Below are 72,089 nucleotides of genomic sequence, written 5' to 3'. Positions count from 1 at the left end.
TTCTTGCGAAATTACAAATAGTCCATAATTACAATTAACAATTTAATAGTTACAATAATTTCACAATTTTTCAAAAGTTAAAAAAAAATAGCGATAATCGAACGTGAACGAACGTAACGCGAATATTAATCGTATTAAGCACGAGTAGTTAATAGCCACGTGGCGCTAGTGTCGCATCGATCCTTGCGAAATTACAAGTAGTCCATAATTACAATTAACAATTTAATAGTTACAACAATTTCACAATTTTTCAAAAGTTCAAAAAGAATAATGATAATCGCGAATATTAATCATATTAAGCACGAGTAGTTAATAGCCACATGGCGCTAGTGTCGCATCGATCCTTGCAAAGTTACAAGTCCATAATTACAATTAACAATTTAATATACAATACTTAAAATAATTTCACAATTTTTCAAAAGTTCAGAAAAAGTAGCGATAATTGAAACGCGAACGAATATTAATCGTATTAAGCACGAGTAGTTAATAGCCACGTGGCGCTAGTGTCGCATCGATTGCGAAATTACAAGTAGTCCATAATTACAATTAACAATTTAATAGTTACAATAATTTCACAATTTTTCAAAAGTTAAAAAAAAAATAGCGATAATTGAACGCGAACGAACGTAACGCGAATATTAATCGTATTAAGCACAAGTAGTTAATAGCCACGTGGCGCTAGTGTCGCATCGATCCTTGCGAAATTACAAGTAGTCCATAATTACAATTAACAATTTAATAGTTACAACAATTTCACAATTTTTCAAAAGTTCAGAAAAAGTAGCGATAATTGAAACGCGATCGAATATTAATCGTATTAAGCACGAGTAGTTAATAGCCACGTGGCGCTAGTATCGCATCGATCCTTGCGAAGTTACAAATTCATAATTACAATTAACAATTTAATATACAATACTTAAAATAATTTCACAATTTTTCAAAAGTTCAAAAAAAGTAGCGATAATTGAAACGCGAACGAATATTAATTGTATTAAGCACGAGTAGTTAATAGCCACGTGGCGCTAGTATCGCATCGATCCTTGCGAAGTTACAAGTTCATAATTACAATTAACAATTTAATATACAATACTTAAAATAATTTCACAATTTTTCAAAAGTTCAGAAAAAGTAGCGATAATTGAAACGCGATCGAATATTAATTGTATTAAGCACGAGTAGTTAATAGCCACGTGGCGCTAGTGTCGCATCGATCCTTGCGAAAATCCGCCGGACGAAAACGTTCCGTCCAGCGAGTTGACGCGGAGAAAAAAAAAGAGAAAAGAGGATCGATCCACCTCGTGTCACCTCGTTCCTCGTCGAGAAGAAGAAGGTGGTAAAGGGGTGTGGATACAGGTCGAGCGGGAGGCAATATTTTCATGGCGCTTAGCGGCAGGCGGACTCGAACGCGCTCCCATCCGCGCAGCACGACACTGTTTCCGAATGTATCCCAGCGGCGTGCCGCCGCGCGCACTCGCACGCGCACTACACGAGGACGCACGCACACAGATGCACAGGGACACGGATCCGCGTACGCGGCGATATTTTCCCCGAATATATGTAGCGCGTGTACATACATACGTCGAAGATTAATCGAGTCAAAAGGCCGCGGTCGTTACAAAGTGTGCCGCCCGCCGCGACACAAAACCCATGCATTACTCGGCCGAACATTGCCGAACGAGAGGACGTCGCGTTCGTGTTCTAACGTTCATCTTGTCTCCGTCGATACACCCACGCTGCCCTCGGTGCCAAAGAAACTCGAAATGGGGGAGAGGCCACGAAGCGTCGCCAACCGATGTCCAAAGCGAGCGTGTGTACGTGCGCGCGTGGTGGTTGGCCAAATGGTCACGACCATTCCTGCAAACCTCTCTCGTCCCTCTGCCTCCAAGGAGGGCTTTTTCGAGCTGTTTCTCACTTTAATGCTCCTATATATCGAGCAAAATCTTTGCTAAAAATATTTCTATATTCCACGTTGATTCTTACGTCGAATCTAACCTCAAACACTGACCAATTTGATACAATGAAACTATGAAACACGTGAACGATGTATTAGCTGAAAGAATGTGACTAGACTGTGAAACTGTGACCATGAAAACGTTTGAACGAACGTGAAATTTATTTCGAGGAATTAAGGGAGACGGAAAATTAATCGAAGGAGAGGGAAAATCGCGACGGAAGAGGAAAAGTGGCGTCATCGAACACGGTGGCGATCGCGGAGTCACGAAAATAATGATTGATCGAGCAATTAAATTCCGTTGTCGTAGGGCAGGCGGGGGCAGGGCCGGTGAAGGTTGAACCGGTGCCCGGGGTCGGTGGGGGCCGGTGCAGCACTGTGTAGCACGCCGCGGGGTGCCGTTCGGCCACAATTGCTGGTAATGAGCCAGCCTTAAGGCCTTCTGACGGGCCTCGTACGCCCCCTTGCCTACGAATTCGCATTCTCACGTCCATCCTCGGAGGCCACGATGACAACAGAAATCGACCAACCACGCGGGTATATACCGACCAAAAGGGTATTCCCCCGACCTCCCCAAAGGAGCTGATTCCAAGGAATTCCGCTTGATTTCGAAGAATCGACGCCAACGACGCCGCGACGGCACCGCGTCATTAGACCCCTCAAGAATCTACGACTACGTTGCCGTTCCAAAACTTTCTCCCTGCGATTTTTGACGCTGATGCAAACGAAAAGTCGAAGAATAAATCTTTACTTTGAGTAAGATCGTTGGAATGTCGAAAATCTTAAGTTAAGTTAAGCTTCTTTTGGTTTTACGAATCTATGGATACGTTATCTACGAATCTTTTTCTTTGCTTGATAGTCAATGAATATTTATATTTAGGAATATGAGTTTCAAACTCTTTGGGTGGGAATGTAAAGAGTATAATATCTATTCAAAAGGGCAACAATTTACAAATTATCGATCCCGAGAATCACAATAACTCACAAATCTTTCACCATTTTCTAAACACGTGCGCCATTATCTTCTCAAACGGAAATCCCATTCATAGAGGGGCAATTTTTATTCCATTATTTTCCTATCAACCTGCTATTTCGTATTTTTACCCCTTTTCTTTCTGAACTATTCTCGTGAATCTCAAACCCGAACAAGACCCATGCATCGCATTATTCGAAGGCAAACAGACGACGCTCTCTAATCAAACACTGCTTCATCCTCGATCCGTCTAGCAATTGCTTGACAAAGAACGTCACACATCGGCCTCCTCTCCACCTCCTCCGGACTACGGAAACCAATGCCCTCTCTTGTGCCGGCGCTCTATCGAATTAACGGAATACATTAACCTCACATCTGTGTAACAGTTATTCCCTTATTCAACCTCGTGGACACGCGCCTGTCGCCGTCCATAAAAATTCCAACTAATTCCCCATCATCATGACAATGAGAGGCTAAACACACGGCCGTTTCAAAAGGATGCGATCGAATCGCGTTGGTCGGCCTGGTCTCTTTGATGACCGCGAATAGTTCGTCACCGCGCTCGCCAGAGCGCGCACCAGTTCGAAAATCGTTTCGCGAAAGTTCGTGAAAAAGCGTTTCAACTCGATTGATCATCGTCAAATTTCAAATCGAGGACACACCTGTTTTTTTTTTTTCTTAATTGAAAATGGCATCTTTACAATCTGGCGCGAAAACTTTTGCGACTGACTGTATATATATATATATATACATGTATAATATACAGGAAAAAAAGGAAGAAAAAGAAAGGAAGAAAGAAAGAAGAAAAAGGGATAGAAAGAATAGGGGAGGAAAGAGGAAGAAAAGAGAAGGAACTGAGACAGCGTGGAGACAAAACGAACCAATTCTCGGCCTTTTACGATCATTCTCCACGCTCTCACCGCGTCATTAGCTGGTTGCCGGATAGATACAGGGCCGTGTTACGAAAGGGGCGACCCCCGAGTCGACTCACCCTTTCCGAGAAACAATCTGTTATAGTGGTCCACTATGAATGGCGAAACGTAAAAATACCCCTCGAGTTCCCACGTGGCCGGCTCAATGGACCGGGAAGGAGCGGCTCCGGATCCTCGAGGACGGACACGGAAAGTGAGGTTAGAGCGAGAGGAAGAGACGCGTGAAGGCCAGAGAAGGGAAGGGAAGGTTTATAGTAGTGTTTCGTTCGAGTGCAGGATGAAGAAGGAGAATGGATAAGGAAAGAAAACGTAGGAGGAGGAGGAGGAGGAGGAGGAAAAGGATTCGTCGCGGAGTGCGGTTTTCAACGAAGCCAATTATTAGATGCGTCTCGAGGCAAGGAGACGAAGAAAGGAGCCCCGGATATATCGATGTGAAATACGCGGGAATTTATATTTTTGTCGTGGACGTAATTGGGAATGGGCCGCGTGAAAGAGTGGAGAAATTTAATTTTCGAACGACCGGCTTGTGGGCTTAGGGAACCGACGAATGGGAAGGGAGAGAACTGCGAGCATTGAGAAGTAGGCTCGGTTCCTTTTTTGCGAACGTGATTTTGTATGGATTTTGCGGGTTTAAAATCAATTCCTTTAGGGATTCTCTTGGAAATTTTATGAATTTCGCCATCGATAATGGCTAGCATTGTTGGAATTATTATTTTAGTATATATTTTCTGGATTTAAAATGGACCCTTCCATTCTTCTTTTATGAATTTTGTTATTGACAATGAGCAATGTTTGTCGGAATTGTGTTTTTACTTTTCTTCAAAATTAAAGTTATTAATTTCCTCGACATCCCCTCCAATAACTCAGGATTAATACTTTCGAAGAGATTTCAAAGATTCAATTCTTTAAATATTTAGTTTAGCTAATCCTACCGTGCGAAACAAAGGTATCTGTTAACACAGATATCCGCTAATGCCCCTTTTTGCTCCGTGGAAGAGGTATCAATTTTTCATGCGTCTAAAAAAAAAAAAAAAGAAAAAAAAGGAAGAGAAGAAGAAGAGTCCAAACCCAAAACGGTAATGCGTGATCCTTTGCCCGTCATTTTTGAGTCACGATCGCGTATGACCGCTCATTTAGGGGGGGCCATTCATCCTCGAGACACTTCTCTTGTCCAACGTGTCTCAGGGCATCACACAGCCAGATACTTCCCCTTCTCTCTCTCTCTCTCTCTCTCTCTTCCTGCCTGTCTATCATTTTCTCTTTAGGCTCGTGCATGCTTATTCAAAATGGAACGAAACGAATTACTCGAGTTGTCGTGGACACGTGCTCCTCTCTTCGACTCTTCGTCGTTATCGTCGTCGTCGTCGTCGTCGTCTTCGTCGTCGTTGTCGTCGTCGTCGTCGCCGCCGTCGTTTTCGTCATCATCGTCGTCGTCCCCGTCGTCACGTCTCTCCCGAGTTCTCTCCCTTCCTCCTTTTCACACCCGTTCCTTTCTCTTTCTCTGTTTAATTGTGACGGCTGCTTGGGCGGGCACCACGAGCTGGCTGGGCGGTAGAGAGGGATCAAACACATTTATTATTCCGAGGGATAAGTCTCTGTAAATACGTACAACGGGGATAAAGAAACAAAAAGGGGAGAGAGGAATGTTAACCCTTTGAGTACTTTCATTGCGTTATGTGCCATGGTCGTTCTTTGTATTTATAATTGACCCTTTAGCTCAGACGCTTTGAGAATGGTCTTTTAAAGGTGGTGGAACTTATCGTGGTGTTACTTATTTACATGCATTGTAATTTTATATAGACTTTTATTGTTTTTTTTTTCTTCTTCTTCTTTCTTTTTCTTTCACTCAGAGATAAACGATTTAATGACGTTTTTATTCGTGGATTGGAATATATACATATGTATATATATTTAAAAGAATTAATCTATTCGAAATGAAAAGAATTACGATTCGTGTACAATTATACCAAACTTAGCTCTTTGAACTTAGTATTGGAAAGGTTTGTTAAAAAAGGAGTTATTCAATCCTCACTTTATTTTTATTCGTTGATCAAATCGAAGACACTCCTCGAATGTTCCAATGAATCCTCCTTCCCTCTCTTCTTTCATCCAGTTGAATCTAAACCTTTGTGCGAGTCGGGAAGATCGAGAAGAGAAGAGACGCTGCAGGGACACCTCGGTTCTCCTGTACGGCCCTGACAATGGCCCATTCGTCCGCCATTGTATCCTCGCCACATTAATTGTCTCTTTGAAGCCCGATGACCTCCGTGGATACGAGACCGCTCCTCCCTCTTCCTTTCCTTATCTCACCGTGCCCTTTCTATTCTGACACCCTTTTTGTATCGAGTCATTGGTAAGGGGTTGATCAAGGGTGGATGAACCGGAGGAGGAAGAACTGAAGTTTGAAATTGAAGGTGTGGAAAAAAAGTGAAAGGTTAATCAATTTTACAAAGGGTTACTTTTTATTTTTTCTTTCCTTTCTTTCACAATGGAATTTTTTTCTTTTTCTTTTTTTTTTATTCAGAAAAAGAAAATTTAAAGTAGTTAGAAGTTATTCAGGTACATCAATGAAGTTTAATGGCCACTGTTGGAACATCAGACAATTTAAAGTAAAATACCCTTTGATATTCTCTCTCTCTCTCACACGCTCCAACTCACAAAAATAACGTGATCTCTAATTAAACAAGAGTGAAAACTCTTACGAGCACATCATAGGGTAGAAAGATAGATTGATTAATCGTAATTAAAAGGGAGAGGAGAGGGAGTCTTACGAATAATCAAATCCATTGAATTTTTACGAAAAAGGAGCGAGCCGGAGAGACAAGAGGAAGGACAGATCGTTCAGCAGGAGATCCCCGTAAATCCTCTGGACGATGTTCGCTGAATTACGAGCGATATCGAGGGAGGGCACCGCCGATATAATTAAGGAGAGGCGATCATCCTCCGCGAGGCCTGCTCGTGTCTCGCGTTGGAATCCAAATTTTATGTCGGTATCATAAAAGCGCGTGACGGCAGAAGAATTAGGACGGCACTCGGTCCTTCCCTCCCTCTTTCTCTTTCTTTCTTTCTCTCTCTTTCTCTCTCTCTCTTTCCACCGGGGGACCCTCACCGGAGGACCGCTAGAGATATTATAAAGGCTAATTCACGCTGGACTTGTTTAACGGAGAAAGATCTTCGTAAAGTTCGTGATCGTTTCCTCTTTAATCCTCTTTTCATCAACGATGTCAATCGATTCTTTGGACTCTTACTTTTTTTAAAAAAAGGATATCATTTCGATATCCTTTTTTCCGCTTACGAAGAAGAAAAAGAAGAAGAAGAGAGGAGGTTATTCTTCGATTTGAAAGAAAATTAGAAAAAGAAGATTTGAACATTTTTCTGAATAATTTTAAAGGCGAATCGATGTCTATTGGATTTAAAGGATTGAGTAAAGGAGAGGACATTTTGGAAATATGGATGAAGAAGTTATTCCTCAAGTGTTATTCCTTCGATTTAGAAGAAAATTGGGAAAAGAGGATTTAAAATTGAAGGCGAATCGGTATCCATTGGTCTTAAAGAAACGTAATACAGGAATAAAGGAGACATTTTGGCGAAATATGGACGAGGAGAGGTTATTCCTCAAATGTCTTCGATTTGGAAGAAAATTGGAAAAAGAGGACTTGAAAGTTTCTTGTGAATAATTTTTTGAAGACGAATCAGTGTCCATTGGCCTTAAAAAAATACGAATAAAGAAGGGAACATTTTGACAAAATATGACGAGGAGCTTATTCCTCAAGTGTCTTCGATTTGGAAGAAAATTGGGAAAAGAGAATTTGAAAATTTTTTGTGAATAATTTTTTGAAAATAAATCGGTATCCATTGGCCTTAAAAAAATACGAATAAAGAAGGGGACATTTTGACGAAATATGACGAGAAGATTATTCCTCAAGTGTCTTCGATTTGGAAGAAAATTCGAAAAAGAAAACTTGAAAGTTTTTTGTGAATAATTTTTTGAAAACGAATTAGTGTCCATTGGCCTTAAAAAAACACGAATAAAGAAGGGGACATTTTGACAAAATATGATGAGGAGCTTATTCCTTAAGTGTTTTCGATTTGGAAGAAAATTGGGAAAAGAGGATTTGAAAGTTTTTTATGAATAATTTTTTGAATCGGTGTCCATTGGCCTTAAAGGGACGATGCACGAATAAAGGAGGGGACATCGTGGCGGGCGAGAGCGAAATATGGATGAGTAATATGGGTTCCTCGCTACCCTCACGAGGCAGAAAGGAAGACGAGGGTGTCGCGATTCCCCGCTGTGCATTGATGGCCTCATCTAGCCTAGAAGAGCTCAGGGAATTCAGCGGTAATTACCTTTTCTTCGGGCCGACGCCAGCCAGAGGTGTTTCTGGCGTGTTTCGCTTGCTTCAAGCCCACGGACGTGGAAGTTTTCAGCTGCTTGTGAAGCTTCATCAAGGTGTCCCGTGGCCGAGTAATGGTCCCGTGTGTCCGTTGGCGATTCCTGATGGGTCTGGGAATGCATTAATCCCAGCTCGTTCGAGCTTGAAATTTAAACTGATTTGAATTTGCCGCGTTTAAACCGCGTCGTTCCATCATTTACGATGACGATCCTGTTTGTACGTGGCGAAAGGGCCCACAGATTGGCCGGGAAGAATTGTTATACGTCATTGTTAACGACGCTGTGAAAATTTTTGCGCCAAAAGGAAAATGATTATTTCATCCACTATCTATATATTTGTATATATTTTAATTTTATCGATGTTCATAAGATTCTATGTTATATTTTAATAATTTAGCATAACAATGTAGAAAGGTAAAAAACGAGTACAAAAATTGATCGTGCAAAAATGATCGAGGCTTATTTATCGAGTTATTGAAATTTGCGTAAGACGGAGTGAGATAGAGAGAGATAGAGGCATCTTCGTTATATTGCCACGGTGCGGCGCTGAAGTAAGTAGAATTTTCTCACTCTATCCGTGTCGATTTGGTTGAGAAAGTAATTAGTTGAAAATTTCGAATTTTCATTTTATCGATGTTCATAAGATTCTACGTTGTATTTTAATATATTGCATACGTATAGCAGTGTAGAAAGGTAAAAAACGAGTACAAAAATTGATCGTGCAAAAATAATCGAGGCTTATTTATCGAGTTATTGAAATTTGCGTAAGACGGAGTGAGATAGAGAGAGATAGAAGCATCTTCGTTATATTGCCACGGTGCGGCGCTGAGGTAAGTAGAATTTTCTCACTCTATCCGTGTCGATTTGATTGAGAAAGTAATTAGTTGAAAATTTCGAATTTTCATTTTATCGATCGTTCATAAGATTCTACGTTGTATTTTAATATATTGCATACGTATAGCAGTGTAGAAAGGTAAAAAACGAGTACAAAAATTGATCGTGCAAAAATGATCGAAGCTTATTTATCGAGTTATTGAAATTTGCGTAAGACGGAATGAGATAGAGAGAGATAGAAGCATCTTCGTTATATTGCCACGGTACGGCGCTGAGGTAAGTAGAGCTTTCTCACTCTATCCGTGTCGATTGGTTACATCCAGAATTGAGCATTAATCAGAGTTGAAAAAGTAATTAGTTGAAAATTTCGAATTTTCATTTTATCGATAAGAATCTATGTTATATTTTAATAATATAGCATAATAGTGTAGAAAGATAAGAAACGAATACAAAAATGATCGAGGCTTATTTATCGAGTTATTGAAATTTGCGTAAGACGGAGTGAGATAGAGAGAGATAGAAGAGATCTTCGTTATATTGCCACGGTGCGGCGCTGAGGTAAGTAGAGCTTTCTCACTCTATCCGTGTCGATTGATTACATTCAGAATTAATCAAAGTTGAAAAAGTAATTAAAAATTTCGAATTAAAACGTTTGAATAACATTCGTAGCTATTATAATAGATTCGTATTTTCATATAATCTCGTTTGGTATTGCAATTATTTGCAATGAATTATCGAAGTAACTTTATTCGTAACTTCGACTATTAAATTACATATTTTCAACAATTAACTCTTCTATTTATTCCAATCTCTAAACGATAAATATTAACAATATTAATAATTACAAAGAATATAAATTTGAAGCATTATTGTCCGTTCGATTAAAAACATTTCAAAAATTACGATTTCCATCTTTCCATTCAAAAAAAAAAAAAGAAAAAAAAAAGGAAAAAGAGAACCCGAAATAAAGATACGAGATATTTTTAACCAACCGTCAATTTCTCGAAATCGCCGTAGGAAAAAGTGAATTGAAAGGTGCGTTATCCGCATTAATTCCCGGCTGGTTAATGACTTACACGCGGCGCGTCGTAAACTCCACATTTTTACAAGATACAAGGGCCGAACGTCCGCCGAACCGTGGTCAAAGCATAATTGCTGAATCGTGAATGAATTCACAAGATCATTACGGCCTTGCAAGACACCTTCATCGGGCATCACACGGATCGGAACAGCCTGTTGAATCTCCTCCTCTATGCAATAAGATTTCTCTGGAGGACGGGGAAGGCACGAACGAGGGTATCTTCTCGTGGCATCGTTGACAGCATCTCCTTACGGCGAAAGTACGTAATATAAGTACGAGTATTCGTTGACGTTCCGTACGGAAATCCTGTGAATTTCCCACGTGTAATACACCGTGATGCGTGTGTAATCGCAGCGACGAAACGAAACGTTGAGTCCTCGAGAGGTTGGGAGGAGGGATTGGTAGGTATACAGTACCTACTACTTGTTAGTCGAAATTAATTCGTTGGTGAAATTTATGGATTCCGGTGGAATTTAGTCGCGTCTCCAGCAGCGAACTGGATGGAACGAATGAATGTTTACGATTCGTTGAACTGTGAACATGTCGGCTGTTTCTTCTTCCTTTTCTCTCTTCTCTTCTCTTTTTTCCCCCCCTCCCCTCTTTTTAAATAAGATTTCTTTCGCCGGATGAGATGAGAAATGGGATATTACGTAATATCCTGTCCCCGGGGAAAAGAAATTTGTAGATAGTCGTTTTTTGTGTTACACACGATGGACGAGTTTATGATGGGGGGAAGAGAAACTCTCACAAAAATTAAAATAACATTCGCCTTTCGCTACGTTGAGCGACAAGCACCGATTTATAAATCATGTTTCTCAGATATACTTGTGTTTTCTTACGAATCTATAGTGCATTTTTGCTTTCTTTTCCATTTTCCATCGGATTCGTTTACACTTTTCGTCTTTTTTATTAATAGACGAACTTTGTGTTACGTTTTCTTACGAATCTACAATGCATTTTTGCTTTCTTTTCCATTTTCCATCGGATTCGTTTACACTTTTCGTCTTTTTTAATAAACGAACTTTGTGTTACGTTTTCTTACGAATCTACAATGCATTTTTGCTTTCTTTTCCATTTTCCATCGGATTCGTTTACACTTTTCGTCTTTTTTAATAGACAAACTTGGTTTTACTCGATTCGAGCCGATCTAGAGAAGGGAAAAGAATCTACAATGCATTTTTGTTTGCTTTCTTTTTCATCGGATTCATTTATATTTTTTGTCTTTTTTAATAGATAAACTTCGTTTCATTCGATTCGAACTGATCTCGAGAAGAATCTACAATGCATTTTTGCTTGCTTTCTTTTTCATTTTCCATCGGATTCGTTTACACTTTTTTAATAGACAAACTTCGTTTCATTCGATTCAAGTCAAGGAGGGAAAAGAAAAGAATCTATAATGCATTTCTGCTTGCTTTCTTTTCCATTTTCCATCGGATTCGTTTACACTTTTTTTAATTTTAAACTTCGTTTCATTCGATTCGAGTCGATCTCGAAAAGGGAAAAGAATCTATAATGCATTTCTGCTTGCTTTTTCCATTTTCCATTGGATTCGTTTACACTTTTTTAATAGACAAACTTGGTTTTACTCGATTCGAGCCGATCTCGAGAAGGGAAAAGAATCTACAACGCATTTTTGCTTGCTTTCTTTTCCATTTTCCATCGGATTCGTTTACACTTTTTTTAATTTTAAACTTCGTTTCATTCGATTCGAGTCAATCTCGAAAAGGGAAAAGAATCTATAATGCATTTTTGCTTGTTTTCTTTTCCATTTTCCATTGGATTCGTTTACACTTTTTTAATAGACAAACTTGGCTTTACTCGATTCGAGCTGATCTCGAGAAGGAAAAAGAATCTACAATGCATTTTTGCTTGCTTTCTTTTCCACTTTCCATCGGATTCGTTTACACTTTTTTAATAGACGAACTTCGTTTCATTCGATTCGAGCCGAGGAGGGAAAAGAAAGAGAAGGATCGCGCCGAGTGAAACAATTTCCAAGTCTTCGATCCGCTATCTTCGATTTCTCCCCACGGGCTATGCCGCGCCCGTGTCGCACGGATATAAGTTACGAGCGTTGGAATAATTACACGGGCCGGGTTTGAGGCGAGTCGCGGTCAGCGGAAGGCAAAAGACAATTTTACGCAGCAGGGGCACCGCCGTCCCTGGCGACCCGGTGGCAACCTTCTTTTCTGCTAACTATTCGCCCCACGAAATCGACAGCCCGTCCCGTGTTCCACGGAAACCAACGTTGTCGGCGATCGAAAACGCTTTTTAATGTACCTGAAATGAAATATATCGCCGACACTCTCTCTCTCTCTCTCTCTCTCTCACTCTGTCTTCGTTGCGGTTCGGTTTTCTTTTCGGGGCCGCGCGGGGGTGGACGGGGGTGGAAGGTCGGCGATAAATCGTAGATCCTTGCCATGCGTAATTGCGCCCAAGCGAGGTACTACGCATTACGTGTAATTTGATTTCGGGTTTTGTGACCGCCATCATCATCGGATGAGACGAAGGAAGAAACATTTCGAACGGTTTGATGGACGGTCCCGGTTTAAATCGGGATGCTTTCTTTTTTTGATTTTTGTGATATAAGGCTGTTGTTCTAGCATATCGTTAATCTCCTCGAGTTTAAGATGTATCGAAGCGTTTTCTCATAATTTAAGCAGAGTTGAAAAAGTAGCAAAGTTGAAAAATTTTGTTATAAGTGGCTAATATGATTTGAATAATAAATTAATTGAAGAAAGTCGTTGAAGAAAGTTGTTAAACATCTATTTTAATAATATTTTTAATCAGAAATGTATCTTTATTTATTTTTCAACAATCGAATAACAACAATATATTTTTTTTACGAATAATGATACATTTTAGTTAGAAATAAAATTTAATTAGTAATTTAATTTAACTAAATTTATCCCATAAATTTTTAACATATAATTATATTAAAATTAATTTCATTAAATAATTTGGTATCTAAATTACAATTATTTTTTAAAAAACTAGATATTAATAAATTTGTTTATATTGATAATTTTATTTAAACAAAAGACACGATATGAGATTTAGCTCATTTACTTTCGTGATTATTATTTGATTAATATTATTAAAATATAAGTATTTAATTATTTCAAAACAATCGAGTTAACAAATAACCTATTATATAAACTTTTAATAATTACAATTTAAGAATTCTAACAAAAATATTTATTTTCCACTTTACTCCCTTCATCCCTTGAACACGTCCACGCTATTCCTCGATGATCAATGACACCTAAGCACTTGTTAATCGTGAAAGAGACACCTGAACCCCGGGGCCAGAAGAAAAATAACCCGAAATCGATCCGATTCATCTCGAAACCAGCCTTCCAAACCAACCACCACCACCACTACCATCACCACCATCACGAAACATTCGTTAAAAGACATCAAGGAGCCCCTTTAACCCGCGGCATTCTATAAACTAATTCCTTCAGGTATCCCAGAGACATCCGTCACCGAGAAAGCTGAGAGCTTCGTTATAGAACCGAATCTCGGCCGAACAATCGAACAATCCTGCGAGCTCTTATGTAAATCACCCGCCTCTTCCGTAATTGGCACCGAACGAAAAAAGCTAATTACCGAAATCGTGCACCCGGGACCCTAGGGCCCCTGGGCCCCATCAGCGCCCAGCGGGATGTCGCGACACCCTCGCCCCCTCCCCCCGTCTGCACGCGTCTTTTCCACGGACACGAGGGGCCCCCGCGATATTACTCATCCCAGGCCCGATATATATACGACTACCTGCTTCTCGATTATGCTCGCTGCTACTCGGCTGCTACGCGTCCAAAGTGGCGAAAGAGATATATATTTCGTTCCTTCCTTCCTTTCTTCCTCCTTTTCTTTTTCATTCCTCCTCCTCCTCCTTCATTCTTTCTCGAAATAAGTAATGAATAATATCGTAAATCTTTATACGCGTCACACCTTTTGTGCGAAAGGAAACCGAGAAAATGTTGCTCGTTCGGAGATTTAAGGGGGACCTGTTAGCCTGAAGACAGGTGAACGGGTTAAGTTAGTTAAGAGAGGGAGATTAAAAGAGGGAACGGGGTGGTTGCATCATCGGGGATAAATTATTTCTCATCGAACAGGCTGACAAGTATTCCAGTATTCCTCGAAAGGGAAAGAAATGCGTCAATGTGCGTATTATCGATATTTACGGTTTCCAGCTTCCTATGACGTCATTCCTCGCGAAAATCCATACATCAAACGCTAGAAGGCGCATCCGAGAGACGATGAGTACCGAGTCGAGGGATTCTTCAAAGTTGATCAGCGGGGGTCCTCGAACGGTCCTCCTCCGCCATCGTGCACGATACAAACGCACACTCAGGCACATATATATGTACATACACGCAGAGAAGATCCTCACATTCTCTCTCAGCGCGCGTGTGCTCGCCTCGAAAATTTGTGGTTTTCCTTAAACGGCAGCTTCCTCCTTCGTTTCATCCGTTCGCTTCGAAAAAAAAGCCCCTCCTCCCCGATGGAAAAAGATGGAAAAAAGGACGAAGAAAGGAGGGAATATACGTAAGAGGGAAGGGGAGGGGGATGTTATTAATCGTGGCAGTGGGATCGCTGAAAAGGAGGCGAGGGCAGGAGAGAAAGAGTGGGTACACATCGGTACACCTATCCACTACCTAGAGACGACGTTTGCGTGGAGTGGAGATCGGGGATCCAGGTAGCCGGTGGATCCTTTGACCTTTCCACCGGCTGTCCTGCGGGATACGTCTCGTTCCTGTCCACCTTCTTCTGTCTTTTCTCACCGAAAGAATTCCGCCAGCGGCGCGGCCGATTCCATCGGGAGGGGGCGGGGCGGGGTTCTCTCCCTTCTTGGCTTCAGTTCAGCTCCCGCTATTCATTTTGCTGCCTCCGAGAGAATGGAAGAATTAATAAGTGACATCTAGCGAGGGGGAAGAAGAGGAGGAGGGAAAGAGGGGGGGTGAGGCGCGTGGAATGGAAAAGATGAAGGGGAAGAAGGGTGAAGAGGGAGGGAAGAAGATTGCTCCTTCCCTTTCTTTCCCTTTCTTTTCTTTTCTTTTCTTTTCTCGTCGTCGCGCTGGTCCAACGCGCTGCTCTTCCTACTCTTCGATCCGCCGCCGCGCCCCTTTGTTGTGCCGGTGCTGCCTTTTGTCAGCCCGGCGAGGAACGAAACACCTTGTCTTTGGTTAAACGTAACACAATGGGCCTCTCGCAGATCAAACCGTGTCTAGTAAGTCGGAACGGGAGACAAGGGAATTCTGACAGTCGCTGTTAGATCGGTTGGATCCTTCCTTTTAGGGGGGTTGAAGAAGGCTTTGTCATTATACCAGACGTTTCATCGTCCGATATCCTAATTATTTTCATCTTATCACAAACGCTAGTCGATTAATCCTTACAATGTCTCATTGATTCCCTCCACTGAGAATCGAGCTAAGCAAAAACGCTCGCCTTCTCCAATCGAATTCTTCGTTTCCTCCATTGCGAGGACAAGGAACGGCCGGATCTCATTGAAGGAGGGCACGAGCACGGACGATCTCCAGGGTGTACCGTTCGAAAGAACGAAGGGAGATGCAAAAAGGACGATACCACTTCCCACGAGGTGGGATCAATGGGGGAAGCGAGAGCCGCTGCATGACGAATGGGGGCGCAGCCAATTTAGATGCATAGAGGTCGCGGCGTAGGGTCGTCCGACGACCTGTCGTGTCTCATTCCCGCGGGGGACTCTCTCCACTCGCTCTTCTTCGGAGAGGAACCGAGAGGAACCGACCTCCTCTGCCTTCTATCCCCCATCCTCGTTATCGAACCGTTGAAATCTGATTGCATCCGAATGAACCGATCCTGGTTTATGAGATTTCGATCGTTCGAAAGGATTGTATGAGGCGAGTGAATTTGCTGGTGAATTTTCGTATGAAATTTCGTCTTCATCCGGCCCCGTTATTTTATCAGAGGGGATAAGAAGCAGGGGCGAGAGGGAATTTGTACCTTCCCTCCTGCTATTCCGCTCATTATCCGCGCATTATCGGCATTGTCTTCGCCAAATCTGATATCCCGCGTCCTGGGTGGCGGGCCGGTGTAATTACTAACACGAAACCGCAGGCCGGGCCCACCGATTGGCCTCGATCGGGGCCTCGCGATGACGAGAAATCGAGAGAGAGAGAGAGAGAGAGCTCTTTACCTGTTGAAGCGGCCAGGAGGGGAGGGGCGGAGCGGGCATTGCGTCTTCATTATAAATCCTGAGAATCACCCAAATTGATAACGGCATCCGAAGGCTGCCGTAAAGATCCTCGTAATACTCTAAAGAGGGCTCACCTCCACCCTCGCGCAGCGGGGTGTCCCCGCCAACGAAATAACAGGAGGCCACCTTTCGCCTCCCCCCGTACCCTGACCACGGTACGCGCCATCCTTTCGCCTGCTTCTGACCGCGACGGTTTCCACAGGTTCAGAACTTGGCGCTCCTTCCTTCCTTCCTTCCTTCCTTCTTTTCCATCGATTCTTCTCAGGAATGGATCGTGGAAGAAGACACGAATTATTAGGAGTAATAAGGATGGAAATGTAAAAGTAAGAGTGAAGTTTTCAAGTTTTTCTCTTCGATTCTTCGTTGGATTGATTATTTTCTGAGAATTGTGCTTAAGTCTTGCGACGAAGTTGGATATAAAGTGTAATTTTTAGATTTAGTTTTCGAAGAATTACACATCTCGTTCTTTCTTCTTTCATAGAAACTGAATGCATCGTTTTTTTCTATTAATTCTTCTGATGGATTAAAATGGACGATCGAGGAACAGGATATTTTCTTCTTCGTTTAAATCAAACGATTTGCTTCATTCTTTGAAAAAGGTAAGAAGGAAACTTTTGATTTAAAATAGCTGTTATCGTGACGAGATAGAGTTTGGATGGAACGTAGTTAATCTCGAATAGAATGAATAGAATCGTGATTACCGTTTCAGGTTTCGTTATTGGAATTTACTCCAATCTTTTGACAATTTTATTAAAATAGCTTAAAATTCCACGATACGATTTAATTCCCTTTAAAAGTCTCGAACTTTACTCTTTACTGTACGTAAGATGGCATCATCATCATCGTTCGATCATTCAACGACAACGTCCAAATGACGCTGCGAACTTTGCTTTTTCGAGGCAAAACCAAAAAAAGAAAAAGAGAAAGAGAAAGCTACGAAACTGAGAAGAAAGAGACACAAGATTCGATGGAATCCTGTCTCGGCAGGGTGTCGGCGTGGACCCCGCAGCAAGAAGAAGAACCGCGATCACCTTTTCTCTCCTATCCCTCACCTGTCCTTCACCTCCTTTTGCCACGATCTCGACCAACGAAGAAGAAGAAGAAGAAGAAGAAGAAGAAGAACGTTCTCATCATCGTGGGCAACGCAGCCGAAACGTCGGCTCGCGCCACATCCTCGCCTCGCATCATCCTCCACCGAAGGGGTGGATGGAGTCGCAGGAGAGGGAGATGGACAGCGTTTGTGATATTTCCTTCAACCTCGAACGGTTCCTCGAGGTCCGAGGCACTCGGAGGGAACCGAGTCCGGTGGAAGCAGCCACAGCCCTCGCCTTGGCCGACCGGTGGAAGATTCATAAATTATTTCAGGAAAAAAGGAGGAAAAGTATTTCCAATTACAGTTTTTTGTGAAGGGTTGCCGCGGGCCACGCGGCAGGGGGTCCGCTTAATGGCGACCCGCGCTCACCGCTCCTCCTCCGCCCCCTCGAACCCCTCCACCCTTCCCTTCGTCTTCGTCTTCTTCTTCTTCTTCTTCTTCGTCTGCTCCTTCTTCCATAGCCTCTCTCTCTCCACCGATTCTTCAGGGTCCTCTGACGCCGCCAACGTGTATATCCTTTCTTTTTCTTCATCCTCCCACTACTAACGGGGCCCGCGTTCACTCCTCCTCCTCTCCTTCGTTTTCGTTCCGCTGTCTGACGAGCGACGGTGACACGAAAGAGGATCGATCATCCTCCAAAGCGATGATCCTCGCAGATTCCGGACCAAGGGAGGGATACACAGACGAGGGATGGTTGGAAATTGTCGAAACCTCAACTTATTAAATATATATGTATATATATATGTCGAGTTTCGAGTTTGGTGGAATATTTAATGGAAGCAAGTTGGATCGATTGGATATAATTTAGAAATTTTTTGAAAGAAGAAGCGTTACCATCGAGTCTACGAAGAGAGAGAAAGAGAGAGAGGGAATAGAGAGGGGTTCTCGAGAAAGCACTCGAGTAACGTTGAGGGCGACTTTCGAATTTGATGGAATATTTAATGGAAGCAAGTTGGATCGATTGGATATAATTTAAATTTTTTGAAAGAAGAAATCTTACCATCGAGTCTACGAAGAGAGAGAGAGAGAGAGAGGGAATAGAGAGGGGTTCTCGAGAAAGCACTCGAGTAACGCTGAGGGCGCAGGAATGCGGATAATAGGGGTTCTAACTATTCGAAGAAATTCCGATCACCTATCGATGTTTCGGCAGGGCGTGGAGGCGAGCGAGTCACGGGTAGCAGGGGGTCAGAGGTCAGGACATAGGGCTATTTCGGGGGTCACAGGTAAGAGGGGGGCTCGGTAATTTAACCGGCCGTCAAGATCGTAAACGGCCACGCCACGGAATTTGTCCTCGGGGGATGCACTTTTTGGCAGTAGGTAAAGGATTTTTTCGACTATGGGCAGACGAAACGGCAATTACGCGCTTGATGAAACAATTATTCTAAATTCGAGGCGAAGAGGAGGGAAGGGGGAATTGTATGCGCTGCCCTTTTAGGGGTGGTGGCCGTGACAATGACTTTCGTGGCGGTTTAACGTAACCGCAGTGTTCAGATTTATCGCTTTTGTGGTTGCCAAAGCGTAACATTGCATTAGTTTGTTCTGTGTGGTTAAAAAGAATTGTGGTTGTGTTGATGATAGCCAAGAAAAAAGATAAGTTATTGGGTCTTAAACAACGGACCTTTCCTTTTTCGTTTTCTTTTTCTTACGTATCGTTGTGCCGGCGCACAATACAAGTTATTTTTTTTCTAAAAATTGTTCGAGAATTAATATTAAATTTTCTAATCAAAATGGCAAATTTTGATCAAGTATATCTTTTCATCATCAGGTAGGCTATTGAAGGTATATTGGCTTGATATTTTGGAACAAATATAATTACGTGTATGGGAGAGGTGGCGTAAAGGATCCCGCCTTCATATTTTTGGAAGAACACCATGCGGTCGCCGATCGTGTAGCGCCATAGGCAATTATGCTCGTAATTAATAGTTTGCAGGTTTGTGAGTGACGGTGGATGGAATAAAAGGAATTTAAAATTTATCAAAATGGATCGTCAATTTCGCAGGCCTATAAATATTTCGTTCCATACAAACAACGATGTCTTCGTCATACTTTCGTATCTTCTATCTCATTCTCTTCCATTTACTTTTGTTCCCTTCCTTTTCTCGTGAACAACGAAAATATATTATCATAAATTTGATATTTTTAAATTTTAAATAATTAATTGATATTGAAAAAGAATTCATACCATATCTATTTCCTTGATAAAAATAGAATCTAAGGAATTAAAGTATATTATATTATCACGAATTTGATATTTTTAAATTCTTCTTTAATTAATCCTAGCATGATATTGAAAAAATATTCGTACCATATTTTTCGTAACTATTTTGATAAAAATAGAATCTAAGAAATGAAAGTATATTATCTTCTCTAATTAATTTTAGCATGATATTAAAAAAGAATTCGTACCATATCTATTTTCTAGATAAAAATAGAATCTGAGAAATAATAGAACGAAAGCATATTACCACGAATTTGATATTTTTAAACTCTTCTCTAATTAATCGTAGCATGATATTGAAAAAGAATTCATACCATATCTATTTCCTGGAAATAGAAAATAAAGAAAATAGAATCTAAGAAATGAAAGTATATTATCGCGAATTTGATATTTTTAAATTCTTCTCTAATTAATTTTAGCGTGATATTGAAAAAGAATTCGTACCATATTTATTTCCTAGATAAAAATAGAAAGAAATAATAAATCTAAGAAATAATAGAACCAAAGTATATTACCACGAATTTGATATTTTTAAACTTTTCTCTAATTAATCATAGCATAATATTGAAAAAAATATTTATTTCCTAGATAAAAATAGAATTTAAGAAATAGCAGAAAGTATATTATCACAAATTTGATATTTTTAAACTCTTCTCTAATTAATCATAGCATAATATCGAAAAAGAATTCGTACTCTACTTCCTGAATAAAACTAGAATCTAAGAAATGGCAGAGCATATTCTTATTAAAATCGTTAAAAGAAAGAAAAAAATTGAGGGAAATTCTCTTCTTGGAAAAAAATCGCCAAGTAAAATAACGATAAAAAAAAGTGTGAGAGAAGTGTGAGACGCGAAAAATTAGAGAGGAATCGGAAGATGAAAAGGAAAAAAAAAAAAAAAAGAAAAAAAATGGGTCGAGAATGGGGAAAAAGACGGGCAAGTTAGAAAGAGGGCTATCGGTTTGTTTATGGTCGTTCGTGGCGGACTTCCCGGAATGTTCGGCCCGTGTAAAGCGGACCTGACCAAGCGACGGATCCGGCCACGACCCCGCGCGCGCGCGCGCGCGAGCTCGCTCGATCTCTCTGAGCCGGGAACATCGAAACGCAGGACGTATTGCTCTGTCACCCACGGGCCGGCGATCTATTAGTTATGAATATTGTTGCCCACGGCGGTACATGACCAGCTCGGCCGCGTGGTGTTCTCCCAAAATATGTACGGAGGCTCGCACGCTCGACGTTCCTCTTGCCTCCCCCCCTCCCTCCCCTTGCACGCGGCCATATTCATTCCGAAATGTCACGTGAACCTTTTACGACCAAAATTTTTACTCGTGGACGAGTAAAATCGAGACGAGCGTTGTCCCGATTGCGGAGCATAGTGGTTCGATATGATAAATTGGTTTGCTATCGAAATTAGTAACGTTTGATGAACGTTTAAAGCAAAGTTACGCGAAGAAAGATTATCTGCATCTGTTCGATTTTTGCCTATAAAATTGTTTTAATACGTTTTAAAAGAGAATCTTGATTAATAAAAAAATTTGTAATAATTTATTACGATTTATCTCGTTATTTAATCACGAGGTAATAAAAATAAAGTTTCGTTGTTACCATTTTGTTTTATGCAAGAATAATAGGCCAGATTCGGGACGTATCGCATAGGCGAGTACGATTTTTAGGCTGGAATGCGCGACACTCGCGGCGGGTGTTCAAGTAACACGAGTGACCTGTGACCCCCGCAGGCGGTACCCCAAGCAGGGTGCGGCGCTGGAAGTCTCCGAAAGGGTCCACGGTAAAGGGCCGAAAAGGAGATGGGGGGAGGAGTGGACGCAGAAATACCTCGACAATAGGGCCCAGTCATACGATAATAATGATCAATTATCGATCTGTCATTCAAAGGATACGCCGACGGAATGCACGACGAATCGAACTCTTTTTCTTCGTCCCCCATCCTCGATTCTTCTCCCGTTCTTTCTTCTCCCGAGAACCGCCTCCTTCGATCCCCTCCCCCCCATCCTTCCTATCCGGACCGATCATCGTATGCCATTTTTCTGATAGCATTTTCCGGAAAATGTTAATCATGCGCGAGTTGGACATCTTTGTACGATTATTTGAGTCCATCGAAGCACGCGTGTTATTTGAATTGAATTATGGACGAGAAAAGACGATAATTAATTAATTTTATTACCGTAAGAATAGATTTAATCGATCGATGGATCGATAACTTGTAAAGGAAAATTGCAAAAATTGAAAGAATTTGTAAGAGTTTCGATAAAACAACTCGACGTAGTTTCACACGGTGCGTAAAGAAAGTAAGATAATAAAGGTAGAAAAAACAATTTATACAGAAGGGTGTTAAGTTGAGTTGATACATCACTGGGCCAATTTTCAGCTCACCAAGTTTTCTCACAGCAGTAAACCGACGAGTAACTACCGGCTGCTGCCGCAAAAAGCCTAAAATTAATAATAATAATAACGGCAGGTTACGTAGTAAAAGGCGCTGCTAACTGGATCCCCCCGGCGGTCAAATACTGTACTACATAAAGTTAAAGGGAGAGGGAGAGATCTTTGTTGGGTCGGTGAAGTTTACCGACTCAGGATTACGCGATTATGCACCGTTTCGGGCAACCGAGGTAAGGGAGTGTCAATGGATTACCAGGGCCTTCGACGATGTTTTTACTTCGTTTTTATGGACGTGTCAACGTTCCAACGTGCGTTTTCATATCATCTTTCGAATCAACGTGTTTGCTTCCCTCGCTCGAAACCTGTTAAATGTCGCGCATTATCTTTTGTGACAGTGCTAATTGGAATAATAATACTTGAAATTCTGAAAACGATTTTTCGTTTATAATGTAATTTAAGCGTCGAACATCCTTTGATCCTCGGAACCAGATAATCTACCTACAACTTAAGTTAATTTAATTGGAATAAAAAATCGTAATTTTAAGTTATTCGTTCCAAAACTACTCTTCCATCCCTGTCCATCCCTTTCCTCTTTTCGTCTGCGAAAAGAAACCAATTTTCCAATTATCAATCCTTTTCGGTTTCATCAAAAAAAGATTCTGGGATCATTTTTGATTCCTTTCCCCCGTCAAGTAGAAAGAAAGAGATTCTTCGAATCATGAAAAAGCATACGGTCATTTTCACGCTGCGATCGAGGCGGCAGATTGCGAACGAGGGATAAACCGAAATCACGAGTAAAAGCGAAAGGACACGAGAAAGTGGAGGCCACCCCCTGCCGAGAGTCCGTCGCCTAATCATTCTTTAAACGTGCATAAACAAGTCTCCACAGCTGGCCATCGAGGGATGCTTTATGACTAATGCCATTCCAGAACCTAGGAACCTTCCTCCTCTTTGTTGCTCCCTTTGCTGTTCCACCCTCGTGTTGCATAACATCTCTTGACTCCTTTTTATCAGAAACGAAAAAGAACGAAGGAATCGAATGATCGAGTAAAATCGATCATATTGAATCGTATCTAAAAATGCGAAATGAAGAGAAACAATTTGCTCGATCACTTTACGTCCTTTTATTATAAGTAAAATACAATTTATAATTAACTAAAACTATGCGTTTCGTAAAAAGTAAAAAAAAGAATTTCAAATCGAGCGAACAAATTTCACACCGGTAAGAAAAAAAAAAAAGAGAAAAAAAAGGGTTGAGCATAGGCTCAGAATCCAGGCAACTCGACTAATCTGAACGACGCTTGAAAGGAAGATAGACGAGAGAAAGGAGGAGGAGAGGAATCGGGCGAGGGTGAGCAGCAGGCGCGGCAGCCTAAATCTAAAATGCAAATACACTCAACAAATCACTATCGGTGACAGGCATCCTTACTTTTAAAAAAGAGGAAGGAGAAGAAGCCGGTGTACGGACCCCCTGCCAGGGGTTTCGAGGGTAACTCCAGGTCCCCTGAAGGCGAGTTTACACCGCATGCGGTCAACGCCTGTCGATGCATCCTTCCACCAACGGCTTCCTCGCTCTCACGCGTGTCAAACGTGCGCGCATCGCGTCGATGATATCGCAAAATGATAACGAGCTGAAAATTCGGGTGCGTTTCCATTATCCACATAGTTGTTGCAATCATGTTACGATCATTTGCCTGCGATAAATCATTTGTCCTCCCACTCTTTTCCTCCCAGTTGGGAACTCTATTCGTCCACGAAGAGATGAGAATCTGGTTGAATTATGATCCGGGAGCAAGCGGAAATTTTCTCGAGAGGGATCGATAAGCTTCCAGCTTTTTGCAAAGATACAACTTTTTAATTTGTTCCGAATTCTTCCCTCTTCCCTTGTCTGATCGAGCTGGCTCGCTCTTCTGGCATCTGAGAAAAGGAAAAAAAATTTAAGATCCTTTCTCCTTTCTTCTCATTCCTCAAATCTTCGTGCAAATCTTTACCGATAAAACAGAGTCAAGTAGTTGTCCCCTAAAACAACGAATCGCTCCCTTCCATCCCCAAATTTCGCCTCACCAATCTCGACTCTGAAAACTCCTTCGATTCACGATTTCACAGGCCAGAAAAGAGATCCGTCACTGGGGATCTGTAGTCGGGGCAAGTAGTCGAGGCGTGTAAACGGTGCTTTAAACCCGTGATCCTCGGTGGTGAGGTCCTGACTAATGGAATCACGCTTTGCCTCCTGGTGATACGTGGCCATCCACCAAGGATTTTTCGTCCGTCCTTTCCCTCCCTCCCCCTACTACTTTCTTTCTCTTTTATTTAACAAGCGGTTCCGGATAGGGACGCTTCTAGGCAGCCACCTTAAGGCCCCTCCCCCCTTCCACTCCCTCCCCTCTTTCGTAGACGTAGGAACGAACGGGGCCGTAGGAGAGGGGTGGAGTCGCGCGTTATTTATTGGCCGGGGGAAGGGGGGAGGGGGAGGGGGAGGGGGAGGGGGACACAAGTGGCTGGAAAGCAAGGCGGCAGTGCTGAAAGTATCACATTTGTTTCATTGGCCCGGTTTTGAGGCAGCATTGTACGCGACAGGGAGCACTTTATCCAGTCGCCTGGGAAACAGTAGGGGCCGTGTCATCCCCCCTCCCTCCTCCCCCGTCCCGAGGAACACGGGTGACCGCCACCCGGGATCACGATTGGTACTCTTTTATTATGGCTGCCCCAGCCTGTTGTTCCAGGCTCCCAAGCCTGGTGTTTTGTGTTATCGTGAGGAGGGCCGCGTTACGATCCGTATAACCCGGGAGATATTTCTCGGGTTGGAGATTTTTGCCTCGATTAGCTAGCGAGATTGAACACGGATATACATGGGGTGTTGCGGTTGGAGAAATGTTCGGAGAGATGACGTGTTGATGATACGTGTCGCCGAGGTGTCTTCCGTTTGGAGATTATTCATTGGGTGTTTAGTGAGGTTGGGCGAGTTTTGGTCGGTAATGTCGGGGATGTTTCTCATTCACTTATCGGTTGGGTTGTACACAGTTGGATATTTGGACGTAGAAAGATTGTTCGAATGAACATTTCTTCACGGCAGGAAACGTGAAATAAATTAATAATTATCGGGTATTAGTATCGAAAAGAGAGATGCATTAAGCGGAAACGACTAATTTCCTCTTATAGGCATAGTCGAGCTCTTGAATAATGGAAAAAGAAAAAAAAAAAGAAAAAACGAGAAAAAGGGAAAAAATAACTATAATGGGAGATAATAATGGTAGAAAATAACCGGTATTAGCAGAAGGAATAATACGCAATGAAGAGATGATTGGTCAACTAGCTATTCGAAGCAGTTAATGTTCAAATATTCACGGGAGGGGAAGATGAATATACAGAGGTGCATACGTATACTCCTTAAATCATTTCTCGAGACTATGTTGCACTAATATTCTGTCTTAAATGAAAAGTAAGCGTATACTAACTCCCCGGGCACGAGTTAGTTTTGCAACGGTAATAAAGTTTCGAGTTGAAGGTGATACTTGCGAGTACTTCGCGATTGCAGGGACGAGATTGCCCCATAAATTATTTTAAAGACCGCAAAGACTGTCTGCGTAATTCTTTAAAGTTGAATCATAATTTTTCCTCATGCCACCATGCAATACAGTTCGATGCTTAAAATATTGACGCGGCAATTTTTTGAAAACTGGACTTGAATAAATTGAAACAGGTACGATACGCCGATCCGATTCATCCGAAATTTGTAACAAAAAATCATATAACAATGATAAAATAATTAGATAAGACCTTTCTCATTCAAACGAAACGAACTTCACTTTTCCCTATTTCACAATTTTAAAAATCAATTCCAATTGTTGCAAAAGTTCAATCGGTTGATCTACCGATTTTTCACACCCCCGTCTCTTTACAAAAAAAAAAAAAGAGGATTCAAAGATCGTACCGCGATCCAGGTAGGTATAAATCATGGAGGACTGAGCCGACGACAAGCCGGCGACATTAATTTAAAAAATGGAATAACATCGGTAAGGAGCGCGGGTTTAATCGGCGCGTCGCTTTACCACTCGGCCGCGGTAATAGATTTACAAAAGGCCGCTCGGTGACACACGCGCGTGCGCGGAGGTACCACGGAGGATGCGCGCGACCGGTTACGCATTAATCTTATCAAGTGCTGCCCCCACGAAGGGGCGTGGCCGCGTCATTAATCAGATGGGCCCGGGACTAATGATTCAGTGTCGTGAACACGATAAATCCGTTGCCTCGTTCGTATAACGATTTCGCGGCCTGAAATTTACATTCAGGGATTATTGGAAGGGATACTCGGATTGTTTAACGTAATTGGACGAATCAATCTCGTTGGTTCCGGGATACTAGACTGGCCTGAATTTTGTCTTTAAGCGTGGACCATCTTCTTTCTGGCTCTCGAGGACGGGTGAACCATTGGGAGCGAAGGAAATAGATGTCGTGCGAGGATAGTGGATGATGATGGCTTGACTTTTTAAGGACCTGTCCAAGGTTTATCATTTTTTTACGTATCTCAAAATGTTAGGTTAGGTTAGGTTAGGTTAGGTACTTTGAAATAGATGTCGTGAGAGGATGGTGGACTTTTTAAGGATCTGTCGAGGTTTATCATTTTTTTACGTATCTCAAAATGTTAGGTTAGGTTAGATTAGGTTAGGTACTTTAAAATAGATGTCGTGAGAGAATGGTGAACTTTTTAAGGATCTGTCGAGGTTTATCATTTTTTTACGTATCTCAAAATATTAGGTTAGGTTAGGTTAGATTAGGTACTTTGAAATAGACGTCGTGAGAGGATGGTGGACTTTTTAAGGATCTGTCGAGGTTTATCATTTTTTACGTATCTCAAAATGTTAGGTTAAGTTAGGTTAGGTTAGGTACTTTGAAATAGATGTCATGAGAGGATGGTGGACGATGATGGCTTGACTTTTTAAGGACCTGTCCGAGGTTTATCATTTTTTTACGTATCTCAAAATGTTAGGTTAGGTTAGGTTAGGTTAGGTACTTTGAAATAAATGTCGTGAAAGGATGGTGGACTTTTTAAGGATCTGTCGAGGTTTATCATTTTTTACGTATCTCAAAATGATAGGTTAGGTTAGGTTAGATTATGTTAGGTACTTTGAAATAGATGTCGTGCGAGGATGGTGGACGATGATGGCTTGACTTTTTAAGGATCTGTCGAGGTTTATCATTTTTTTACGTATCTCAAAATGTTAGGTTAGGTTAGGTTAGGTTAGGTACTTTGGAATAGATGTCGTGAGAGGATGGTGGACTTTTTAAGGATCTGTCGAGGTTTATCATTTTTTACGTATCTCAAAATTAGGTTAGGTTAGGTTAGATTAGGTACTTTGAAATAGATGTCGTGAGAGGATGGTGGACGATGATGGCTTGACTTTTTAAGGATCTGTCCGAGGTTTATTATTTTTTTACGTATCTCAAAATGTTAGGTTAGGTTAGGTTAAGTTAGGTACTTTGATATCAGATATTGACTCGAATTTGTTACTTGTTTTTGACAAAGGTTGAAGTTAAATGTTCTTTTCAACAAGTATTTCGCAATGTTGGTTGTTGATATGGAATTTAAGAAGGCAAGAAAGACTTTCATCATCGAAGAACGAGAATTCTATCGCAACGGAAATCGGTTACAATGGTGTTGGGTCGATGGTACTTTCGCATCGCTCGCATCTATCGGCATCACGCCGCGAAGGGAGCGTTTCGCTCGCACGCCGGCTCGCTGCTGGCGAGCTGACGGAAGAAAAGGAGCCGACGGGACGGAGGGAACAAGCTTCGGTACACGAACGGAAAGAAAGAAGAAACGGCGAGCGGTACGCGACCGCGGAGGTGAAGATGCGTGAAAGTGGAGGTGGTGGTTGGTAGCGATCTAATTATCTACGCGGCGGGAAGCCGCGACCTCCCTCTGCGCTTCACCGCATTCAGGAAACAAGAGCAAATTGAAGGAGCTCTCGAATGCTCTCGTGGTTCAACGAGCACGCGCGCGCGTCAATGTGGCTGCTGAGGGGTGTCGTTGTCCAATCGTATCCCGAGATACAATCCTTTGCACCCTCTTAAAAAAAGTCTTCCAAATACTTTCCTAAACTCTTAACTCTTATTTAACGTCATTGTCAATGATTATATGCTCGACTTGTATATATACGACATTACATATCATTTTATGTACATAAAATCGACTTATTTCACATTAAATTAAGAAGAATGATTAGCTTTTAATCTTTGCCAATCATAATCGCTCCATTTGTCACAAAATTGGCATAAAATTCTGATCAACTCTTACGATATAAAGTGCAACAATTGTGTGCAATCTTTTGCAGTTCGAGAAAACAATGTGAGCATTTGTATTTGATGTTATTTACCAGATGCAGGTGTTGTTAATGAAAGATAGTCGATGGGGATCGTCTCAAGGGATTTTGATACATGTTGTATCGGCATGGTTCTCTGCGATTCTCACTTGCAATGGCGGGAGATCCGTTCCAAGACGCTCGATGGACCTCTTTCTTTCTAACATTGTCGAATTAACCTCATCCGCGGCCCGGAGCACGTGTAAACACGGTGAACGAGGATGAAGAATGATAAATGAAACCGGTCGAACGGATTAATTTGTAATCGTTCCTCTTTTTTTTTTTTATCTTAGCGTGTACGATGATCAGCGTGTACTTTTTGTGGAATCAGTGGCTCAGCTATAGATTGATTTCGTTTCTATTGCTTCTTTTTGCCTTTGCTTTTTAAATATCGTTTGGCCAAGTGAAAATATGTAATAAAATGTCTAATACATACACATTTCGTAGCCAAGCATAGATTAACTAGCGGGTGTATGCTAATTTGAGGCGCTGTAAAGAAGATTTATTGAGTAGCCGGCAACGATCGTTTGTTTCAAGCCAGATATTATTGTGACGAGATTTGATTTGAATTAAATGGACAGTAATAATTAATGGACTTTCAATAGAATCATTTGACATTGTTACATGAAAAGATTATGAAAAACTTTGAACCGGTTATTCGCAATATTAAGGTTCGTAGAAAACCTGGAAAAAGAGACATCTTGACAATTGGAATAAAGTAAAACGAGAAAGTCTCTATCAAACCAAATATAGTTGTCGCGAGGTCGAGTCTCGAAATCGTCAGAATGGAATTCCACTAAAGCTGACGTAATGGAATTCCGGTTGTAAGCATGAGGACTCAATGTTGTATTGTCGCTTTATCAAAGGATGTGTGTCAAAAGAAAAAAAAAAGGAAGAAAAATATATTAAATCGTGCGTGCAGTTGAATCTCGAAAACATTCATCGTATCTTTAACGCTTCATTTTCAATTTATCACAATAATACTTACCTTAAGCATAATAAACTTTGTAAGTAATTGTACAAATAGATAGAATAAAAATTTTTGGATTTTTCATCCATCTTTTCTATTCACAAATGTTATATTCACTTCACGAAAGCAACAAATGAAGAAACCAATCATCCAATCCAAACAAAATTACAAAAAGAGGAAACCTCTTTTACGACAAAAAGCACAGTTCCATTTCAGAACAAGTTATAAACGCTCACATTCGCGCACCCCCATCCATCTGATCCGCGAGTAAACCGAGAATCTTGTTTCAATCACTCGGTGTGGGTCGCTTGATTCTTCATCTCCGTGGGGAGAGCAGCTTAATTAACCTCCCGTTAACGAAAATGAAAATTTCAAAAACATACATATGTATATACACGCACTAATGAATTGCAAATAAGAATTTAAGAATGGAAATGAATCTCTTGAAACTTAAAACAATTAAAAAAAAAATCGTACTCATAGGAGGAGATAAAAAAGACCAAACAGCGAAGACTCACAAAGCTCAAGAAGAGAAAATAAGAACGAGCAAGGAAATGAAGAAAGACGATAGAAGAAGAAGAAGAACTCGAACGGAAGAGAAGAGAAAGAAGAAGAAGAAGAACGGGGCCTTCGAGATTGGAAGTAGGGTTGGGGCGGAGGCACGGACGAGAAGAGAAAGAGAGAGAAACAGAGAAAGACAGAGAGAGAGAGAGAGGAGTGAAAAGAGAAAGAAAAGCGTGCACGGTGACGGTCAGCGAGCGCGAGGCTGAACCCTGACCCTTCGTCCGTTGTCGTCCATACTCGTTCCCCGGCTCGGCTCGGCTCCTCTTTCTCCCACCCACGGTGCCCAACGACTTCTCGTGGGGCCGCAGCGTGGGCGAAACTCAGGCGCGGGGGAGTGGGGAGGCTGGGGCCCGAGGTGGGCCGCGTGGAGCGGTGGAGGGGGGGCGGAGGGGGTGACGAGTTGGCCCGCGGGCGTCCCGGGACCGTGAGAACACCACCTATAATATTATTTAGTCTGCCTCGGTTCGCCTCACCTCCTCTCTCCCCCCCCCTCCCTCCCTCCCAGCCGGGCCCGCTCGCCTCTTTCCTCGACCTCTCTCTGTCTTTTCTCCCTCTGATCCCTTTCCCTCCACTTTCTTCCACTCGTCCTCCGCATGCCTCCTTTCGCGCTTGTTCCTTCCTCCCCCTCGCTTCAGTGTAAGTAAGTATGCAAGTATTCTTCTAAAGGTTGGTCGCCCGTTGGTCTTCGCCTCTCGAGCTGCTCCTCTCTATCGAGAGGAGTTGGCGCGCGTTTTCCTCGCCAACTCCTCTTTCTCTCCGTCGTCCTTCTTCCTCCTTCAAACAGCCGGCTAACTACAGACGGTTTATACACGGTTTACCCGCGCGCATTAATTGCCATCGTAAATTGTTGCCTGTTTTGCGGCCGAGACGAGGCACGCCGCCCCTCCCCTCCACGATTCTTTTCTTTTTCCAGGGGGTGGGGGGTGGAAAATGTCTTCTTCTTCGTGAAGGATCGTAAAGGAGTCGAAGTATCGAGAGAATTCGATCAGGAATTGTCACGATTATAGGAAGGAATATAGAAATGGAAGATCGTAGGGTGTGCAAGTAAGATGTGATAATTTGTGTTTAAACGGAGATGTGTCTCGATTTATTAATCGTATGGGATTCTATCTTGGGGAGATAATGTTTAAAATTTTGCTCGGTTCTGAGAAACTGATTATGATCGACTGGTAAAGCGATAGAGTGTGGAATTGGCATGCCTATAAGAAACGTTCACACGACTCGGTGTGTAATAAAGCCGAAGAAGATATGGTAGATAGTTAAAATTTGCTTGTTACGTTAAACGAAGATTGGTTTCATCGGTATATAAAATCGTGTGCGCAAGTTTGCAACTCATCGCATCATAGTGATCTACAGAACGATAAATCAAGTTAACGGTACACGCATCCTTATTGAACTTTTTATGTCTTTCGAGTATTTTATTTCCATCAAAAGTCTCCACAAGGTGCAAGTACAAGCGCCCCAACATTTTTCAATCATTTGGATATCGATAACAATATAATTTAATAATCGTTTCGACATATATATATATATATATATATACGAACGATGTTTGCTCATTTCTAAACTGAATAAGATAATTTAATAATAAAAGAGATTTATTATACAAATAGTTAATTACATTCAATTTTTTCCAACTTCAAATTATACTTAATAAACGCATAAACATCCGCAATAAGAAGTTAAAAATTCATCAAAACAAACTAATAACTCGCATCATTTCGAACATTTTACAAGCAACTAAACAATTAATTTCATCCTGAGACATCGTTTAGCATCTCGACCTGGGAGCATTTCCATCAACGTAATGACACTGTATCCGCGTGTTCGGATTGTTAAACGCGCGAATAGCTCGAGTACGAACAAGCAACGTCGTATTTACATTGTTTATTGCCCGACGTGTACGTATCGTGGCTGGTGACACTCGCCATGACAGAATTTGCTGTTCATTACTTTCACGGCTCACGGTATGTTACGTAAGTACCTCATAATTCTTAATTCGCGACGTTTTAATGATAGCCGCGGACACAGAAGCGCGGAGATTTACCGATACGTTCCTAGACAGAAATTAATTTAACCTTCGAGCTCTGTTGCGACGTACAAATTGAATGAAACGTTTCGCGACTGCTCGACCAAATCTGTCCGGTTACGTCGAAAGAACGAAGGGTGGCAACAATATGTTTCTACGAAACGTAGCAAAATTTCCCCACAAATTGCCTCGTCCAGCATCATCATGTTCAGAATCACCAAGATTCTCTACATTGTTTACAAAAATTTTCAAACATGTTGTCGTCAGCGAGTAAAAATAAATAATTTTAAAAGGTTAGAAATCTATCCTCGATCAACTCGTCTCCTCCTGAAATCCATTGGAATTATCAAATATATACAACTCGGAATCGGAGCCACATTCCTCGATTATCTTTCCATCTCCCCACGTAAATCTCAAGTAGCGCGTCGGAATCATCTCGTAAGGACGGCCGAGGGCTGATGTCCCCTCATTGCCGGGCGGGTGGCGCGCGCGCGCGCAGTGACGCGTGCACGCGAGATTACGAACGACGCCGTTTACGCCGAAACGGCGAGCAATTGCGTGGCCAGCTGTGTGGCTCTCTCTCCAGAATCCGGGGCCCGTTCCTCGCGGACGGTCCCAACTCGCCTCGGATACCTGCCACCAGGTGTCTCCACGAGCAGTGCCCAGCAGCGAGAGGCAGGAGCAGTCGTCGAGGCGCCTTCGCACCGCCAGCATCGCGCGCGTCTCCTCTCTTTCCCGTCACCACGTTCGTCCACCCTGCCGCGAGCATCCCTCCACGATAGCTCGCGAAATCGATCCGCGAAATCGCCGAGCATGAGGGCCCTGATCAACCAGCGGGCCCCTTCGATCGACCAGTGACAATCAACCGAAAATCTCCTCGACAACCAGAAAACCAACCGACGGATCACCGGACCTCGCCAATGCTGCCGGCAACAAATCGGCAGCCCCTCAGCCTGACCGAATCTAGCGACGGGGGAGGATGCAACAGCAGCAACAACAGCAACAACAACAACAGAACCAGGAGCAGGACCGGGGAATCGTAATGGTCCCGTCCTCCTCTTCTTCCTCCTCCTCCTCCTCCTCCTCTTCCTCCTCTGCCTCCTCCTCCTCTTCCTCCTCCTCCTCCTCCTCCTCCTCCACGTCCGCCGAGCTCAGAGACGTCGCGAGTGTGACAGAGGCTGGACTGCCCAATTTCACGTTGCAGAGCGTCGCTCTTGGACTCCAAGGCGCCCTTCTTGCCGCCCTTCAGAGAGTCGCTCTGCTACCACCTGGACATGCCGCTGCCGCCGCCTTGAATCTCCAAGCGTTGGAGACTTACTTGACCCTTCATCGCCTCCACGCGAGTAGCACGGCGTCGAGTGTCGGCCAGTCGTCTGGTTCCAGTACGGGATTGGGCAATCAAAGGTGTTCGCCGGTCAACACAGGGTTGGAGACCTCGTTGACTACCACCACACCGATCAAGAGCGATCACCTGGGAGCCGCGGAGAGGTTGTTGCAGTCCTCGGGGGACGACGAGGACGAGGCACGGCTGGACTTTATCGGGGATCCTGACGAAGATCTGGCCCTGTTGGAGGAGCAGGAGGCGTTGCTGAGAGACACATCCGTGGCTGCGTCCTCGTCAACCGATCACGAGGCCCTGTTGCGACGGATATCATCGGATGGGAATCGCGCCGGCTCGAGTTCCGTGACACACACAGCAGCCTCCACGTCCCTGTCCCAGATCGCAGCTTCCTCCTTCACGTCCCCGCAATCGTCGTCCGCTTGCTCCTCGTCCTCCTCGTCCTCGTTGTCCTCGTCCTCGTTGTCCTCCTCGTCGCCGTTGCAGGCCACCTCCACCTCCGCCGAGTCGGGGATACCGAGGACGTGCAGGGCGTCCAGGCCCAAAAAGCAGTTCATCTGCAAGTTCTGTAGCCGCCAGTTCACCAAGAGCTATAATTTGCTGATACACGAGAGAACGCACACCGACGAGCGGCCGTACTCGTGCGACATTTGCGGAAAAGCCTTCCGACGGCAGGATCACTTGAGGGACCACAGGTAAGTCGGGATGCGACTCGCTTTCGTAGTTTCATGGATTCTCTTTACCAAGAATTTCTGATCCTGGATAAAATTCTAGGCCCTTTCTTCTTCTTCTTCTTTTTTTTTTTTTTTTGGATTTTGATCGAGGTTTGATTAGATTCTTTTCGATATTTCCGATCTCTTTCGCTTCGACTTTTTTAAAATTAATTCTTAATGTCTTTAATAGTAGAATTTTGTAGACTTTATAATTTTTCTCCAATTCCATTAAGTATTTCATATAACAATTACTCGATTTTTCATCCGTTTTAACGCGATTAATTCTTTTACAATTTTAAAAGAATTTTAAATTGTATCTTAGAAATTTTGTACACAAAATAAACAGTTAGGAATCGTTGGATCGATCGGAATCACGATGATGATTCACCTTTATTCAGGGAAGCATCGTTAATATTGAAAAAATTGAGGCGAGCGTGGATCGAATCGCGGAAAAGGACACGGAAGATAAAGCCCCTATTATATATGCTTATTGGCGGAGGGAAGCGCGCATCGAGCGATAGTATAGTTATATACCCAATCACCTCGTGAAACACGCTTTCTTCCCCGTTCAACTCTCGCGCACGACCGTGCTCAAATTGATTGCGATCTTCTGTGTTCCGTCTAAATACGACGAAATGATACGGCTCGAACGTGTAATTACGACGACGGCCGGTTTCTATTAATTAATATCGGACAATTTTTCTCGACGATTTATCGTGGTTTTCTTCGTATTTTTTCATCACCAACGCGCACGCCCGCGATTAACCGTTAATTCAACTGTTAGGCATTCTTCGTATCTTTACTATTTCTTTCCCTCTTTTTTGAACAATCTTTGTGTGATTTATTTTTATTTTCTTCTCTCTTTTTTTTTTCACGAAGGAGATGAAGGAATGTTTTCGTTTATTATTATATCGAATGAAAAATTGAAAATACAGATATTTGTTAATCAATTCGAGGATTTTGAATTAATTTTTTTCAGAGTCTAGTTTAAGAGTCAGGATTTTTGGGATGTAATTCTTTTTTTTTTTTTGTAATTTGTATAATTTAAATTTTTTTTATAGCTTTATTTATTTTAAATATTTTTGCATTGAAAATGTTGAATTATTCATTTCGACTTGTTATTTTTTTTTTTTTTTTAAATTCTTAATTTATTAACACGTTTAATATTAGCATAGTTTCGGAATACATAGACTCTTATAAATTTTAATAAGTTTCTTCGTCGCGTTCATTAGATTATCGATGCTTACGATTATTTATATGGATGTATAAAAATTTATAAGAAAAATTGTATTTTTTTTGTCTAAATATTTCTTCTCTACTTATTACAGATAAACGTAATAATTATATTGTAAATAATTGTCTAATATCTCAATCATCTAAACAATTCGAGCTACCGACACGATTTGCGAACAAAGATTTTCGTATTTCATTCTACTAAATAGCAATTTATTTATAATCCTAATTAACATACAATACCAAAATCACATCCACTTTCCACACCATTGACAAACCTCTCACACAAATTCTCAAATCCCACGCAATCATCCCAACGTGCCTAGATAAACCTCCTCACACCTTCTCCAAAATCCAAACGAAAATTTCCACGCATCGTCGCTTCGACAATCATTAATCCCTCTAATCCTTCTAATCCCATTACACTGACCATTCCTGACCACTTCTGAAAATCTGTCATCGACATCGTCGTTAACTTAACGTAAAGACTTATTGAATTGATGAAAAACCGATTTGCGCCAATTAAAATTATTCAAAACTTAATTTTTTATCCTTTAAACGAGATACGAATAAATGTAGGAAATTATTTTCGGGCGATTCAATGATTCAAAGGGGAAAAATCGATCGATCCATTGCAGGTACATCCACAGCAAGGAAAAACCGTTCAAATGCGCCGAGTGTGGAAAAGGATTCTGTCAGAGCAGGACACTGGCCGTGCACAAGATCCTGCACATGGAGGAATCGCCCCATAAATGTCCCGTGTGCGCAAGGAGTTTCAACCAGAGAAGCAACCTGAAGACCCATCTTCTCACGCACACGGACATCAAACCTTACCACTGCGCCTCCTGCGGCAAGGTGTTCCGCAGGAATTGCGACCTGAGGAGGCACTCATTGACTCACAATTTGGGTGTATCGACGTCCCCTCCACCACCAGGGATACCTGTGCCTGGTACAGGGGCTGTAGTGCTGCAAGAGACGTCCTAGTGGGCGCGTGGATCGACTGTGAGATTGTCTCGGCACCGTGCTAGGGACATTTTATTCTACCGAGCCCTTCTTTTCGCTTCGTTCGATTTCGAGACGGATTATTAAAGGAATTTCGAAGGGTTTTCATATTGAAATCGGCGAAGGGAGGGCAAAGGAATAGGTAATTGGTTTCGATAGACTGATAGTGGAAAGTCTAATATTGTACTAGGGACATTTTATTTTTTTTTGCACCGAGACCAAGTTCGATTCTTGCTATCCATTTTGAGGGATAAATTGGAGAATTTTTGAGAAATTTTCGGGATAGGATATCGAGAAGATCGGCGAAAAGAGGTTTATAATTGGTTTCATAAATTATCGTGAAAAATTTTTGATATTCTTCTAGGGATATTTATTTTTTTCACACTTTTAATTTTGAAATGTATTGAGAAATCTTGAAGGAATGTTTCATGAATGAGACATTCAAAGTTACGAAAAGAAGAACAAAGAAAATGGATTGACATTGTGAAAAATCTTGACATTATACTTTACATTTATCTTTGTATCGAATAAATTTTTTAGAAATTTTGATAAAATTGTACTGAAAAAGTTTTCATTCGTTCAATTTCGAAGAATATTCAAACAAATTCAACGGATTTTAAAATCTACGTTTATATGGTATCGGTGATCGTTTGAATTTGTAAAATGTAGATGAAACGTTGAAGATTCGTAAGAGTTAAGTGGACTTTGGGTCCTTGATATTTAGCGTGTATTTAGCTGCGTATGTATTTCGTAGTTGTTAATGCGTAGATATATAATTAAAATTATAACTGCATATAAAGATGTTATTCATGGATTCATGTTCGTTAGATCTGTAATTATGTTACGTATTACATGTATAGGTAGCCGGAGTTAGGACTTATCTTTCACACTGTGTACCTATGTGCCCATGTTGTGTTTCGTTTGTACGTGTAAAATAAACTTTTATTATATTATTTTTTAAATATGTCGTTGTAATTATTTTCACCACTTCCTTTCCTCTAGCAATGAATTAAATTAATTTTCAATATTAATTTTCGAATAATCAAAAATCTGTTCCTATAAAAACCTAACCTAAAAAAAATATACCAGAAAAATAAAAGAAGTAAAACTATTTCCAATATTCTTTTCACTTTAAAAATAATACTTAACAATATTTCATATAACAACAAAAAACATATAACAACAGTATAGCATGAATTAAAAGAAGAAACAGTAATGCCTCTAACAGAAAAGCAGCACTGAAAGAAGAAACAGCGTCTTAAAACAGAGAGGCAGCAACAAAGTGAAAGGAGAAATAATAGTATTAGTTAAAGAAGAAGAAGAAGAAGCAGCGGAGAGGACGATGTCGACGAAGAAGAAGAAGAAGAAGAAGAAGAACAAGAAGAAGAAACGCGTGTATCGTGTTACAAAGAACGAGGCCGCCAGGTGCGCGGGACATGACACCGCGATACGTCTAGGGTTACGTTTCTTTTTCGAAGGTAGGTGCTGGAAAGGCACGAGGTGGGCCCCGAATACGCTATTTCGGGCCCCGGGAACGGGCCCGAACACGGGACAGCTCGCGTCGATAAGGAGAATCTCGCACGACCGGTCGACTTCCACTTCTTCTTCCAACAGACCGCTCCGACTAGGAGTTTCGTTCTCGAACTTGGAAACTCGAGGAATTTCGATCCGGATCAAAAATAAGAAAAGAAAAGGGGGGGAAAAAAAAAAGAAAAAAAGAAGTGAACGAGTGAAACCTCGTGTCCCAGTCTTGTAAGACGAATTTACATAATTTCTTGACAGTTATAGCGGTGAAATTAATTCGATTTTAATCCGGATACGATGGATTTGATATCCATGGATTTGAATTGTTGTATCGTTCTCCGATGATTTTGACGATCCTGTTTGTGAAAAATATATAGAATATAATAGATATAATTTCTTTTCGTAAAAAGATATCTTTCTGAAGTTTACAACTGGGTTGTCGTTGTTCGTGACGTATTTATTATCTATTTTCATCTCAAGTTTGAGAATTATTCGTTATTATAAAAGAAAGTACCAAAGAATCAGTAAACAAGATCTCAGCTCGCAACCAATTTCCGTAACGCGTTCGAAATTAACAAATTCAACAGGCATCGAAATGCTCATCATTGAAGATCACGATCACGGGTCAAACAGGCCACCAGTCGCAAAACGATCGTGACACCGGTATCGGGAAGAGGAGAGTAACCCAATCGTCTCTTCTTCGAGGCACGCGTGTAAAGATACCCATACGCAGGGAACTACGTGTTCCGCTAAGCTCCAAGTGGAAGAACCATCGGCGACAGTGAAGAAGGAAAAAGAAGACCAAGACAAAGAAGAAGAAGAAGAAGAAGAAGAAGAAGAGATTCCGTACGAAGGAAGAGTAGGACTGACCAGACGTGTTATCGACGCTCTGCCAACCCCTTAAATCAGCGAAGGTGAGCCAAGGGGGTGAAACGGAAGAAGAAAAAGAAAAAGGAAGAAAGGAGAGAGGAAGAGAGAGAGAGAAAGATGGAGGGCAGGTATCCTCCTCTCCCTTCCTCTCATCCCCTCGCTTTCTTCTTTCCTTCCTCCACCCTCCTTTTTTTCTCCCTTTTTCTCTCCTTTCTTCTTTCTTTCTTTTCTTCTTTTCTCCAGTTCGTGACGAAGAGAGGACATGCGCATGCAGATCACGTTGGTTGTAGCCAAGTGATAGCGTATCTGTGGGCGGCGCGTGCGTGTGGTCCTTCTATGTCCCCTTTAACTCCCATCCTTACCTTCGTCTCTTCCACCATGCTCGAGGTGGAACGCTTCGGTCCTCCAGTCTCTCTCTCTCTCTCTCTCTCCCTCTTTCTCTCCGTATCTCTTTCTCCCTTTCCGCCGCTCTTTCCACTTTTCATCTTATACCTGGATCCTCTCTCCTGGATCCTACCTACCGGTTTATACCTCTCCTCGCTTTTAAATGAGGAAATGACAGAGTTAATATGCGATTTTAATACGTGTCTACCTGACGATACGCTTTCCGCGCCGTGTCGGGGACCAAAACGTTCTTTTTCCTCTCACCCTCCTCCTCCCCCTTCTTCTTTCCGAAGTTTACAACTCGCCTCCTTTTCTACCTTTCTTTCCCCTTTTGGATGGACGTTGGTTTTATTTATTACTTATTTTGTTACAAAGTTCGACGCGGCTTGAAATCCGCCCGTTCGAGAGTTTTTGGTGATAAAAATTTTCCATTTCTGTCTATTTCACTTTCAAGATTCAGTGATTCAGAATTAATTTTTTTTTCGAATCGGTATATTTACATAGTTGTGAGAGAGTGAGAGAGAATAATAGGTCCGTGAAGGGGATTTATTGACGCGCGTTTAACATTTTGTTGACATAATTATTTATCGGTTTATTAAATCATAAGAAATAACGCGCAACTTGGATTTACACGAGAGGAGGGGAGGGGGAGAGGGGGAATATCTCTGACGTATTAATAATAGTTTTTCGCTCGAGGGGACACTCGAGTTTGGAAAGCAAAGATCGGATATATTATAATTGATTCCTTGGCTATTAACATACATTGAAATCAGAAATACTAATTCTACAATCTTGTTAATAACATAGTTTAGAGATTTATGACGTATACTTTGGACACGTTATGCAGAGGAAGATTGACATTTCATATTTTCAAAACTCTATTTTTCTAAAATACGAAATTGATCGATCGATAATCTCCTCCATAATTTCGAAGGATAAATTTTCGAATTCGAAGTATCGAAATGGAGGCAAAAATTACGCCTTTTAAGGCGAGAATTTTTAATCTACATTGGTGGATAAAAATCGGGATAATTAAAAAAAAAGAAAAAAAACTTGTTTATCCATTAATATGCTAATCGACGATACATATGAATCTTTATTAAACCTTTACATCGAATTCCTGCATGAGTAATTTCTATTCAAACGTCGATTTGAACTTTAGATAGATATCAGATTGCGAGGAATGATAGCCGTATATCGATACTGGTAATTATTTTCATGTTTCAATGCTTAGAATATGTTGTTGCTCATCATACATCAAAGTTCACTCGAGCTGCTTTATTTTATCTACACAATTCTTTTCGTTTCATCGCAAACGAAGCTGTGATGTTGTTCAACAGATAAAAAATGACAAAGTGTTGTAACACTACGTGTTATTCAATTGTCTTAATTACTCTATCTTTATAATTTCTTGCCTAGAACTTGTTTGCCTTTAATAAATCATTGAACATTGTATAATATCATTAAACGATCCCTGATTCATTAGATATTGATATTTTTATTTTTCAAATAGCTCGAATCCTTTCTTTTCACTTTTTTTATAACTTTGTAACGTTTCTCTCTCTTTTTCATTCTTTATTTTTTTCTCTCTCTCTCTTTTCTTCTGCCAACAGAAAATCGTAGCTCTTATATGATAAGTGCTTTAAGTGGAGAAAACTTACGAAATCAAATATGAAGCTTTTTAATCCGAAACGCACAATAAGAAAGGAGAAAAGAGAAATGTGGATCCGTTTTATTTTCATTAAAATTATCATCGAAAGAACGTGATCGTGTAAGAATCGTTTTGTAAATTGTATGAACAATTATTTCGATTATTATTATTTATTTTAAGCCCCAAGTTTCAAACGAAACAAAATTTTTACATAAATTAATCCTCGTGCACAACTCATAAAAACTAATTAATCGAAAGATTAATCGTTTCGAGATAATTTATTTAATGAACGAAAAAAATAAAAAATAAATTTATTTATCGAACAATTGTCTCGATAAAACTTTATTTCTAATTTCACTTTACCTTAACCCTCCGAATGGATCGAGAAATGGCTCCTTCGAGGATCAATGAATCCATGAATACCATCAACCATCAAATGTAAAATCTCTTACGTCTCTTCTTTCTGAAAAAAGAAGAGGAAAGAAATCTCGTGAAAGGAAGAAGAAAGAAACACACGCGAAAATGAAAATAATTACTCATAATACGAATTTAATATTTAATATCGGGCGGGCGAATTCATAAAATCCACGATTATACCCCTTTCCAATTTTCGTTTTACGCGTGATTCCACGGATAAATAAATAAGTAACAAGCCGTACATGCTTTTGCGCAAGGGGCCCCCGGTATAACGTCTCCATAGCCGGCCGAACGAAGTTGTACTTGCCGATATACGATCGGCGGATGCACACGCAGAAGGTGGCCACCCGCGATTCCGCAGGCGTGTATCGTTCAGCAGTTGAACCAGGGTCCACGTGCTCCAACAGCCCCCCACGCCCTTCCTTCGTTTACACCTCGATCGTTCTCAGATCGATTGAAATTACGTTTTGAGTAAAATTTATGAAAAAAAAAAAAAAGGAAATTTTAATATTCGTCAAGATATTTCTTTGTTCTGTTTAGATTCCACGTTTCTGGATGTGTTGAACATGTTTTTTTCAATATGAGAAAGATGAATCTACATTTTCTCGTTCGATTTAACGATCAAAATGGGATCGAGTAATGGGTGAGTGATTTGGCGGGGATCGAGAGGAGAGGACGAGGAGGTGTAAATTACAATACGCCCTTGCCCTAAGAATGTGACAGTTTGAATGGGCAAAAATCGCGCGGCTCGGCCAGCGTCCGCTCGTGATTGGCGGAACGCGTTCACGCGTGTGCGTGCGCTCGTTCGCCGGTACGCCAAGCCACGAAATACGGACGGGCGGACAGGATGACGGACGATGGGACGCCCTGGGCAACCGGCGGTGACACAGCCTCACACACTCGCCCACGTATCCTACGAGCCTACCCTCCCACTCCACCTTATACCGCTTTTCCTTCATTCATAAGAAGTTTTGTCCCTAGTTTTCCTTTCTTTCTTTTTTTTTACGTCTTTTTCGTTTTGGATCAATTGCTGTATATCTCATTGAATTTCTCTTCTCGTACTTTATTTTATTTGTCTTAAGTTACGTTTTTAAGTTTTTAGGTTTCTTTCTTTTTTTTTTTTTTGAACAATTTTGAGTAATTTCTTTGGGATATTTGAACATAAAATTGTGTATGAATTGAAAAATATCGATGAAAGAAGATGAAGGAGGTTTTTCTTTTTTCTTTGGGATATTTGAAAATTCAATGTTGTTTAAAATTGTACGCGAATTAAAAATTATCGAAGATGGAGAAGAAATTAAATTATTTTTTTCTTTTGGATATTTGAAAATTTTAAAAATTAATTTTATTAAAATTGTACATGGATTCAAAAATGTTCACGGAGGATGGAGAAGAAATTAGGGTTCCTTTTTTTTTCTAGAGACATTTTGAAAACTCCACAATTCCAAAAAACAACATATTAAAATTCAAATTATCGAAGTTCCTTTTTTTCTTTAATTCCATAAATCAAAGTATTAAAATTATGAATTAAAAAATGTCCACGGAGAATGGAGAAGAAATTAGGTTCCTTTTTTTTTATGGAGCCATTTTGAAAAATTTCACAATTTCGAAAATCAATATATTAAGATTCGAATTAGAAATTATCGAAGATGGAGAAGAAATTCTTTTTTTTCTTTGGGACAATTCCATAAATCAAAGTATTAAAATTATGAATTAAAAGAAGAAATTAGATTCTTTTCTTTTTTATGGAGACGATTTTTAAAACTCCACAATTCCAAAAATTCAATATATTAAAATTCAAATTAAAAATTATCGAAGAGAAGAAATTAGGTTCCTTTTTTTCTTTGGGACAATTCCATAAATCAAAGTATAAAAATTAATTAAATTAAATTAAAAGAAGAAATTAAATTCCTTTTTTTTAGAGACATTTTGAAAATTCTACAATTCCAAAAATTCAACATATTAAAATTCAAATTAAAAATTACCAAAGATGGAAAAGAAATTAGGTTCCTTTTTTTCTTTGGGATAATTCCAAAAATCAAACTATTTTTCAAACTATTAAAATTACGAATTAAAAAATATCGATGGAGAATGGAGAACAAATTAGATTCCTTTTTTTTTTATGGAGACAATTTGAAAACTCCACAATTCCAAAAATCAATGTATTAAAATTCGAATTAAAAATTATCGAAGATGGAGAAGAAATTAGGTTCCTTTTTTCTTTTTGGACAATTTCTAAAAACTCTATAATTCCAAAAATCAACATATTAAAATTGTATTGGAATTAAAAAAATACGGAGGGAAACGGAATCGCCGATTTTATTTATGGCGTACAGCATGCGTCGACTTCCTTGTTCCTTTTCTCGGAGAGCCTTCCCTCTTGCGGGCAGCCGCAAGTATAGCCGGGAACGCGCGACCATCATCATCATCGTTGTCTAAAGGATATTCAGGAACTACGGTCGAGGGGGATCATGGTCGGTCGCATAAGCGATCTCTTGCGAAACGTTACAACTTGCGGTCTGCTCTTTGCTTCCCTTTTCTCTCTCTCCCTTCGCCGCACTCGATGCAACTGCGACGAATCGAGGCATAAAATTAGGCGTCGCGTTATTGCGTCTGCGTTAGTTGTCAAACCCTTCGGGCGAGAATTATTTTGTTTTACCGTGTAAGAGGATAGGTGAGAAGAGATCGCGGAAAATTGATTCTCCAACAATGGTTATACGTTCCTTAAATAATTCGTAATATAAGAAAGGATATAGGAAGAGATAATTTCAAGGGGAAACATCACCACGAGATCCCACTTGATAAAAATTATTTTATCAACTATCCATTTTCCGATGTAAAAATAAAACGGTTAGGTTAGGTTAAGTTAGGTTAGGTTAGGTTGTTTATATACGCGACTATATGTACAAATTGTCGAGAAAAATTGCAACAATAATTATCGAATTTAATCGTATAAATTTTTTTATTCGAATTTCTTTGCAAATTATTGTCCATATTTGTAAAATAATCCAAGGATCGAGTGTGATGGAAAATTGTGTAAAATACGAATGTATTGAAAAATTAAGGATAGCGAAGGGAGATTAAAGAGAACGGGCGAATGATGGTAAGAAACGTATACACCGCTTGTTCCCTTTTAGTTAGTTCAGCCTCTTTCTTTCTTTTTTCTTTCTGTTTGTTTCACCTTTTCTTTCTCGGTTAAATGACCGAGTTAGCAACGGAATAGGAGATAAACGAGAAATATATGAACCGTGGAGAACAGAGGGGTAGTAACTCAAACGAAACACGCGTATTAGTTTCTGTAAGTACTGTGAAGCCAGCTTGATGAGTTATGGCAACTTGCCATTTTACCCTTCCACGAGATCGTTTTGTCTTCCATTTTATATTCTCGTTTTTCTTTTATCGCGATAATAAGGTGACCGAATCTCGTTTAGAAAATTTTAATTTTGCTCTTGAAAACAGTTTCTTGAGATGTTAAACTTTAAAGATCTGTATCATCACGATTTCTTCGATAAAAAAAAAAAAAAACTATACAAGACAAAAGTTTTATGAATACACGAAAAAGTTTACGAAGAATAAAAAGAAAAAGAAAAAAAAAAAGATACTTTTCGAAGGAGATATATCAAGCAAAATACTTATTTCACGTTGGCGCAGTTTCAAATTTCATCCGTGATTTCAAGAATGCAAGAATCCTATGAAGAAAAACTATACTCGCATGTTGCCATGATATTACGTCTTTAAGGTAACGAAGACTGCTGTAATATTGATACAGAACGACCGTACGGATTTCTGAGAAGCTTCTTCGACCCTTTCCACCCATACTTGAGCGCGCACGATCCACCACTTCTTATTATATTACCGACTTATACCCTCCGTTAGCTATGTTTCATTATTTTATTATTTCACATATTTGTACGCACACGGAATTCCGCTTTCTCTTAAGCACCATCCACACTGTCACTTTGCACGAAATTGCACGCAAATTTATCAATTAATCTTCCTCGAATATAATAGATATACTTCAAGATTCGTCGTCCAATGAATAGATCATACCTTGGCTCGATGATCTATTAATCATCGTCACTTTTTTTCTTCCCAAAAGAAGAAGATTTCTCTTTGAGAAAGAAGAAACATTGGATAATTTCCACGTAAGAATAATACAAGTAAATGCGGATTTCTTTCAACAAGAAATTCCATTGGGAGAGGAGGATTGCAAGAATACAAATCGTGTGGGGCCAGCTTTAAAGCGCATTGACGACGTACATACGATCCGACTACTTATTACGTTACCAATATATCCCTACACCTTTACATTACTTCTATTGATTTACACGTTTTACAGTTTATATTCTCTCGCCGCTTTCCCCCTCCCCCTCCGCCAGATTGGGCTGGAACATGATATTTGCTTCGCCTCCTATTGAAATATCGCCGGGCATAGTTAACCTCTTAAGTCAGTGCAGTGAATATATTCACCGGGACAAGCGGATAAACCGTCCTGCGCATAAACTCCACCAAGATTTCCAACGAATTGGAAAATTATTATTCGAAAAGGATTATTTCTAAAATTGGTTTCTGGTGAAAATAGAATCGGGAGGAAAAATTTATATCTGAATATTGTATGCGATGATCCTGTTTATTAATTAAATAATTAAAAGATTTTAATTAAAAAAATGGGTATTACAATTTCTTTTACAATATTTCTTGAATTTGAATTTAAATGTGCGTTGCATTTAATAAAAATAGACGAGAATCGTTGCAATGTCGAAGTTATCGGTTGACGTGCAACAATGGCATATCACGTTTTCATTTTTCTTTTTTTTAACACTCGTAACGTCACTTCCACACTTCATTTTACAATTCGTATTTTATTCGTATTCCATTAGATTTAGTCACGACATTTGCCTCACCTTTTGCAGAATTATTAAAAAAAAAAAAAAAAAAAAAGAAAGAAAATAGACAAACGAGCAAGGAGCATTCTCACGACCATGATCGTTTCTTCGTTTCTTCAAGACCTCGGGGCCTCTAAATCTTCGATCTCCATTGGATTATCGCTTATTTGTTATCTTTAATGCAACCAATGCAAATAATGTTAATGATAGTTTCGAGCAAACTGCGAGTTATCAGATTTACGCTTCGACGTTTTCATGAATAAATTATAAAATAACAAATAAAAATCGTGAGAAAACATTTCCACGTAACGATTTACCGATCGATTATTTTTTTTCTCTAATATTATCCTCCATTTCTTTCTTCCATTACCTTATTTTGATTTTTTGATTCATTTATTGATTTTCAATTTTATAAAATCAGTGTATATATATTTTTATCCTTTTTTTGTCATACAAAAATTTAATATATTTGTACAATTTTTGAGCGCAGTTGATACCAAGATGAAATTGAAGTTTATTCATTGAATTACGAGCAATTGATATTTAGACGAAGCGAGACGGAGTTAGAGGGAGACAGTTTATCTCGCAGTTGCATCGTCGCGCCACGCCGCGGCGCGGTATGTCATTCTATCCCCGTCTCTCTTCCTCCAACGTACCGAGCGTCCATTTGTCGCATCACAGGTATCACCTTCGTTCCGTATCAACGATATTTCGATCGAAAATGCTTGTCCATACGCATTAATAAACCTTATGGACAAACCTTATGGAAGAAACCTCGTCACAGGTTGACGAGGACCAAAATAGAAACTCGATCGAAAAGAAAAAGGAGAGAAGGATAAGGATTGTCGATCGAAAGTGGCGGTTCGAGGTTAGGTTCCGACACTGATTCTCCCGATTAGAGTTCGCTTTAAGTACCGAAAAAAAAAAAAGGAAACAAGGAGAAATTCCCTTGGCACCCAAGGAAGCACGATATAACACGAGCGATCAACAACTTAATGGGTTGAAAATATCATTATATATAACGAAAAACCATCGAAGCAGCAAGAATCTCCATATACACGGCCATGGTGAAATACGACAAGGATAATCAAAACGTTGCTCCCCATACCTTGGCCTCCATCGTGTCCAAGACACGACCGTATAGCTTCCTAACTCCGCTCAAGGCGCTCGCTATCGCTTCCATCCCTCTCACCTCATTTACCTGTCACCGTACCCGTCCCGTATCCAACTCCAATAAAGCAACCCCTCTCCCTCCTCCCCTCCCCATCTCATCCGCTCCCGGGGTAATTGAAATGATATTTTCGCGATTTCATTTTCAATATCTTCTCGCCTAAAAGCCGTAAGGATCGGGCGGCCGGCCGGCTGACATTTAGCTTCACCTTTCAGTGAAACATTGTTCGGCGCAGAGCGGCCGAGAGCGCTAAGAGCGTAGCCATGGTGGTCGGCCTGGAAGATGGTTTCCTCGTCGCGTTGGAGAGCGGGCCCGAGCCGCTTAAATCTCCACAGTTTATGCGATCCTGCCGGTTCCCTCGATCGTTTTACGCGCGCCTCCTCCTCTCTCTCTCTTTCTCGACACGTCGAGTCGTACGACGACGATCTATCTACCTGTAGTATCCAAGAGTACTGCTCAACCGGGACGTATCTCTCTCTCTCTCTCTCTCTCTCTTTGCCTGTCTCTCTGTCCGTCTCGCCTCCCATGGAAACGAGCAGATAACGTAATTTTACGTGTGAATGCTTGGGGCCAGAGCAGGTACCCCAGAGCACCCAATACCAACGTCCGAGAGATAACGCGGCTCGATAATTTACACGGCTGGTTCATCTCGAAGGGGTCCTCCATCTGCTCCATCCAGAGGATGGCCAGGTACGGTGGTATATATGCGTGGCCTTATTAATTGAAACACGGGCATCGTGGGACCGCCAGATCTCCGCGTCGATTCTTGGGACACTACCGGATCTTTTCAGACTTCTCTGAGGGAGGGTTGATAAGATTACGCCGTTGTTGCACGTGTGTTCCCGAATTGGTGGTACAAGGTGATAACAGAGAAAGAGAGAGAGAGAGAGAGAGAGAGAGAGAGTTTCTATTTTCCTAGCCAGTTGGAGGAGACTTGAAAGATTCACGAGTTCGGGTGTCAAGGAACGATAAGCGTCATCCGCACGCATTTCAATTATTCGTCAATTGCGAAGGAAGGATTTGGTCGAAATTTCTCCATCAAACATCGATTCACTTGGTTTTTCCACGAATCAGGTTGGATCAACGTTAATAATCGTAAAACCATGAGCGTCCAATTCCATCGTTCTTCTTCTTCCTTCTTGCTTCCTCTTTATGAGGACATACTCGCTCGACGACCACACTTTTCCTCCTTTTCCACGCGGCTCAGCTCGAAGCGCGACAAGGTGAGCGAAGTTGACGAAGCTTCTAACGAGTGATTTCGAGAGGTTAGAAACGGAACGTAGGCACATTGGAATTTATTCAACGAGTTTACGAAGTGACGACGCGGCGAAACATCCGTAATGGTGGCTCCGTGGCGAGATTATAATATAAATAAGAATTTATCGGCGACGTTAAGGTTTAAAAGGTTTATCAATTCCGCTAATCCTTCCTCGAAAGGGAGTCAGAGAGAGAGAGAGAGAGAGGAGGGGAGGGGGATAGGAACGTTTGACAACTTCTTCCTCTTCGATTTTTTTCTTTCCCCTTCGTTCATCCCCGCCTCCTCCACCCCGTTTTCTGTTCCGTTGATCGTTCACTTTTTAACGGCATGTTGGCGCCGTTCACGGGTAGCTCGGGGGGGAAAATAAAGTAGGGGGACTCGACAGCGTCGGCCATTTTATACGTCACCCGTTTTCACGATGAGGGGAAATAATGCAAAAAGGAGAAAAGATGAGAGAAATTTTAAGATATTTTGAAATTTTCATTGTTTCTCTTCTTTTATTTAACTGCGTGTGATGTATAAACAACAATATAATATTAATTTTGATGTAAAATTTGAAGAGTATGAGTACTTTTCTAAATATTTTGAATATTGCAGTGATATTCTAAGAGTCATATTCTAAGAGTATTACGATTTGATTTTGGTAAAATATTTTTTTTTCGTTTCTTTTTTGGGTTTAGAACGATTGGCTAAAAGTGCCCTCAATTAAAGTAAAGTAATCGACAGATTAAGAATCCAAATTCTGTTGCAATCTGTTCGAGTTCAAATAAATTCGAATCTTTACATAAATTTAACAATTACACCGAGTAAAGAAAAAAAAAGAAAAAAGAAATTTCTAAAATAATTGGACGCATCGAAATCATTAATCTATTTTACAATGAAACAAAATTTATTCTTTATTCGATAAATCATAGGCGGAATTATCATAGGATCATTCAAGATCATAAATCTTGCACTTGCGGTTCGAGGAAACACCTCGTCACCGATTATGCCGTAAACAGAGAGTGTAACAGGTGTTAACACTCTCGAGCGTGCACACGCCGAAAGAAGAAAGAAAAATCCAGAGACAACGAAGCGACTGATAATTAATAACGAGTTGCGCGCGCCCACCGGCTGTCTCTCCGCCGTGTTCACACTTTCCGCTTTTCGACGTAGGTGTCTGCTTTAAAATTCCACGGGGGATTTAATCGTGATGCGTGTTTCGGAATCCGAAGGGAGGACAATGCCGCACGAAAGAAATGAAGAGAGAAGAAGAGGCATCGGGTTTCAGGAGGTTCTTAAGTCGATCCGTGAGCCGTTCTTGACACTAGTATTTTCGAGAAACGATTGCAGCCAGATACTCGAGATATTTTTTTTCTCCTTTTTTTTCCCCTCTCTCTCTTTTCTTTTCCCGAGATCCTCTCCGTGGTTTTGCATACCGAAATTATTTTGCTAATTTTATTACTCGCGTTTTTCCAATATTTTTTTATTTTTTCAACATTCTTTGTTATTTACACGCACATTTCGATATTCGACGAGTCGTCTAATTTTAATTAAAAATAAACGAATTCGAAAGCTGTTCAAAAAGCATTTCAAAAATGATTCCACGGAGATATTACCCCCACGTCGAATCGTTTTCCTTCCCACGGAGAGCCGTTTCGCGGAGAGCCGAACCAACGAAACAAACAATGACCAATCACTCGTTTAAATATGCATCAGAGGAACAGCGCATGAAACATTCCTGAATTAATCACAGAGCCGGGTCCGTGTACTCCAGAAAATATCGATCGATGTTTCACCTTTGTCCGTGGTCCGCTAGAAAATCATCGAAACATACCGGGACGAAGAGAAACGACGAGGAGGAGGACGAAGAAGAAGAAGAAGAAGAAGAAGAAGAAGGAGGAGGAGAAGGAGGAGAAGGAGGGACATGGTACATAGGTATATTGTACGGGCTCGAAGGCAGCTCCTTTGAAGTGACCCGTACGAGCCGGCCGGATGACAGGGAAGAAATCGAAATATGCGATGACTGCGCAGATGAAATATCCGTGTCCCTTAATGGCGAGCTCTTGCCTCGTCTCGTGGGTGTACCGGAGGAGAGAGATCTCGTCGCCTCCTCCACCGGCCACGAGGACGTGTATAGGTGGAAATCACGTGCGTGCCGACCGCTGTTCACTCCGTTTCGCTTGTTAGAATGGCGAAAAAGAGGGGCGACACGGTGGGGAGATCGAGAGAGAGATCGAGATCGAGATCGAGATCGAGATCGAGATAGAGAGAGAGAAGAAAGAGATCGAGAGAAATCGGAGATAGATAGAGAGAGAGAGAAAGATCGAGATCGAAATCGAAATAGAGAGAGAGATCGAGATTAAAATCGAAATAAAGAGAGAAAGAGAGAGATAGAAAGAGAAAGATCGAGATCGAGATCGAGATAGAAAGATAAAGAGAGAGATCGAGATCGAAATCAAAATAGAGAGAGAGAGATCGAGATCAAAATCGAAATAGAAAGAGAAAGAAAGAGATCGAGATCGAAATCGAGATAGAAAGAGAGAAAGATCGAGAGAGATCGAGATCGAAATCGAAATAGAGAGAGAAAGAGAGAGATAGAGAGAGAGAAAGATCGAGATCGAAATCAAGAGAGAGAGAGAGAGAGAGAGAGAGAGAGAGAGATCGAAATCGAGAAAGAGAGAAAAATCGAGAAAGATCGAGATCGAAATCGAAATAGAGAGAGAGAGAAAGAGAGAGAGAGAGAGAGCAGAGGAAGATACCCCTTGTTCATCGTTAAAAACGGATGAAACGGGGTGGGGGAGGAACACGATTTACCGTTTTCGCATGAAAAAATCCAAGCCGAAAACGGTAACCTCCCGAAGCGGCCGAGAGTTAAAAATAATCCTCCCGAAAATAGACGATTTCGAATACCAATAGCCCCGCGCGTACCGCGGGGCGTACAAATTCCTGGCCCATAAATTCCTCTCCTCTTCCTTCTCCCCCCTCCTCCCTCTCCCTCCCCCTCCCTAGAAGGAGGGATAGCGCCGCGAGGATTCTCCTATTAACAACAATACCGACAACATTCGATAAAGAAGCATTCATAATGAAATCAGCTCGGATGGACGGTGATTTCGGTGTGGGACCAGAAGGGAGGGGGGAGAGGACACCGAGTCTTCCTCCTCCCCCCCCCCGCCTCCCTTCCTAAAAAGGCGGACAAGGAGGGCACGGCTCCCGCTCGTGGTCGGACGAGCGAGGAGGAGAGCTAGGCTCCGAGTGGAATCCCGTGGAGCGGAGTGGCGTGCATACGGGGGTGTGCCGCGTGCCAGACCCGAGGCCCTCTCCGTATACGCTTCACAGGGGGCCCGTGGATGGAGGCCCCGTTCACCGTAAGATAAGGCCTCCTGGTGCGAGCCGACGACGCGCGACCGACAACCATGTCACATTATTACTATATAGGTACCGGTCGCGTCGTCACAACACCGCGCCACGAACCGTACCACCACGCCGTTATGCGCCGCTAGGGAGGAGGGAGGGAGGGGGGAGGGGGGAGGAAAAAGGGGGCGAACGAAAGAAGAAATCATCTTCTATTTTAGTTACGAACCGGTTCGATATCTTCCTTCTTCTGTTCATTCAGCTGAACACTGGGTGTCCTCGAGCGCGGAAACCGCGGCTCGACTCGAGGCGGATGGAGGAGGATCGTCCCGATTATGGGGTTGCGAAAGCCGCCTTCATTTTTTCCTCGTTTTTTGTTTCTTCCATCGATGATAAGAGGGGAGGAAGGGATGAAAGAAGGTAAATTTCGAGGTAAATATTAATTGTTTTTTTTTTAGGTTAGGACTTGGGTTTGGACTTTTAGGTTAGGGAGGGTGCATGGAATTTTTGTGTTCTCGGATTGAAATTGCAGTTGTTTTTCATTTCATTTTTTTTTAATTTAGGGAAAGAAAGATACGAAAGTGTGAGGATCAAGTTAATATGTGGTAGAATGATGGATGATAATTTGATTTTACTCGAACGATGAATCAACGATGAATTTTTTAATGGTTGCTTAATAAAATGACTTTTGAGTCGAATTTTAATAATAGATATTATCAATGTTTCGCACTTGGGATAACGTTCTTTGCGCTATCTTGCCGTATCTCACGCAATGAATCACGCCTGATTCTGTTAGAAGGAACGTTTTCATCATTATTTTTAAACATCTTGAAAGGGAAACAAAGTGAAGAAAGAGAATAAATTATTTTCTGCTTTCGTTCTAAACCGGTTTTAACGTCTTATATGTTCATTCATAACGTTCGTAGGATCGATCGATCTATTTATACTTCGCTTCTGAAAAGTCGTTATAATACTTTCACTGAATACTTGTACTTGTGAATAGAGCTTATTGTCATCATCTTATTCTTCGAGATTTTCAAGGGGATTAAAAATACAAATAAATCAGGGGGAATAAAAATGAGAATGGTACATTTTCTTTCTTCTTTTTTCTCTAAAAAAAAACATACTTTCACAATATGAGATAAATGACTGCGTGCGTGAGTGTTATTTATATGGCAAGGGGTTAACAATATCATTCTCCAATTACCTTCAACGATAAATTATTCCAGAGGATAAGAGAAAAAAGAAAAAAATAAAGAACTATTTTACGAAGAAGCGAACTATAAAACTGCTCTACGATTCAACCAAAAAAAAAAAAAAAAAGATCTTTCTTACCCCAAACCCATTCAACCCACGCCGAAACCGAAAAACACAGTCCCCGTGTAAAACAACCTTCCTCCACCAAAATCATTCAGAACTCCCACACCGAGACCTGTCCATTCGCAAGGATCGTTACTTTAAAACTGTCGCCCTAAAAAAAATCACGATGGAAACCATCCCGAATATTTCTCAATAGGCACGCCTAACCTAACCTTAAAATCCGCTACTGCATCGGTCCCTTGTAAAAAAAGAACACGAATTATAATTCAACTCTCACGAAATATTATTGTGTATATTATTATCGACCTTAAGAAGAAGCAATTCGATCAAATTTGGAAAAAAAGAGTATCTATTTTTTAAAAAATTCCACTACGAAAAGTTATCGTTTTGGACGGACCTTAACCTAACTCTTTATTACTTTAAGTAATTAACACAGAGACAAATAATAACAAACTATCAACTCGAAATAATATTTCAAATAATATGGTTGCAGGCCAGGCCAAGAGGGCAGTAAAATCGAGTAAATGATTGGCCAGTTGATCCACGCGAATCGCCGAGTGAAATCAACTCCCTGAAGGTGTGGTACCCTATCTTCGTTTCCGTCTGTCCTCTCTCTATTTCTCCTGTCTTGTTCCAACTGTCCCGGCAGTTAGGCGCGTATAAACACGGCCAGGTATGGAACCGCAGGTAAGAGCCATGGTGGTCGGTGGCGGACACTCGCGAGATAAACTTTACTGCGTACGGGTAACACGTACAGGTAGGTACGGGCAGCTCGGCCGAGCATTGTAACCGGCGCGACGGTCGTCTTTTATCGCGACGATGATTCGTAACGTTCACACCTTTCCAGAGGTTAACAGGGATTGCCGCTGCTTTTCCCGGAAATCGAACCGGGTTGGGAAACTTTTTTCGATGGCTGCAGATTCAACATTCCATCTTTCGACTTTGCTTTGCTGGTTCAATTTTTTATCGGAACTATGATTCGTGATTTTTATATCTTTGGAGAATTTATCAAGGATTGTCGATGGTTTTTTGGAAATTGCATGAGATTGGAACTTTTTCCAATATAGATTGAATATTGAATCTTTCGATTTTGGTTTGCTGTTTCAATTTTTTATCGAAACTATTTTTATACTTTTGGAGAGGTTATCAAGGATTATCGATGGTTTTTTGGAAATTGTGCGAGGTTATGGAACTTTTTTCGATGACTGCAGATTGAACATTCGATCTTTCGACTTTGCTTTGCTGGTTCAATTTTTTATCGAAACTATGATTCGTGATTTTTATATTTTTGGAGAAATTATCAACGATTGTCGATGGTTTTTTGAAATTGCATGAGATTGGAACTTTTTCCAATATATAGATTGAATATTGAATCTTTTGATTTTGGTTTGCTGTTTCAATTTTTTATCGAAACTATTTTTATACTTTTGAAGAGGTTAACAGGGATTGCCGCTGCTTTTCCCGGAAATCGAACCGGGTTGGGAAACTTTTTTCGATGGCTGCAGATTGAACATTCGATCTTTCGACTTTGCTTTGCTGTTTCAATTTTTTATCGAAACTATGATTCGTGATTTTTATATCTTTGGAGAAATTATCAAGGATTGTCGATGGTTTTTTGGAAATTGCATGAGATTGGAACTTTTTCCAATATATAGATTGAATATTGAATCTTTTGATTTTGGTTTGCTGTTTCAATTTTTTATCGAAACTATTTTTATACTTTTGAAGAGGTTAACAGGGATTGCCGCTGCTTTTCCCGGAAATCGAACCGGGTTGGGAAACTTTTTTCGATGGCTGCAGATTGAACATTCCATCTTTCGACTTTGCTTTGCTGTTTCAATTTTTTATCAAAACTATGATTCGTGATTTTTATATCTTTGGAGAATTTATCAAGGATTATCGATGGTTTTTTGGAAATTGCATGAGATTGGAACTTTTTTCAATATAGATTGAATATTGAATCTTTTGATTTTGGTTTGCTGTTTCAATTTTTTATCGAAACTATTTTTATACTTTTGGAGAGGTTATCAAGGATTGCCGCTGCTTTTCCCGGAAATCGAACCGGGTTGGGAAACTTTTTTCGATGGCTGCAGATTGAACATTCCATCTTTCGACTTTGCTTTGCTGGTTCAATTTTTTATCGAAACTATGATTCGTGATTTTTATACCTTTGGAGAAATTATCAAGGATTGTCGATGGTTTTTTGGAAATTGCATGAGATTAGAACTTTTTTCAATATAGATTGAATATTGAATCTTTCGATTTTGGTTTGCTGTTTCAATTTTTTATCGAAACTATTTTTATACTTTTGGAGAGGTTATCAAGAATTGTCGATGGTTTTTTTGGAAATTGTACGAAATTATGGAACTTTTTTCGATGACTGCAGATTGAACATTCCATCTTTCGACTTTGCTTTGCTGTTTCAATTTTTTATCGAAACTATGATTCGTGATTTTTATATCTTTGGAGAATTTATCAAGAATTGTCGATGGTTTTTTGGAAATTGCATGAGAATTTTTTTCAATATAGAATGAATATTGAATCTTTCGATTTTGGTTTGCTGTTTCAATTTTTTATCGAAATTATTTTTATATTTTTGGAGAGGTTGTCAAGGATTATCGATGGTTTTTTGGAAATTGTACGAGGTTATGGAACTTTTTTCGATGACTGCAGATTGAACATTCGATCTTTCGACTTTGCTTTGCTGTTTCAATTTTTTATCGAAACTATGATTCGTGATTTTTATATCTTTGGAGAATTTATCAAGGATTGTCGATGGTTTTTTGGAAATTGCATAAGATTGGAACTTTTTCCAATGACTAATTGAATATTGAATCTTTCGATTTTGGTTTGCTGTTTCAATTTTTTATCGAAACTTTTTGAGAGGTTATCAAGGATTGTCGATGGTTTTTTGGAAATTGTACGAGGTTATGGAACTTTTTTCGATGACTACAGATTGAATATTCGATCTTTCGACTTTGGTTCGCTGGTTCAATTTTTTATTGAAACTATGATTCGTGATTTTTATATCTTTGGAGAATTTATCAAGGATTGTCGATGGTTTTTTGGAAATTGCATGAGATTGGAACTTTTTTCAATATAGATTGAATATTGAATCTTTTGATTTTGGTTTGCTGTTTCAATTTTTTATAAAAAATTTTTAAATTGAAACTATTTTTATACTTTTATACTTTTATCAAGGATTGTCGATGGTTTTTTGGAAATTGTACGAGGTTATGGAACTTTTCTCGATGACTATAGATTGAATATTTTGATTTTGGTTGATTTTTTATCGAAATAATGATCCGTAATTTTTATATTTTTGGAAAAATTAATAAGATTTTCCAGAAATTCAACGAAGTTATGGAATTTAAATTAACGATTGCAAATTAAATATTGAATTTTTTGACTTTTATTTTAATTTTTTTATCAAAATAGTGATTTTTATAGAAATTTTTAAAAAAATTAATAAAGATTCTTGTTTTCTTGGAAATTGAACAAGGTTATGGAACTTAAATAACGTCTGCAAGTTGAATATTGGATTTTTTGACTTTTGTTTATTATATATTTTTGCTTTGTTGTTTTTTAATTTTTTTTTGATTTATTCTTTTTTTCAAAAAAAATTGAATGAAATTATAGAATTTCATCGAACTTTCCGAGAGTTGACTATTATATTTTTTAATTTTTAATTGGTTATTTTAATTTTTTACTAAAATAATGGTACGTGAGATCGAATTTGCATTTTAATCCGATATTTGAATTTCTTGCCAAGATGTTGAGTCGAATAATATATATATATTTACTAGTTTTAGATTTATCTTAGGGTTATTTTAACATTTTTTATTAAAATAATGATTCGTAATTCATTCAACACTTTTAGAGTGACAGGAATTGCTGGTGATTTTGTAGAAATTGAACGGGATTGTGGAACTTTATTGTCTCTGTTAAGTGATAAGTACGGGCAAGTAGAAAGTAGATTTTTCATTCCCAGGAAGCAAACGATGTTGCAGCTTCAAACAGATCCGTACGTTGAGAGTGGACATGCAAGAAAGTTACTCGTTATTCTATCTTATCGATATTGCGGGTTGAATATGTGCTTTTAAGAGAGAATTATATGCATTCTTTTTTATTGCATTGCATATTGTAAAGTGGATTATTCTTGAGTAACACTTGAAAATTTTGCAAGCTGAAAGTATACAAATTGAAAATTATCGGTTATTTTCCATTCGTCGAAAACAAATTTGTAATATTAAACGAAATTTATCGGCACCTCTGTTGCATTGTCAAATGGAATTGTGAATCGTGGCAAAAGATAATTCACTTTTTATTCGTGATAATTTCAAAAGAGAAAGTCTGTTACACGTATATTTTTGAGAAAAATAAAAATAACCTTTTTTTTTTTACGACGATACGTAATTTTTTCAATTTGCATAATTTTTTATTTCCATTTTCTTTATTTTAACTTTATTCCACCAATTAATTATCTTCGTCGATGAAAACTTTTTTTCTCTTCGAAACAATGATAACCGAATTTTTCATTCCTCGATTTTTCAGTGTAATCAGCGTAAAATAAAAAAATAAATTTACCATCTTCATCGTGCACTGTACTATATCAGAGATATAGTAAAAAGAAAAAAGAAAAAAAAAATGGCGAGGAAAATTTTCGAAATTGAAAAAAAATGATTAGACGCGCGTTGAAAAAAGCGGATAGCGTTAAACGAATTATTGCAAGTTCGCGTTCCTTTGATGTCGTAAACAAGAGGCCCCGCGTGGATAATATTTCTGCCACGAGGAGATAACGAGATGAGCTTTACGAGAAATTTATCATCGCGGTTTAACAGCGTTCGCCGAACGCTTTTCGATACGTCGATAGTTATACGCGTGGATTATTGCGAATGGAACGGGGCCCCATGCTAGAGGGGCCCTGGTAACGAAGTTATAATTTGCCAATGATAGAATGCAAAATTGATTTCAACCGTGAAAATTGTTAAGTGAATAAAAATAAAATCGAATATCGTTTAATAAATATTTGCTCGAACGTAAAACTTCCCCCCCTCCTCCCATCCCCGTTCCGAATCAATGAAATGTAAATTTTTTTCCTATTTTCCTCCGTCGATCGCCTCGAGTGGAATAATTCGCATTTACCACTTATTTACCGGCAGCTCGATCGAGACGAATTTCTCTTCCACGCCGTCCACCATCCAAACCCCTTCCCATCCCATCCAAACCATCGTATTCTAAGCCTCCTCCTCGAAACGAGCAAATTCAACGAGCGCCTCGTTGAAATCCGCAAAGGAGCGCGTCAACGTCCCCTTAGCGGTGTAACCGTGTTCGCTCGTAAATCGAGGGTCCCCTTAGCACTCAACAACGGATCCAAAAGAGAAGGTGGTTGGAGATAGAGGGAAAGAGAGAGAGGGAGGGAGGGAGGGAGGGAGAGAGATCGGGAAGAAGGTTCAGACATTTGGAGAGAGGGACGGATCGACGGACGGTCGAGTGGTGCAGGTGGTGGTCAATGCGTGTCTAAGGTACGTAGGCATGCATCGGGGCCGGCGAAGACGAATCCATTAGCCGTGAGCGCGGATTGAGCAATAAACCAACTGGGAGGTAAGTCGACTCCAGCACCCATACCCCAGATAGAGGAGGAAGGGAGAGGAGGAGTAACACCCGTCTCTCTCTCTCTCTCTCTCTCTCTCGCTCAGAGGCGCGGGTTTCGGTTCGCCTGTTTATTCCTGTTGGGCCCGCATTCCCATACAAGATGTCGCGCCGATAAAAGTCCCCGAGGACTCGTGGTGGGGCCCACCCCGAGCAATTCATTTAAACATTCCCGGAGGTGGTCGCACGACAAATTACTCTCACGAAACCTTCGCGCGACAGCCAAAAGCTCCGTCGGGCCCCTCGTGCCTCCTATCTCCATTCAGGGATCTCTCTCCCCCCCCGTCCGTCGCATCCTCCTTTCCCTAACCTCTCTGTCTCGCTTCCTATCCTCTCTCTCTCTCTCTCTGTCGTTTTTCTCTTTCTTTCGGACTTTCGTTCGACGGCTCTCCCCCCCCCATCGTCGTGGTGGACGCGACATAAAACCTAGTGACACTTCTCACCCTTCTTAAGGAGCAGCTCCGCGGCACGAGCTGGCAACGACACGCCGGATCTTATCGAGGCCTCGAGACGCGGAGTGCATTGCACGTGGATTCTGACGAGGGGTGGTTGCTGATGACGAGAGAGAGAGACGAAATCTACTGAGTTGGCAACTAAGTAATTGCGGATTTCAGTTGAAGTTGATGACGACCTAATCAAAGCAATAATCGATTCGGATCGTCACAGTACAACTCGTGAGATTGCAGAGAAGCTTCATGTATCAGATACATGCATTGAAAAACAACTTAAAACAATTTGGCTATGTTCAAAAACTCGATACATGGGTTCCTCACGAAGTGAAAGAAAAGCATTTAACGCAACGCATTAACAGCTGCGATTTGCTAAAGAAACGCAATGAAAATGATCCATTTTTAAAACGACTGATAACTGGCGATGAAAAATGGGTTGTTTACAACAATATCAAGCGGAAAAGATCGTGGAGCAGGCCACGTGAACCAGCTCAAACAACATCAAAAGCTGGTATTCATCGAAAGAAGGTTTTGTTATCAGTTTGGTGGGATTACAAAGGAATTGTCTATTTTGAACTCTTACCACCCAACCGAACGATCAATTCTGTTGTCTATATTGAACAACTAACGAAATTAAACAATGCAGTTGAAGAAAAGCGGCCCGAATTGACAATTCGAAAAGGTGTTGTATTCCATCATGACAATGCAAGGCCACACACATCTTTGGTCACTCGGCAAAAATTATTGGAGCTTGGTTGGGATGTTTTGCACATCCACCATATAGTCCTGACCTTGCACCATCTGATTACTTTTTGTTTCGATCTTTACAAAACTCCTTGAATGGTAAAATTTCAATAATGATGATGATATCAAATCGTACCTGATTCAGTTTTTTTCTAATAAAAACCAGAAGTTTTATGAACGTGGGATTATGATGCTGCCTGAAAGATGACAAAAGGTCATTGATCAAAATGGGCAACGCATTACAGAATAAAGTTATTTAGTTCCATGAAAAAATTGTCTTTGATTTTCTAAAAAAAATCCGCAATTACTTAGTTGCCAACCCAATAGATCTAGGAATTGGAATTCCATGAGTTGCCTCGATTATTGGAGGGAACAGAACAATAGATTGATCACGTTTCGTGAAATTTGAAAAATCGGGATTAGGAGTTTCTAAAAATTTCGTGCGGTTTTAGGAATCTTTGGGAATAAAAGTTGAGATGGAGGGATAGGGAATAGCTTCCGGAAGCGTGGGGAGATCCGGCGGCCGAGATTGCGTCGGCCGTCTTCCTCTCTCTCTCCGTTAGACGTTAGGGCATCCCCTCGTAAATAAAGTGTCGAGATCCACGAAGGGCGAACGGACCGCAGGGTGGCTAATATATCTCACGACTCGGTTAATTGACCCGGACCAAGGCCCTCGCATGCTTCCACCCGTGTATCCAATTCGTCTTCGCACCTCCGATTCTTTTTTAGGATTCCTCTCCATAGTCTACACCGGTTAAGAATGCGAGCTTCGTTTGCGTGAAATCGGTTGAACATACCGATATGGCGAATGGGAAATTGGCGGAGGATTTGAAATCCAACCAACAATTGTTTCAATTTCAGGATCAACATCTCAGGAATCTCACAATATTTTTTCGGAGATCTTCAAGGCTTCTTGGTTTAATTTATCAAATGTTCAGAAGCGAAAATAGGAAGAGACTTCCAACCCCTCGAATTCGATACGTATTGGCGAATCCATGTACGTGGGTGCGTCAAGAAGACGTTAATTACGGGGGGACCCATCCTCGAGGAGCGCGAAGACGATACCCTGGAGGCAGCCTCGGGCGAGTTTGTCGCCTGTGTTGCCTGCAACTTTTTCCCGACACCCGTTATTATCTCGCGCATACATCGCCGCGCCGGGACAATGGGCGAAATAGTATTTCGAGAGGTATCAGGTTGTAACGGCCAGGCATGTGTTACTCCCCTTACAACGTACAAATACGAAGTTTGCACCATTTGACATTTCGATTAGCGTCAACCAGTATCTTGGATGTTTTTGAATGTTTGGAATGTGACGGTTCGACAAGTTTAACGTTATTCCGTAACTCTTTTGTTTGTCCAATCCGAAATCCGAAACAAGCAAGGATAAAACATCGCACAACCCACACGCCCAGCATCACCCACATACCAATCCTGGCGAACAAAGCCATCCAACTTAATCATTCGAATTTCCATTTCACGATGGAGCCTCGTTATCTCGTCAGCCTTTCACGTAGATGCGAAGCCAAACCGGCCAACCAACCTACCATCCCCCCATGTCTGGTGTTGCGCGCACAACCAGGTTACACACGAAGGAACGATTCGCCATCGAGACAAAATCCCGGCAAAATGGCGCACTCGCTTCTATGTGAAGAATATGGACGTCTCGTTGGACGAAAAACCTGGCCATTATCATCACAGCCGAGGAAGAAAGAATTCGCGAAAATTCGAATTCCTTGTCGAGGAAGAGGAGATCGAGGAGGAGGTCATCCTCGTGGAGGGAAAAATTTTCGATGACGCAACCCGAGCTTGTCGAACCAAGGCTTGTTTTCCCGCGAAAAATAGTAGGGCGGGAGAAGGACGGAGGAATAGTAAAATGGAGCGAGAGGCGAAGAGGATGAAGAGGTGTGCAGAGACGGGCCTCTAGAGTAGGTAGACGAGGAGGGCAAAAGGTGATGAAGCTGGCGGTGAAGCAAGGGGGATGGTGGAGGTGGAAAGGGGTCGCCCACGCACGCGTAGGATAATTGCACGCGTGATTCTCCCTCGGTGCGATGCCTGTGTTTATCTCTCTCTCTCTCTCTCTCTCTCTCTTTCTCTCGCTTCTTCTCCTCTCCCCGCTCCCCCTGTGTCTTCGTGGCCCGCACTGGATTCACCGGCCGTGTGTACGCGAGTTAACATCTGCATGCGAGAGGAGGCTTCTCTCTCCTCGCATAGGAGAGCCGAGCGAAGCTGGAAGGAGTGGAGGTGCCCGAGCCAAGGAGGTCAGAGGTCAGCCGCACTCTCGACGAGGCAGACGCGACGCCCACCGAGCGACACCCACGCGAAAATCCTTCTGCTCGAACCTCAGAGTCTTTTGCCTACTTCCTCCTCTCCTCCTACTCCTCGTCTTTTTCTTCTTCTTCTTCTTCTTCTTCTTCTTCTTCGTAACCGTTGTCGTCTTTGGCGTCTTCTTCTTCTTCTTCTTCTTCTTCGGCTTGGAAGTCCCTTCGACGCTTTTCTCTTAATTTTCCACTTCGTTTCCTTCTTCTTTTTTTCAAAATGTGTTAGGTTAGGTTAGGAAATAAGATATGTCTTATTGGATTGGGATGAAGAATAGGAAGAATATAGGGAAGAATAATAGTTTCTTCTATGTCAACTTCATCGTTGATACCAATGCCTTGTCAATGAGTTATCAGGATCGATTCTAATGGAGGGAAAACGATAAAAATATTCGTGGATACGTTTCTTCCGCGTCTGGGAAGGAAACGGCGAAGGGGCAGACAGAGGGCGCGTAACCCGCGGACTCGGGCAACTGGAGAACGACGGTAAATCAAGCAAACGAAATTTATCGCTAATATTTTTCCAGCTGAGCATTTAACTGTCACCCGGTCGTTAGCGCCGACAAAAGATTTGGAATTTATCGAGTTCCCGGCTTAACCGAACGTCCTTCTCCCGGCTCTCGAACGTCTTCCGCCAAACTTTCCATTTACGACCATCATCCACGGATCGTGGAGGGCCGGATCTTTTGTGAGTGGCGCTCCCGTGTACGCTTCCCGAATTCGATTATCCGCTTGTTTGATCGTGGACCGCCGGTTTACAACGTGGCAAGAAATTATTAACGATCGAGCGCCACCCGATCAACACGTTTCCTCCTCCACGCGAAAGGAAGAAAAAGGCACGCGCACGTTGAAATGCGATAAATATATCAGACGAGAATTTTCTAATCTCTTTTCTAAATTCTTCTCCGGCAATTAATGATTATACGTCACTTAATATGTGACTCTTTTTTTTTTTAGATTTTTGAACAACTTAACTTTTGTCAAATTGTCACAACTGATAAAATTGGTTGAAATTAAAATTGGAACGAGGTTGTGCAAGGTTCATTCATCTCTCTAATCTCTTTTCTAACAACTTAACTTTTGTCAAATTGTCACAACTAATGCTGATAAAATTGGTTAAGAACAGAATTAAATTTGGAACGAGATTGTGCAAGGTTCATTCATCTCTCTAATCTCTTTTCTAATTCTTCTCTGGCAATTAATGATTATGGTATTAACTTAATATATGATTTTCTTTTTTCTAGCTTCTTTAACAACTTTTGTCAAATTGTCACAACTAACACTGATGAAATTGGTAAATTAGAAACGGAATTAAAATTGGAACGAGATTGTGCAAGATTCATTCATCTCTCTAATCTCTTTTCTAACAACTTAACAACTGTCAAATTGTCACAACTAATAAAATTGCTGATAAAATTGGTTAGAAATAGAATTAAAATTGGAATGAGCAGATTGTGCAAGGTTCATTCATCTTTCTAATCTCTTTTTTAATTCTTCTCTGACAATTAATGATTATCGATATTAACTTAATGTATGACTTTTCTTCTTTAACAACTTAACTTTTGTCAAATTGTCACAACTAACTGATAAAATTAGTTAGAAACAGAATTAAAATTGGAACGAGGTTGTGCATGGTTAGGTATTAACTAATGACTTTTCTTCTTTAACAACTTAACTTTTGTCAAATTGTCACAACTAACATTGATAAAATTAAAATTGGGACGAGGTTGTGCAAGGTTCATTCATCTCTCTAATCTCTTTTTTAATTCTTCTCCGGCAATTAATGATAATCTTAGCTTCTTTAACAATTTAACTTTTGTCAAATTGTCACAACTAATAAAATTGATAAAATTGGTTAGAAACGGAATTAAAATTGGAACGAGGTTGTGCAAGGTTCATTCATCGATGGTAACAGGTGTGTGTGAAGGCGGTGACTGCAGCGTTGACACGATCTATCTAACCGCGACTTCATCAACCACCACCCCCGACTGCGCGCATGGGAACATTCGTATTCACGGCCACTTAATGTCGGCCATTCGAAAGAGGGTGAGGAAAGAGGGGTTTCCGGCCGGCATTACCACGGATTACATCGGTAAGCCGTGGCTAACTGGCAGCCTGACGTCATAATCTTGAGAAATATTCAGTCGACCGACACCCTTTTCCCCACCATTTTTCCCCTTCCATTTTTTAAATTTTTCCCCCATCTCTTGGTGCATTTAAATATAAATCACGATTTGCCTTTTCACGAATTCAATGCGGCATTTCAGAGAATCGAATCGAAGGTTTCTTGGAAGGTTCTTTTTGGAAGAAAAATTTTCTATATAATATCCTTTTTTTGGAACAGTATTGTTTATTTTCTGTTTGTTTCTTCTGTTTAGATTATATTTATTATTCGATTATTATACTTAACAATTCTATTATTTTTATCTTTTATAATGCAATATTCACGAGATTAATCCTCTAATCCTCTAACTTTCTCGTCGAAGAATTTTAAAGAAAAAGAAGAAACCTTTCTCCTCCACTATTCCTCTTTCTATTTAATCTTTTCCTAGTTTCAATAAATATTATCTTTTTGGGAAAAAAATTTTTATGTTTGTAACGTTAGATTAAAATAACATTACTTATACCAAAGCTTCTGTTTAGATCGCATTTATTATTATACAATCCTTTTCCCTCATTATAGATACGTTCTATCCAATGCTTCTTAATAACCCCAAATTATTTTTATTTTCCGTTTACAAAATGTAATATTCACAAGATTAACCCTCTATTATAATTCTCCTCCTATTCATCTTTCTATTTAATTTTTCCCTAGTTTCAAAGTTTCAATAAACATTATCTTTTTGGAAGAAAAATTTTTATCTTTCAAAAACTTTGGTAAAAATTTTCATACACTTTCTTTTTTAACATCTTTATAGATATCTTTGTATTATTCTATTCAGATTGCATTCATTATTACAATCCCTTTCTCCCCATTGTAAACACGTTCTTCTCCTATTCTTCTCAACTCCATTATTTTTATTTCTCGTTTCCAAAATATTGCAAAATTAAATCCTCTCAATAATTCCAATTTATAAACAGAAAGAAAAAAAAACAACCAACAAAAGTTTCTGCAAAAACGAAAGGAGAGGGAGAAAGAAAAGAGAGAGAAAGGAAGGCGAAAGGAATTTTATTATACTCCCGAAGAGAATTCGGTCGATGGGTAAAGATCAGGCCCACGGAGATGATCTGGACACGATCTACGAGCAAATGCTCGAGCAGATCCTCGGAGTGATCACCAAGATTTTCGAATCGATCAATTAAGCGGCGTGTGGGAACCGTCCGGTCCGTTCTCGTCCATCCGTCCATCCGATCACCACCAAAAAAGCTCAGATCTTGATCTCTCCGCAAACCTGTAATCCTCGTGGAACGGGCGCACCAACGACGATCCCTCCTTCCCTTTTCTTTTTTTTTCCTCTCTTTTTTCGTCTGCCTCCCTCTCTCTCTCTTTCTCTCCACTCCTCTCTCTCTCTCTCTCTCTGGAGACGATCCTCCAAACACGCGAGGAAAAAGATAGAGAGACGATATGCATCGTCGTCGACGAGGGAATAAGAGAGAGAGAGAGAGAGGACGAGAGTATTATGTATACTCGATCGAGCCCGATATCCTCTGGTGTCACCCTCGTCAAACGGTGCTTTTTGCAACCGGTCAAGAAGGGAACCCGCTGACGTTTTGTCAGCTCGATCGAGATAACGGTAAGCCAGCTGAGAAGCGCATCCGAAGATTGGGAGTGACGGTCGAGGGAAAACTTTTGCTCATCGACGTTGTCGCCCGTGTTTCGATCCCATTCCATTCTCTTAACGAACAATTTTCTTCGAAGAATTCCTCTCCCTTTCTTCCCTCCCCTTTTCTTCTTAATCAACGTTTAAAAGAATTTTCGAGAAGCAAATCAATAAATGTATCCCGAAGTGAACAGCCTCGCCAGACGAATCACCATTGCTCCCTTAATAGACGAAGATTAAAGCGAAGAAAAGAAAGAAAGAAGAAGGAAAGAGAAAGAAGCGAAACCTATCAGGGAGACCCCTCTCCAACACCTAATAACTTCCTTATCTCCCCGTTGACTGGAAACAAGCGAGCGATCGAAGCGTTCGCCACCTTCTATATATTGGATCCACCGCCATAGAATCCCCCGAAAGACGGATTCGAGGAGAGGGGAGGCGAGAGACGTAGACGTGCGTGGACGTCCACCCTGCGAGAGCGAAGGATGGATAGAGAGAGAGAGAGAGAGAGAGAGAGAGAGAGGGCGAGCCGCTTAATCTCGCGACAACGCTGGCCGAGAGAGGCCTAAGCGCAAGAACCTGGATACGACGATCTTAAATTCTCGCGAGGGGCCTACTCGATTACCTGCCCACGCGATTTCTCGAAGCTAACCCGAGCGAAACGCAGGAACGAAACGCGAGGGGGTAGGAAGATCGGAAGAGTGCGAGATAACACCGGCCGGAACAGAGACGGACAGAGGGCGACGTTAGCGGGGCCGTGAAGGAACGAAGAGGAAACACCGTATCCGTGACAAGAGACTAGATCCAACGCCGGCTGGACCACACGTGCGACACGACCGGCGGACGAGTCGCGGACGCGAGGGGTGGGGTGGGGAGGGGAGGGGAGGGGAGGGGAGGGTCTCCTCTCTCGTGGATCCGGGCGCGTGGATTTTCGGCGCGGATATCGCGACTTGCGACCGAGCACGATCATTATGCGCGGCTACGGTCCCCGGATATCGATCCTCGATCCTTGTTTTCGTATTCGGGAACGAGAGTGGGATTTTTCTTTTTTCAATCTCGTTTTCTTTATTTTTTTTTTTGTTTTGTTTTTATTTTCTCTTGTTTGGAAAGTAGGATGGATAAAATTATTATGGTTAAATGAAGTGGGGAGGAGATTGGATAAATTGGAAAAAAGATGAGGAATGTTTTCAGTTTTTCAATCTCGTTTTCTTTTTTTTGTTTTGTTTTATCTCTTGTTTAGAAAGTAAGATGGATAAAATTATGGTTAAATGAAACAGGGAGGAGATTGGATAAATTGGAAAAAAAGATGAGGAATGTTTTCAGTTTTGGGTATCTTTGTGTATGTAATTCAAAGAGTATTTGAAGAAAGAATAATGTAAGAAGATATTTGATGGTCGATCTTTGTTTTATTCAGGATCAAAAGTGTTTTTCTTTTTTCAATTTTCATTTATTTCTTGTTCAGGAGGATCGATGGATTAAATAAAGTAGGGAGATTGGATGAAATTGTTCGATATTCTATAGTATAAATTGTCAAAATCGATGAAGAATGGTTTCACTTTCACATATCTCTATTCAAAATTGTGCATGATTCGAAGACTGTAAAAAGAGAATACGAGATATTTGATGGTCGATCTTTGTCTAATTATTTAGGATCGGAAGTATTTGAGAGTATTTTTCTTTTTTCAATTTTCATTTTGGACTTTTTGTTTTGTTTCTCGTTCAGAAGGATCGATTAAATAAAGTAGGAAGATTGGATGAAATTGTTCGATATTCGGTATAAATTGTCAAAATGAAGAATGTTTTCACTTTCATCTATCCAAAAGTATGCACGATTCGAAGACTGTTTGAAAAGAGAACATTTGACGGATATTTCTTTGCACCTTGCGATCATTATATGTTGATGATATTCTTGTTTATTAAGAATTGAGAATATTCCTTTATTTCTTTTTTCAGTCTTCTTTTAGGATTTTGTTTTATTTCTTGTTTAGAAAATGAAAAAGTCGAGAGATAGTAAACTTGTTGAAGAGAATTAATAATAGTATGAATAAGTTTTGAATTTATATCCAATATAAATTGTCAAAAAGTTAATCGTAACCTAAGTCAGAAATTGATATTGAGAAAACGAGCAAGCAAGAGGGAATTGTGCATAATTCGAAGACCTTTTGAAAATAGAGCACGAGACATTTGATGAGTATCTATTCTTGGGTTTTCTTCCACATTTGAGATTGGAATTTTTTACTTTATTTCTTATTTAAAAAATGAATTAAACTGTTCAACTATAACACAAATCTGAAAATGATATTGAGTAACAAACAATCTTTACAAACATCAACAAAGAATGTTTTCTCTCTCAACTCTGATATCCATAATTCGAAGACCGTCTGAAAAGAGAATAAGATCCAAAAAAAAGAGGAAAAAGAAGAAGAAAGATAGAAGACGTCGTTCTTTTAACGTTTTATCGTTCGTGCACTCGATCAGCCCGAAAATTTGACGAACTGGTTCCTCGCTCTCTCTTCCTCCCGCTTCCTCAACGCGAGGGACAAATCCGGATAGATGGGCCGTTGGATGCCCCTATTACTGAAGCTGAAATCGAGATCACCCACTTTCCAGACAAATCGTGAGAGAATTCGCCGCGAGCAAGGCGAATAGATCCTCTCTCGATCCGTCCTCCGTTGCAACCATCTTTTCTTCTCTTTCTTTATAAATATTCTACCCAAGATTAATTATCACTCGTATTTTTCTCGATTCAACAAATGAACGATGATAACGACAAGGATAGGATCGATAAGATTTTCGCCCGTGCGAAAATAAGATAAAAAAAGAAAATTACGAAACTACCGTCCATCTGAATTACGATTTAAAGCAGAAATAACATAGCAGAAATAAACTTTCTTTATAAATATTCTACCCAAGATTAATTATTATAATTCGTATTTTTCTCGATTCAACAAATGAACCATGACAACGACAAGGATAGGATCGATAAGATTTTCGCCGGTGCGAAAATAAAATGAAAAAAGAAAATTACGAAACTATCGTCCATCTGAATTACGATTTAAAGCAGAAATAAACTTTCTTTATAAATATTCTACCCAAGATTAATTATTATAATTCGTATTTTTCTCGATTCAACAAATGAACGATGACAACGACAAGGATAGGATCGATAAGATTTTCGCCGGTGCGAAAATAAGATAAAAAAAGAAAATTACGAAACTACCGTCCATCTGAATTACGATTTAAAGCAGAAATAACATAGCCCTGATATACGGCCGCGATTAATTCATAAAACCCGTTGACGGACAACAACAACAACAGGTTTTGGCAACATTGTCGCTGCGAGAATTCGTCAAATCGGACGAGGCGAGGTTGTAAACTAGCCCAAACAACGCGTCCGGGGAGCCGTCTATTCGTCGTAAAGTCTTGCACACAATAAACACGCGAAAAATGCAGAGGGAATGCCTCTAGTACAACGATAAACGAGTGATACAAGACTCGCGCTCTCGAGCCCTGTATCGCCATCCGATATCGAGAGAGAGAGAGAGAATTTCGCGAAAAGAAAACGAAGAGACGAAGAGAGAGAGAGAGAGAGGAGGCACTTCACACGGTGTAGTACAAGTTTACGAGTTCCTCCGGGTGTAGCAATTAAGGCTGCTAGTGATAAGGAATTTAAATTGGCGAAGGGGGTTGAAATCGCGGATCGACCCCCCTCCCTCGAGAGGAAGCGGGGAGAGGCTCGGGTGACCGGGGCGGCACGGAGTCGAGCACGGGAAACGGGATAAAAGGCCACGGTATAAAACAGCTTTATGGCTCTTAACGGCAACTAAGATCGTAATAAAAAATTTAAACACCGAGACGATGATAAATTCTCGACTTTTATCACGATGGTAAATTTCCCGGTTTACGATTCCGACCGGTGACCAAGCAGCTTAGCCACGATCTAGTTTCCCAGCAGTTTGGCTCCCGGCCTAACTGGAGACGCTCCCTTCATCCATTTAACTTCGTTATCATTCGTGCAGCTAAAGTTTTTCTCTAAACTGCCAAGCATAATTCTCTCTTCTCTAAATTATTATAATCTCACAATGTCAATGAAGACTTATTAACAAATATTCTTTCATCATCTCTCCCTGAAACAGTGTCCGAAACAGTGACATCTGTTGTATAAATCTACGAAACGATAGATAGAAAGTCGATTCACTTTCTCGCGGAAGAATATTTACGATTGAAATAAATTAGAAGCAGGGAAGAAAAAGGTTTTATATTATTCGATACACTAAAAATTCCTATCTGTAAACTTGGAGAACAGCTTTGCCTCCCTCCCCTCCCCATCTCTCGAAGTGGTTTTTCTCCTCGGAAAACGGCGTGTGCAGCGCGAGCAGCCGTGTAGGACGAGAGTGGACGCATAAAAGAGTCGTTTGGTTGGAAACGAGACCTACCGAAGACGCGAGTGGACGTCGTTAAGCCGGCCGATGGCCGGGCGCATTTCTTGCCTGGACAATGAGGCGCGACAGGGACGAAATCGCGAGGGCGAGGAAAGAACGAAGAGAAGGAGGAGGAGGAAGGTTGTGTCGCTCGTTCGGAGGACCACGCAACACCCATTCTGGCCCGGGTGGTCGCCCGTCAATCTGCTGTTCATGCCGCTTTCGGCGCAAATATCCTCCAACGATGTACTGGGTCCTTCCAGCTCGCCCTTTTCTCTCCTCTTTTTTCCCTTCCCTTTCCTCTTCCTTTTTTCCTTCCCCCCTCCTCCTCCTCCTCCTCGTCTTTCTACCTTCCTCCACGTGGCGCACGTAACGGGGCTCCTCTCGAGCGGGGAAAAGGCGAAGGTGCATCGAAGGTGAACGAGAAGAAAGACAGACGCGCTCGACCCGCCGCGTTTCCCAATCCAATATTACGGTTCCACGGACCACCTCGAAAATCGCTGCCTCCCTCTTCTCCTCCTCCTCCAATTCGAGCCTCTCTTCTTCGATTCCACGCGGTGGTCGCGTGTTTTTCGGTTTTATACGTTTTTACCTGAAATTCTTTTTTTCCTTTTCCAATCAATCGAGTTTCCTTAAATAGGAAATGAAAGGATCCGGTGGGAATATCGACGTCCAATAAATCGGGCGAGATGTAAATGTCACGTTTCATTTCTTCCTTGGGAAGAGGAACGCGAAGGGACGAATCTCATGAAAGAAACATGGAGGAAGGGGAGGCGCGGACGTCGACACCTTTGCGGAGTGAATTATTAAAGGTCGAGTCGGCGTCGGGGGGGGGGGGGAATTTTAACACGTGTAGAACGCTGCTAGAGGGAGGAGACGACGAAACTCGTTCGCGTGTTCGAATTAGAAATCGTAACTGGCGCGGTATAATTCATTCATGCGCGGCCGCTTTAATCTTCTTCTCGCGCTCGTCGTTACGGATCCGCGATTTAAATTGCAAGACAATGGACGATCGTGATCACAAGGTTCGAAGGGAAACGTGTTACGAAAATAACACTCACGTAAATCAATTTATCTCTCGCCCTGTCGATTAATTGATACTTGAACCGCGTCACTAGCATCCATCAACGCCTCGCCTACCACCTGTCACCGACTTTAATTACGAGGGGAATAACTGTGTGTACACGTTGTGTGCGAATACTCGTCTCTTTTCGATGCACAACGCGTTCCAAGAATTCATGGCGTTAAAAAAAGAAGGAAGGAAAAAAGAGGTTAGGTTAGAATTTCATAACCTAAAAAGAAAAGTCTCCTCTCTCGGCAGCTCATTAAATTTTTCCTTCAAACAATTGTCTTATTCAGCTTATTATTGAGTCCTCAAAGAGACGATTACTTTCTTTCCCTTTTCAAAATGTCCCGCAGCTGTCCAAATTATGTCAATTTCGAAGTGCAACAGCAGTAGTGTTAAAGGACCAGCAAACGGGCAAGGAAGATAAATCGGGGTAAACACGGGGATATCTGTCCGACAAGAAAGTTAAATTAACTAGTAGGGGGTGTTGTTCGCGATAAAGTAAAGGAAAAGGGAAAGGAAAGTGTGAGGGATGAATGAGGCGGGATGGTGAGGT

At 40.9% G+C, this 72,089-nt stretch overlaps 2 protein-coding genes across 2 annotated transcripts; both read left to right on the top strand.

Annotated features, from left to right (window-relative positions):
• The first annotated feature begins 29,862 nt into the window (after nucleotides 1-29,862).
• Nucleotides 29,863-37,754, top strand: LOC113219211 (protein sister of odd and bowel-like). The gene is made up of 6 exons (XM_026444798.1): nucleotides 29,863-29,980; nucleotides 30,081-30,199; nucleotides 33,232-34,061; nucleotides 35,951-36,280; nucleotides 36,440-36,456; nucleotides 37,669-37,754. The coding sequence occupies exons 1-6, from the start codon at nucleotides 29,863-29,865 to the stop codon at nucleotides 37,752-37,754; spliced, it is 1,500 nt and encodes a 499-aa protein (XP_026300583.1).
• On the top strand, nucleotides 32,484-37,276 carry LOC725003 (protein sister of odd and bowel). Its single transcript, XM_026444711.1, has 2 exons — nucleotides 32,484-34,061; nucleotides 35,951-37,276. Exons 1-2 carry the CDS (start codon nucleotides 33,007-33,009, stop codon nucleotides 36,294-36,296), a joined length of 1,401 nt encoding a protein of 466 aa, XP_026300496.1. The 5' UTR covers nucleotides 32,484-33,006; the 3' UTR covers nucleotides 36,297-37,276.
• Nucleotides 37,755-72,089: the final 34,335 nt, after the last annotated feature.

This window comes from Apis mellifera, linkage group LG13, assembly GCF_003254395.2.
Source record: "Apis mellifera strain DH4 linkage group LG13, Amel_HAv3.1, whole genome shotgun sequence".
NCBI lineage: Eukaryota > Metazoa > Arthropoda > Insecta > Hymenoptera > Apidae > Apis > Apis mellifera.
The sequence above is the reverse complement of the archived record's forward strand: the minus strand, read 5'-3'. Positions and strand labels throughout refer to the sequence as shown.

Bases quoted from the DNA above. Each gene is read 5' to 3' on its own strand.
- LOC725003 (XM_026444711.1), top strand. From the start codon at position 33,007: ATGCAACAGCAGCAACAACAGCAACAACAACAACAGAACCAGGAGCAG. The intron at 34,062-35,950 runs GTAAGTCGGGAT...GATCCATTGCAG, and splicing joins GATCACTTGAGGGACCACAG to GTACATCCACAGCAAGGAAA.
- LOC113219211 (XM_026444798.1), top strand. From the start codon at position 29,863: ATGGAAATGAATCTCTTGAAACTTAAAACAATTAAAAAAAAAATCGTA. The intron at 30,200-33,231 runs GCTGAACCCTGA...TTCACGTTGCAG, and splicing joins TGACGGTCAGCGAGCGCGAG to AGCGTCGCTCTTGGACTCCA. The intron at 34,062-35,950 runs GTAAGTCGGGAT...GATCCATTGCAG, and splicing joins GATCACTTGAGGGACCACAG to GTACATCCACAGCAAGGAAA.